General features: G+C 37.4%; 2 pseudogenes across 1 annotated transcript in view; both read left to right on the forward strand.

Moving 5' to 3' along the window:
- The window catches only part of LOC118889440, a 14,590-nt pseudogene extending 11,304 nt beyond the window's left edge, over positions 1-3,286 (forward strand). Inside the window, exons 19-25 of the transcript XR_005018531.1 lie at positions 15-201; positions 1,683-1,771; positions 2,003-2,095; positions 2,214-2,405; positions 2,690-2,791; positions 2,896-3,005; positions 3,151-3,286. The product of XR_005018531.1 is annotated as a ubiquitin-like modifier-activating enzyme 1 (transcript). The remainder of the gene's footprint in view (positions 1-14; positions 202-1,682; positions 1,772-2,002; positions 2,096-2,213; positions 2,406-2,689; positions 2,792-2,895; positions 3,006-3,150) is intronic.
- Positions 3,287-30,807: 27,521 nt separating this feature from the next.
- LOC118889467 lies at positions 30,808-32,268 on the forward strand (annotated as a pseudogene).
- The last annotated feature ends 39,821 nt before the right edge of the window (positions 32,269-72,089 follow it).

The raw sequence follows: 72,089 nt of genomic DNA on the forward strand, positions 1-72,089 counted from the left end.
TTGCCTTCTCTTAGCCCCTGCATCTGGACTACGTGATAGCTGCTGCCAGCCTGTTTGCCCAGACCTATGGGCTGAGGGGCTCTCAGGACCGAGCTGCTGTGACCATACTCATTCGGTCTGTGCAGGTCCCTGAGTTCACCCCGAAGTCTGGTGTCAAGATGCATGTTTCTGACCAGGAGCTGCAGACCACTTCCTGTGTTGGTGAGGGTGTTTAACTAGTTGGCCTACAGCTAGCATCCTTCTTATCACCTATCTATGCAAGCCTCCTCTGTACTTGTGTTTTGCCACTGGCTCTGCTCTGAGATCTCAGGCCTGAGATTTATCCACACTGTCCTTTGGTCCTTGCTTCTTCCAATTTAAAATAAGGTTGGTTGGTTGAGGCAAATTCTCTGATGCGCTACTACTTTGTTCTTCCCACTCTTTCTCTCTCAGGTGCACCAGTTGTCCGTCTCTTTTCTGTGTGTGTGTTTGCTTTGTTTTGTTCTTTCCTCTGTTTCTTTTTGTGTTTGTATGCAGGAACAAATGGATATGATCTTTACCAGTAGTCTCTCTGCCTTGATTTCTTCCCTGGTTCATTTCATTATAGATCTCCTCATCCACCTCCCCACCTTCCTTCGGTATGCATCTTTACCCTGTTTTTAACCTCCATATATCTTTCCTCATCTCCCTCTCAAGATAGCCCTCCTCATCTCTCCATCTATAACTACCCCCCAACTCAAATTTCCCTCCCTCTCCCCTATCCTGTCACATGCTCTGTAAGTCTTCCAGTACGTTTTATCTTCTTTGTGTATATCCTTCAATTTCTTCATCTGTATATCTCTCCCCTCCTCATACATTTCCCGCATTTCCCTTTCCAAATAACTACTCTCTCATGTTCCTCTTTGTATATTTTCTTTATATATCTCCCTACCTGTCTCCCTTTCAGGTATTTTGTACTTTCTCATTCTCTGTACATTCTCTTAATCTTCACCTTTATTCCCCTTGGTCTCCCTCTTCAAATTTTCTCAGGTTTATCCCATTTCATATTACTCTCTTCTTTCCTGTCTGTGCATTTTCCCCCAATGCCCCTTTCTGTATCTTTTATCCTTCTGTCTCCTGTTTTCCCTTATATCTTCCTTCATGTCTCCCCTTCTCTCTCTATGTCTTTCTTTTTCAGTATGTTCCCATTGACATCCTTTTTTTTAAAAATTGTGGTATGAAACACAAAAGATTTACCATCTTAACCATCTTTAAATATAGTAGACTTCCATTTTGGAAGGCTTAATACTTCATTGAATGGATTTTAAGGCTGAATATTTTAAGGCTTAATATTTCATTGGATGGATAGATAACGTTTTTCTATCCACTCATTCATCAGTGAACAACTTCGGTTGCTTTCACCGCCTATCTGTTATGATTAGTGCTGCTGTCTACATCCTTTCTTAGTGGCTTTATCTCTTTCCCTCAGTGGCTCTAGATATATCTCCATGTCCCACACACCTGTCTGCCTTTTTCTTTTCTGAGGTGTTTTCTGCCCTATCTTTCCCCCTTCCTTTTACTCTTTCCCATGATGTGTCTCCTTTTCAAATCCTTTATCTGCCTGAAATCTCTGCCCCACCCTGGACTCCTGCTTTCACCTCAGACCCTGACCTGGGATCTAACATGTATCTAAGGACTAACATGTACTACCTCCCTTTCTGCAGATGATAACCACCTGCAAGAGCTCAAGGCCATGCTGCCCAGCCCAGAGAGCCTCCCTGGGTTCAAGAGGTACCCCATCAACTTTGAGAAGGTGCTGTGATGGGGACCTTCAACAGTGTAGGAGGATGGGCTGAGCCATCCTAAACTTTTGTGGGGATTACAGGCCTGCCACATGGCCCAATTATCTTTTGTGGTCTGGGCCAGTATTTGGCTGGTCTGGCAGGTAATTGAGGTGAATATACTCCAGTCCCCAGTATCCAGGAAACCTTTTGTTCCTTTAACTCTGTGTCTCCTGTTCTTCCTCTGTCTCCACTCACAATAGGATGATGACAGCAACTTTCATATGGATTTCATTGTGGCTGCATCCAATCTCCGGGCGGAGAACTATAACATTCCCCCTGCAGACCGGCATAAGGTAACAATAGACCTAACCTTGCACCCCTTTCCAAGTTTGAGTCTGCCACATTTGACCTCTTCTGTAGACCTTGAACATCTCTAACAACTACCTCTGCTCATCACCTTCTGTGTTACAGAGTAAGTTGATTGCAGGGAAGATCATTCCAGCCATTGCCACAACCACAGCAGCTATAGTTGGCCTTGCATGTCTGGAGCGGTACAAGGTGGTGCAGGGACACCAACAGCTTGAGTCCTATAAGAACAGCTTCGTCAGCTTGGCCCTGCCCTTTTTCAGCTTCTCTGAGCCCCTTGCCCCACACCATCACCAGGTAAGGGCTTGCTTGTATAGAAACCTTTGGTGTTACCCATCAGTGAGTGATGCTATGTGTGGGGGCGGGGTAGAGGTTGTGTGTATCTTATCTCCGTAGAACTGGCTCTAGTTTTCATCATACCAGGTGAGAGGCTTTCTTTAATTTTGTGTATCCTTTGTTCATTGTTTGAACCTGTGCAAAGTAGTAATGGAACTGGCATGTTCGTGAAAGAAAGAGGAGCATGTGATCTCGGCTTGCTCCCGTTTCACTCTTTGTGATTTACTCTGTGCTTTGTCCCACAGTACTATAACCAGCAGTGGACATTGTGGGATCGCTTTGAGTTACAGGGGCTGAAGCCTAATGGTGAAGAGATGCCCCTCAAGCAGTTCCTTGACTACTTTAAGGTAAGGCCCCTTCACTCACTGCACCTCTGGTGGTGGTTGCCCAGGTTACTGGTACTGTCCATCCCAGTGACACTGTTGCCCCTCCTCCTTTCCACCCTCCACAGACAGAGCACAAGTTAGAGATCACCATGCTGTCCCAAGGTGTATCCATGCTGTACTCCTTTTTCATGACAGCAAGCAAGCTCAAGGAACGGTTGAATCAGCCATGAGTTGGGCCAGTGGGCAAGCAGAAACAGGTCCTGCCTGGGGTGGGAAGCATCAGCTAGCTATGCAACTCATGTTCACTGTTCTCCTTACTTTGTCTCCGTAAGTCCTTTCCTCACTTTCTACTTCCCTGACCCTCTTTTTCCTCACCCCAGGATGACAGCAATAGTGAGATGAGTATCAAAGCGACAGCTGGGACACCACGTTCAAGCACTGGTGCTTGAGCTGTGCTGCAAGGACGAGAGTGGCGAGGATGTGGAGGTCCCCTATGTACAATACACCCTTCGCTGATCCCTCTACACCCATCTACCTCATTCTCAGTCAAGTCAATCTATTTCCGTTTCTCTTACAGTTGTGGCAAAAGCTGAGCCTTAAGTTCTTTTGAGAACTTTTTGTTGTTGTTGTTGCTGCTATCTACTGTTTGGAGTTGGAATTCTTAATAAAGAGTTATTAATCCAAGTGTGTCATATCCTTCTTTTGTCAAAGGCCCGCACTCTGTTGTCTGTGGGAAAGACCAGCCTTTCTTTAGCTCTGTAGGTTCAGGTGATAATACTAAAGGCTCAGCCCCTCCGCACCAGCATGGAATTTGCCTCACATCCAAGCTTATGAGAAAAGATTAAATCCAACTGTTCTGGTAAATCATTGGTTTGCTATTTTTTCCTTTGTCCTCTCTGTTTAAAAAGAAATAGAAGTGAGAGTGGCATAGACATATATACACCACCAAGTGTACAATGGATGGCTAGTGGGAAGCAGCCGCATAGCACAGGGTGATCAGCAACTTTTTCTTCCAAAAGAGGACACGTTGGGTATTGCTAGATAGCTCCACGGGTCATTTCTCAACTCCCCCTCACCCACAGCTACTTTTATATTTGTAGTGGTGGAATCCCACTGTAAAAGGAAGTCATCCATAGGTATGTGTTTTTCACCTATATTCCTGCCCTGTCCATCTGCCTTCTTACCCGCTAACCACATTCTCCCTGCTTTCCCCTGTAGCTAGACCAGCTTTCTGCACAGTGGATGCTGATTTTCTAAGACACGTCCAGAACTCAAAAGGAGATGCTACGCCCCTTGCAATGTAGTGGAACTTTGACTCAGTGGAGACTACTGACCACCTGTCCATTCGCATTCCTGCATCATTCTTGTCAGGGAGCCCTTTTCATGTTTCATTTACTATTACCAAGTTTATTATTTTCAGATCCTATTTTTAAATACTGTGCCTTTTTGTCAAGACTGACCAGACTCCATCCTTCACCTGTGAAGCTCCATCAGAGTTTTACATGCAGTTAAGTACCATCACAGCTATAAAACCGTCAGCGGCAAGAACATCAATTCTTATATAAAAAGTCCTGACCATCCTCAGACTTAGGGCATCAGCTGGGAGAAACCACACCTTAATTACCCATCTTCTCCCTTTTTGACTACTGCTCATAGCTGTGTGAATATCCTTGATGGAAAACCTCAGCATCACCTCCGGTTCTCCCCGGGAGAAGGATGGGACAGATAGAAGTGCGGCATTAGGTGTGGTGAGGTTGACAGTCCAGTGGCCAAGTCTTCTCTCTAAGGCAAACCTCAACGAAGCCCTCTTACCCATTCCTTGCTTGGTACTGCTAAGTAAGAGGGCTGGGGACAGACTGAGTTGAGAAGACATAGTACATATATATATATGAGTAGGAATGGGTCCTTCCACTATACCTTGTTCTGGAGATGACTCAGCAATACCTGAGCTGAGTGAAAAGGTAAGGTTGTGATTGGCACAACATAGTGCAGATAGTTGGGACAATTTTAAATCACAATATGAAATAAAATCATAAGAGAAAGGTCTATTGCTGCAAATCCCTTCGGGGGAGAAAATGTCTCTAGCTGGGATAACTGTTAGGAACTTGGAGAATTCACCCTGGTCCCTGTTATTGAGGAGAGCATTGGAAGTTAGCCATGGATACTTCGTAACTAGCTCAAAGGGCACTCATCAAGCTGAGTTAGATAGTCTGAAGAGAAGCTGGTAGAAATTCTGATCAGGTAAAAATAAATTCTGATAAGGTAAAACTCAAGGAGTCAGATTTACTGAGGAATATGAGGAAACCAGATCAAGGAAGAAGTTTGGAAAGACTGCTCATTTGAAAGACACTTGGAAGGCCCAATAGAACCAGACACTCAGGTGTTTGGTTGAAGTGTGATGCACGGAGGTTCAGCGAAGATACCAAATATAAGACCAAGGTCTGGAGTGGCAACAGGAGATGATGTAAAGATTGGGAACACTGAGTTGAGAGGTATCCTTTAACATTTGGTTCTGGAATTCAAGAATGGAGCCAAAGATGGAGCTGAAAGTTGATATCCATGTGGTAATCAAGCCACAGAATAAATGAGATTACATGGGGAAGAGTATAACTGATTAGGGAAGGCACGTAACCTAATGCATCACAATTGTGTTCTTGGCTGAATGCGGGAGCAGTTTTTAAACTCTTTTTCTTGCACATTCTAACCATTCCACCCTATTTTTTGCTCCGTGTGGTTATGACTTGCCTACCTAATTCTGGATGAAATCTGGGAAATTTCTCCTCAGGGAGAAAAGACAGGTGGTTCTGTTAGACAACATACTATGAGGAAAACTGAATAGCATTGCTTTGAGCCATCAAGATGTTTAATGCATAACTGCAAGAGCAAGGACTCTTGTGCTCCATTCAATGGTCCAAGGAGGTATTTCCATAGCTCTATCGTGCCCCCTTAGTGTTTTGGTGATGTTTTCCTAGTGTATTGATGCAGACTACCCAAATGGCTGCTGAGTCTTCAGAGGAATCAGAATACACTCCCCGACTGTTTTAACAAACAAAACTTCCAGAATTCTGTCAATTGACTTCCTCTAATATTGTGTTGGCTTGACTACTTCTGATAATAATGAAGGCTGGTGAGAATATAGCCCTTGCCACTAAGACTGTGGATTGTCACCGAAATTTACCTCTCTAATCTGGGTGCTTGATAAATGTGAACAAACGCAATGCCCTTTAATTGCTGGAGATACTCTGCAGACCTTGAGATGAAATGGCCATTGGATGCACATGTTTTTTTTAATTAATTTATTTCATTTATTTATTTTTGGCTGCGTTGGGTCTTTGTTGCTGTGCACGGGCTTTCTCTGGTTGCGGTGAGCGGGAGCTACTCTTCACTGCAGTGAAGAGGCTACTTCACAGGCTTCTCATTACAGTGGCTTCTCTTGTGGAGCACACGCTCTAGGCACGTGAGCTTCAGTAGTTGTGGCACATGGGCTCAGTAGTTGTGGTGCACGGGCTTAGTTGCTCCATGGCATGTGGGATCTTCCCAGACCAGGGCTCGAACCTGTGTCCCCTACATTGGCAGGCAGATTCTTAACCACTGTGCCACCAGGGAAGGCCCAAGAGGCTTGTTTCTGCCTCCAGGAACTCAGTGGATATAGTGAAGGAAGTAACTGAAATAGAATGAGAATCATAAGCTTGTCTTGGGAAATTTGTGGCATGCCCAGGTAGGAATGAGATATGATAGAGGAACATAGGAATCTAGAGGAAAACATTCAAGTTGTCATCAGGTAGTGAGAGGTTTGTGAGCAGGTAAAGTTAACCAAAAATCCTAGAGGGCCAAGAAGGCAACAAAGAACAAGGAGGTACAGTATAAAGGTTACAAGTTCTGGAATTAGAACACGTTAGTCCTATAATATATTAGCTTGAAAAATAATATTTCTGATCCTTTGATCCACTATCTGTAAATGGGGCAAAAAATACAACAAATAAAGCACCTAAAATAAAACATTACAACATAAAAATCACCATTCAAGTATATTATTATTCATAATGTTATTGTTGAGATTACTTAGAGCAGGGGTCCCCAAATTTTTGGCATCAGGGACCAGTTTCATGCAAGACAATTTTTCCACAGATTGGGGGGTCTATTTCAGGCTGTAATGAGAGCGATGGGGAGTGGCCGATGAAGCTTCGTTAGCTCGCCTGCCGCTCACCTCCTGCTGTGCCGCCGGTTCCTAACAGGCCGCGGGCTGGTACTGGTCCCTGGCCAGGGGTTGGGGACCCCTGACTTAGACCATTGTATACTATGAGGGACTTCAGGCAGAATTTTCCTCTACACACAACTGTCAAATTAATAAATAGGTCTGTTTCAAGGGAGGAAGCAATAATCTTCAGGCCAGTTTTGTCAATCACTCACAGATGAGAGTGCTTTCGTGGAAGTCCGGGGTACAACAGAGAAGTTCCACAGCACACTGCTGGAGAAAAAAAAAAAATCTAAGGTTAAACACATTGAAGAAAGTAAAGGGAACAGTTTGACTTTATCCAAGTCACCCCTCCCCAAATGTGGCATAGCTCAATGCCAAGGGAGCCCTACTTGGCTCAAGAAAGTGAGATAATGTGAATTTTCCCAGATAGTGGTGAGAGACTATGTGGATAGCAGCAGGCTTGAAACAATTATCATAGGGACATTATACTAGCTGCATCATTAATTCAATCAAGAGAGCTGTGCATTAACCACTGTGGATTACCCAGCTGACACATGGACACTCCTGAAATTCTTCATGCCTCTCCCCAGCCCCTCATTGTACCCTGTGTCTGGCTCCCTGTGTGCTCCCAATGGCAGCATGAATGAAGTTTTGCAGACAGCTTGTGAACATTTGCAGAAAGCTCATCCTAATTTTCAGGCCTGTAATAAACCATAAATTTGAGCATTCAGCTGTGTGCTAGGAAACACTAAAGGGAGGCTGTCCATATTGATCTAGCTTTGAAGGTTTCACAGAAGGCATACAAGCTTAAGTTCTGCCACAACACGGAATAACAAGTGTGCAGTACATGTACCCATATAAAAGGCCTGAGAAAGCCTCAGAATCTGTAGCAGAGTTGACAGAGAGTATTTATTTCCCAAAATCAGTCAGTAAAAACTGGAGGAGGTGAAACCTTCTTCAAATGTGAACACAGCAATTAAAGACTTTAAAGAACACAAGAAATCGAGGAAATATGGCACCATGAAAGGAACAGTAGCCAACACCAAAGAAATGGAGATCTGTGATTTACATGGTAATAAAAAATATATATAGCTGTTTTAAGGAAGCTTAGTCAACTACACAGAAAGAAAATTCAATAAAATCAGGAAAACAATAAACACACACACACACACACACACACACACACACACACACACACAATGAGAAGCTTAACAGAGAGATTAAAACATAAAAAAGAACAAAACATAAACTTGGGAGCTGAAAATATGAGTCAAATGGAAAAAATGCAATAGAGAGCATCAAAAACAGGCTCAATCAAGACCTTTGAATTAATCCAGTCATAGGAAAACAAAGAAAATAGAATAAAGAAGAGTGAGGAAAGCCTATGTGAACTATGGAATAGCATTAAGAGAAAGAGGCTACAAATCATTCTTCTCTCGGGAGAAGACCTGAGAGAGAAAAGGGGACAGAAAGCTTACTTAGAGAAATAATGGCTGAAAATTTCCCAAATTTGTGGAGAGAGTTGGACAAACAATAAAACGAATAGGTTATCTCAAAATTTCCATTCAAAATTAGCGTCTCCAAGATACACTCTAATAAAACTGTATAAAATGGAATACAGAGCAAAATTTTAAAGCAATAAAATAAAAAGCTTTTTTAATAAAGAAAATCCCAAGAAGCTTTCAGTGGATTTTGCAGCAGAAACTTTGTAGGCCAGGGGCAATGGGATGATATATTCAAACTGCTGAAAGTAAACAACAGCCAAACAAGAACACTTTACCAATGTAATCCTTATCAAACTACCAATGGCTTTTTTCACAGAACTAGAACCAAAAATTTCACTATTTGTATGGACACTCAAAAGACCCCAACTAGCCAAAGCAATATTGAGGAAAAAAAATGGAGCTGGAGGAATCAGGCTCCCTGACTTCAGACTATACTACAAACTTACAGTAATGAAGACAGAATGGTGCTAGCACAAACACAGAAATATAGATAAATGGAATGGGATAGAAAGCCCAGAGATAAACCCATGCACATATGGTCACCTTATTTTTGGTAAAGGATGCAAGAATATACAATAGAGAAAAGACAGCGTCTTCAATAAGTGGTGCAGGGAAAACTGGACAGCTACAGGTAAAAGAATGAAATTAGAACATTCCCTAACACCATACACAAAAAATAAACTCAAAATGGATTAAAGACCTAAATGTAAGGCCAGACACTATCAAACTCTTAGAGGAAAACATAGGCAGAACACTCTATGACATAAATCACAGCAAGATCCTTTTTGACCCACCTCCTAGAGAAATGGAAATAAAAACAAAAATAAACAAATGGGACCTAATGAAACTTAAAAGCTTTGGCACAGCCAAGGAAACCATAAACAAGATGAAAAGACAACCCTCAGAATGGGAGAAAATATTTGCAAATGAAGCAACTGACAAAGCATTAATCTCCCAAATTTACAAGCAGCTCAATATCAAAAAAACAAAGAACCCAATCCAAAAATGGGCAGAAGACCTAAATAGACATCTCTGCCAAGAATATATACAGCTTACCAACAAACACATGAAAGAATGTTCAACATCGCTAATCATTCGAGAAATGTAAAGCAAAACTACAATGAGGTATCACTTCAGACCAGTCAGAATGGCCATCATCAAAAAATCTACAAATAATAAATTTTGGAGACGGTGTGGAGAAAAGTGAACCCTCTTGCTCTGTGGGTGGGAATGTAAATTGATACAGCCACTATGGAGAACAGTATGGAGGTTACTTAGAAAACTAAAAATTGAACTACCACACGATCAGCAGTCCCACTACTGGGCATATTCTCTGAGAAAACCATAATTCAAAAAGCGTCATGTACTACAATGATCATTGCAGCTCTATTTACAATAGCCAGGACATAGAAGCAATGTAAGTGTCCATCGACTGATGAATGGATAAAGGAGATGTGGCACATATATACAATGGAATATTACTGTGCCATAGAAAGAAACAAAATTGAGTTATTTGTAGTGAGGTGGATGGACCTAGAGTCTGTCACACAGAGTGAAGTAAGTCAGAAAGAGAAAAACAAATACAGTTTGCTAACACATATATATATAGAATCTAAAAAAAAAAAAAGGTTCTGAAGAACTTAGAGCAGGACAGGAATAAAGATGCAGATGTAGAGAATGGACTTGACACGGGGAGTGGGAAGGGTAAGCTGGGACGAAGTGAGAGAGCGGTATGGACTTATATATACACTACCAAACGTAAAACAGATAGCTAGAGGGAAGCAGTCGCATAGTACAGGGTGATCAGCTCAGTGCTTTGTGATGACCTAGAGAGGTGGCTTAGGGAGGGTGGGAGGGAGATGCAAGAGGGAGGAGATATGGGGATAGGTGTACATGTATAGCTGATTCACTTTGTTATAAAGCAGAAACTAACACACCATTGTAAAACAATTATACTCCAATGAAGATGTTAAAAAAAAAAAAGAACACTTTACCTAGGGCAAAGTTGTACTTCAGAATGAGGTGAGATAAACACATTCCAGACAACCAAAAGCTAGGGGAGTTCATCCCACTAGCTCTGCCTTACAAAAAATACCAAAAGGAGTTCTTCAAGCTGAAATAGAAGGAGCTAATTAGTTACATGGAAAAACAGAACACACAAGTTGAGGTAAGTATACAGTAAGATTGAGAATACTGTAATACTTTAATATGGTGTTGTGTTAACCATCTAACTCTTGTATAAAAGTAAGAGGGCAAAAGTTCTGAAATTAACTACAGGAACAATAATATGTTGGTAAATACATAGTATAAAAAGACGTAAATTGTGACATCAAAAACATAAAATGGAGGAAGTAAAAGTGTAAAGTTTTTGTATGTAATTGAAGTTAAGTTGTTATCATAGACTGTCATATTTCTCAGATGTGGCAAGAGTATCTGAGGGAAACCACAAAGTGAGCCCTACAGTAGGTAAACAAAAGATAAAAGAGAATCAAAGAGTACCACCACAGAACGTCATCAATTCAAAAAGGAAGACAGCAGGAGATGAAGAAAGGAACCAGGGAACTAAAAAAGAGTCAAACAAGAGTAAGATGGCATTAGAACTTACTTACCTTTCAATAATTATTTTGTTTAACATCTTTATTGGAGTATAATTGCTTTACAATGGTGTGTTAGTTTCTGCTTTATAACAAAGTGAATCAGTTATACATATACATATGTTCCCATATCTCTTCCCTCTTGCATCTTCCTCCCTCCCACCTTCCCTATCCCACCCCTCTAGGTGGTCACAAAGCACAGAGCTGATCTCCCTGTGCTATGCGGTTGCTTCCCACTAGTTATCTATTTTATGTTTGGTAGTGTATATATGTCCATGCCACTCTCTCACTTTGCAACAGATTACACTTCCCCCCTCCCCATACCCTCAAGTTCATTCTCTAATAGGTCTTTGTCTTTATTCCCATCTTGTCACTAGGTTCTTCATGAGCTTTTTTTCCCCCCTAGATTCCATATATATGTGTTAGCATACTGTAATAGTTTTTCTCTTTCTGACTTACTTCACTGTGTATGACAGACTCTAACTTCATCCACCTCACTACGAATAACTCCATTTCATTTCTTTTTATGGCAGAGTAATATTCCATTGTATGTATGTGCCACATCTTCTTTATTCATTCATTCTATGATGGACACTTAGGTTGCTTCCATGTCCTGGCTATTGTAAATAGAGCTGCAATGAACATTTTGGTACATGACTCTTTTTGAATTAAGGTTTTCTCAGAGTATATGCCCAGTAGTGGCATTGCTGGGTTGTATGGTAGTTCTATTTTTAGTTTTTTAAGGAACCTCCATACTGCTCTCCATAGTGGCTGTATCAATTTACATTCCCACCAACAGTGCAAGAGTGTTCCCTTTTCTACACGTCCTCTCCAGCATTTACTGTTTCTAGATTTTTTTTTTTTTTAATGGGGAATTTTTTTTTTTTTTTATGGCTGTGTTGGGTCTTCGTTTCTGTGCGAGGGCTTTCTCTAGTTGTGGCAAGCGGGGGCCACTCTTCATCGCAGTGCGCGGGCCTCTCACTATCGCGGCCTCTGTTATTGCGGAGCACAGGCTCCAGACGCGCAGTCTCAGTAATTGTGGCTCACGGGCCCAGTTGCTCCGCGGCATGTGGGATCTTCCCAGACCAGGGCTCGAACCCGAGTCCCCTGCATTGGCAGGCAGATTCTCAACCACTGCACCACCAGGGAAGCCCTAGATTTTTTGATGACGGCCATGCTGACCGATGTGAGATGATATCTTATTGTAGTTTTGATTTGCATTTCTTTAATGGTTAATGATGTTGAGCATTCTTTCATGTGTTTGTTGACAATTTGTATATCTTCTTTGGAGAACTGTCTATTTAGGTCTTCTGCCCATTTTTGGATTGGGTTGTTTGTTTTTTTGTTATTGAGCTGCTTGAGCTGCTTGTAAAATTTTTAGATTAATCCTTTGTCAGTTGCTTCATTTGCAAATATTTTCTCCCATTCTGAGCATTGTCTTTTGGTCTTGTTTATGGTTTCCTTTGTTGCACAAAAGCTTTTAAGTTTCATTAGGTCCCATTTGTTTATTTTTGTTTTTATTTCCATTTCTCAAGGAGCTAGGTCAAAAAGGATCTTGCTGTGATTTATGTCATAGAGTGTTCTGCTTATGTTTTCCTCTAAGACTTTGATAGTTTCTGGCTTTACAGTAAGGTCTTTAATCCATTTTGAGTTTGTTTTTGTGTATGGTGTTAGGGAGTGTTCTAAGTTCATACTTTTACATGTACCTGTCCAGTTTTCTGAGCACCACTTATTGAAGAGGCTGTCTTTTCTCCACTGTATATGCTTGCCTCCTTTATCAAAGATAAGGTGACGGTATTTGCGTGGGTTTATCTCTTGGCTTTCTATCCTGTTCCATTGATCTATGTTTCTGTTTTTGTGCCAGTACCACACTGTCTTGATTACTGTAGCTTTGCAGTATAGTCTGAAGTCAGGGAACATGATTCCTCCAGCTCCATTTTTCAATCTCAAGATTTCGTTGCTTTTCGGGATCTTGTTTTTCCATACAAATTGTGAAATATTTTGTTCTAGTTCTGTGAAAAATGCCAGTGGTAGTTTTCTCGGGATTGCATTGAATATGTAGATTGCTTTGGGTAGTAGAGTCATTTTCACAATGTTGATTCTTTCAATCCAAGAACATGGTATATCTCTCCATCTACCTGTATCATCCTTAGTTTCTTTCATCAGTGTCTTATAATTTTCTGCATACAGGTCTTTTGTCTACTTAGGTAGGTTTCTTCCTAGATATTTTATTCTTTTTGTTGTAATGTAAATGGGAGTGTTTTCTTAATTTCACTTTCAGATATTTCATCATTAGTGTAAAGGAATGCAAGAGATTTCTGTGCATTAATTTTGTATCCTGCTACTTTACCAAGTTCATTGATTAACTCTAGTAGTTTTCTGGTAGCATCTTTAGGATTCTCTATATATAGTATCTTGTCATCTGCAAACAGTGACAGCTTTACTTCTTTTTTTCTGATTTGGATTCCTTTTATTTCTTTTTCTTCTCTGATTGCTGTGGGTAAAACTTCCAAAACTATGTGGAATAATAGTGGTGAGAGTGGGAAATGTAAATGGCTAAGTTTCACTCATCAAAATTCATACAATAGCTGAATGAATTAAAGGTAGGTAAAAGCCTCTGGATGATCTGTCTGCCTGATCCTTCCTGCCTGTATGTAAGTTACCTACAAAAAACTTTATAATTGCAGTTTATGTAGTTGCTTTTTTAGTTTCAAAGTTTCTTTTCAGTTCCAAAGGATATTAGTCAATATCTAAATATCCCAACAGGTAGAAAGGAAATTTTAACAATATTAACTCCTTTGACTCATGAACACAGGATACTTTAGACTGAGTTGCATTCTTCAATTTCTGTCATAAATGTCTTATAGTTTATGGTGTGCAGTCTTTAATTTCCCTTGTTCAATTTATTCCTAAGCATTCTGATGTTTTGGTGATATTGTAGATGAAATTATTTTATTTATTTCACTTTCAGATTACTCATTGATAGCTTAAAGAAATATAACTTATTTTTGTATATTTGTAATCCAACCTGAAACTTTACTGATTTCTATTAGTTTTATTAGTTCTGTGTGTATGTGTGTGTGTAATGCTAAGATTTTTCTTATATACGAGATCGTGTCAACAGAACAGAAACATAATTTTACTTCTTTCTTTCCAATTTGGATGATGTTTATACCTTTTTTTTTTCTAGGTTAATTACCGTTTCTAAGATTTCCAGTACTTCATTCAATTGGAGTGTTGAGAATGAGCACACTTGTCTTATTCCTGAACTCAGAGGAAAAGCTTTCAGTCTTTCACCACTGACTATGATGTTGGCTGTGGACTTGTCATATATGGCCTTTATTATCTTGAGATGTTTCTTGTATAGCCAATTTGTTCAGAGTTTTTATCATAAAATGATGCTGAAGTTTTTCAAATGAATTTTCTGCACCTATTGAGATAATCGTTTGTTTTCATTTTATTAACGGGATGTATCACATTTATTGATTTGCATAAACGGAATCATCTTTGCATCCAGGGATAAATCCCAGTTGATTATGTTGTATGAGCTTTATAGTATGCTGTGGAATTAAGTTTGCTAGGGTTTTGTTGAGAATTTTTGCTTCCATATTCAGGGATATTGGTATGAATATCTAGTTTTCTTTTTTTATGGTATTCTTATCTTCCCTTGGCATAATGTGATGCTGGCTGCAAAAATGGTTTAGGGAGTTTTCCCTCCTCTTCCATTTTTTGGAAGAATTTGAGAAAGATTTGGTGTTAATTTTTTAGAAATGTTTGGTATAATTTACTCATGAAGTCATCTGGTCTTGGTCTTTGAGAGGGTTTTTTTTTGTTATTGATTCCATCTCCTTATTATTGCTTGTCAATTTTCTATTTTTCATGAGTCAGACTATGTAGGTTGTAAGTCTAGGAATAAACATATTTCCTTTAGATTATCTACTTGTAGTCATATAATTGTTCATTGTAGACTCTTATGATTCATGGTATTTCAGTTATACCATTTGTGTGTGTTCTCTTTCTTTTATAATTTTATTGTTTAGTCCTTTGTCTTTTTCCTTGGTAAGACTAGCTAAAATGTTGTCAGTTTTGTTTATCTATTTATACAAACCAACTCTTCCATCTGAAGGGAGGCCAAAAAGGTCTAGAAATGATTTTGAATTATTGACAATAAGGAACAACTGTGTCCAGGTCATGATGCAAGGGAACACCAAAGTATTTTCAAAAGGAAAGCATCAAAATTTAATGAGGCCAGACGGAAGAGAAGACTGAAACTAATGTTGTAAATAATGTCACCTTTACTTACCTCTTTGAAGCCAAATGTGATAGAGCTATACTTGTGAATATTAATAGTCACCACTTGGTTTGCAGAATCTTCAAAACGCTTGCATGTTTTTCATGAGGTCATTGCTTTGTCACCTTTTTAAGATTTGCATTCAGCTTTTAGCAAGAGCTTTTTCATAAATTAGGTATTACCTTTTAAAATTGTTGGTTTTTTAATGTAAAGATATAAAGATCTAAACACTCTTTGTATGAAATAAAATATCTAAGGCTAAAAAAATGTAAGTTTTATTGATCTTTTATTGTTTTGGTCTATTCTCCATTTCATTGATTTCTGCTTTGATCTTGTTATCGTCTTCCTCTCATAATCTGAGGATTAGTTCTTGCCTTTCTATTTCTTTGAGGTGTAAGGTCAAGTTATGTATTTGAGGTCTTTCTTTTTTTCATCATCTAGTCTTTTATCACTACAAACTTTTTTCTTAGCACAGCCCTTGTTGCATCCCGTAAGTGTTGGTATGTTGTGTATTCACTTTCATTTGTTTCAAGATATTTTTAATTTCTCTTTTCATTTTTTTGACCCATTGGTTGTTCAGGAGTGTGTTATTTAATTTCCACAAATTTGTGCATTTTCCAGTTCATCCTATGTTTAACTTCTAGTTTCCTATGCCTTTGGTCTAAAAAGATTCTTGCTATAATTTCAGGCTTTAAAATATTTTCTGAGACTTGCTTTGTGACCTAATATATGATCTATCCTGGAGAAAGTTTCATATGCACTGGGGAAGAATGTGTATTCTGTCACTACTGGATAGAATGTTCTCTATGTCTGTTAGTTCCACTTGACCTAATGTATAGTTTAAGTCCAATGATTGATTTCTTATTGATTTTCTGTCAGATGATTCATCCATTATTGAAAGTGGGGTATTTAAGTTCTCTATTGTAAGTGTATCCTTGTCTACTTATTCCTTCAGATCTGTTAATATTTACTTGTATATTTCAGTGCTTGGATGTTGGGTGCATATACCTATATATGTTGTGAAATAAAGGTTTATATCTCTAGTTTGTTGCAAAGAAAAGTAAAAAAAAAGTGTGAAAACTATTTTCAGTAACTTACCTGTATTTTTGTTTATTGAAGTATAGTTTATTTACAATATTGTGTTAGTTTCATGTGTACAGTATAGTGATTCAGTATATTTTTTCAGATTAAATTCCATTATATATAATAGTATTTAATTGTTATCTTAAAATAGACTGTAATAGCCAGAGGGTAAACACAAAACAAACCATAGTAAATACACACAATATAAATATAAAAGAATTAAAGTGTATCACTATAGAAAATTAATAATCCACAAAGGAAGAGAGCAAGATACATATATATAAAAATATATATGTATATATACACATTCATATATATTTACAGTTTCTATATCCTCAATGAATTGACCACTTTATCATTGTATAACCTTCTTTTTCTCTTGTTATAGATTTTGGGTTAGTCTTTTTTTTTTTTTTGGTCTGGTATAATCCCTGCTCCCCCCCCCCTTTTTTTTTTTTTATAAAGATGCATTTTGTTAAGTCAAAGAGATGACTTTTTTATTTTATTTTATTTTATTTTTTATTTTTTTAAAATGTATTTATTTATTTATTTATTTTTGGCTGTGTTGGGCCTTCGTTTCTGTGCGAGGGCTTTCTCTAGTTGCGGCAAGTGGGAACCACTCTTCATCGTGGTGCGCGGGCCTCTCACTATCGCGGCCTCTCTTGTTGCGGAGCACAGGCTCCAGATGCGCAGGCTCAGTAGTTGTGGCTCACAGGGCCAGTTGCTCTGTGGCATGTGGGATCTTCCCAGACCAGAGCTTGAACCCGTGTCCCATGCATTGGCAGGTGGATTCTCAACCACTGCACCACCAGGGAAGCCCCCTGATCCCTTTTGATTTCCATTTGCATGAAATATCTTTTTTTCCTCTCTTCGCTTTAAGCCTATATGTGCCTCTACAGCTGAAGTGAGTCTCTTGTAGATAGCATATTACTGGTTTTAATTTTTTATTCATTCTGTCACTCTGTGCCTTTGGGTTAGAGAGTTAAATACATTTGATTTTAAATTAGCTATTGAAAGAAATGAACTTGTTATCCCAATAATTGTTTTCTAGCTGTTATGTAGTTGCTTTGTGATTGACTCTTGCTCTTGCTTCCTCTCTTGTTCTCTTCCTTCGTGAATTAATAATAATTAATTTTTAGTAATTTATTAATTTTCTATAGTGACACACTTTAATTCCCTTATATTTTTATTGGTATTTTCCATATTCTATCACTGGGAGAATGGGCTAATAGGAGTTCATTTTCCACAAAAGGGATTCCCATGAACCCTTAAAAAATATGGCTTTCCTTTCACACTTCCCTTTTCCAAGGTGACTAAAGCAGCTGATGCCAGTGCTGCTTTGAGGAACTATTTGTTTCCGGTCCACGTGTTAGGAAATATTAATGTCAGGTCACTTCCTGTCTTTGGCTCAGTAGCTATGAGACATTTAAGGGGACTGAAATGGTGATAGCTGAGGCCACTACTGAGGCGGTGGAAGCAGAGGACTGACTGGTAGCGGAAAGGGTATCAGCTTTGCAAAGTCAGTGGCGGCAGGTCAAGGACTGTGAAAGCAGTAGAAAGTGGTACTAGTCCTGGAGGGAGCTATTAAGCCAAGACACCTCGTTAGTCTGTGGGCATATTCAAGTCATGAGGGCATGGAGGGGACTGGGTTTTTAACGCTGTGGAGTCGAACTGGGCATAGGAGGAAGGATTTATTAGGGAGCTACCTTGGTGGTGGGGCAGGTCGTGTGGCCTTAGATTACAGCAGGAGAGGAGTGGCTATGGGGAGTGAAAGGGTGCCTTCTAAGGCGCTACGCTTCCTGGGAACCTACAGACCCTTGGACTCACCTTCAAAGCAATTGAAATTTATGTCTTAACAGAGAGGAACTTGTTTTCCTTTGTAGAATTTAATTCCTAGTGACTATTGGCAGTCTATTAGGTAATGGTGAATGGTATTGGGTGGGAGAAGATCGCTTTTGATGAGTGAATCTTTGAGATATGTATCTATATCTATATATCTATATCTATATCTATATATCTATCTATATCTATCTATCTATATGTTTTAGCATCCCTTTCAGATAGCATAAGGTCCAGAGTCTGGGTCTAGAATATAAAAGGAGATTCTGGACATGGGGCTTTAGTGAGAAATTGGACACCTGGAATGGTGTAGCCTTTTGGGGTGGGAGACCTGTAATTCTGGGACCAGGATTTATTGTAACCCTTGACTTCAGGGGGTGGTTTTGCACAGGGGTCAGCAGCATCTTTTAGAAGTTTGTTACATTCTATTTCCTATGCATGTTGAAATGCTCATCATTTTCCTAATGGTAATATGAAGTAATTTGATTTTCTAATAGCAGGACTCTTTTTGATTTGAGGTTTAATCCAATCTTAATATATTATAGAATTTATTTTGTAATAGTTTGCTTAAGACCTTTACATGTGTATTCATGAGGGAGACTTGTCATTGTCTTATAAACTTTTGGTAGCAAGTATATAATTGTTACATGGAATGAGTGACTGAATGTTCTTGTGATTTTAGTCATATGTAAAATTGTAATCATATTTTTCTTAAAAGTTTGGCTGCACTTACTTGCCTTTAAAGTATCTATAACAAGATAGCATAACTTTCATTATTTCTAATTTTTTGTAGATTCCCTTGAATTATCTATTGTAGACTCAAAAAACCTACAGGTGAAAATTTTTTCTTCTTGTACAGTATTCTTCTTTTCCTTTCTTTGTGCTAGCTAGAGGTTTTGATGACAGATTGAAATCATAATGGTGTAATCATTGTTCAGGCATACAGAATGAAGTCAGGCAGCCATTGAGGATCTAGTCTCAGATACATCCCTGTACTACTGAGAACTTTAATTTTTGTGAACTATTGCAAACTCAAAGACACCATCCATTTTTAAAACGACATTTGCCAATTGCAGCCTTGTGCAATTGGCACAAGGATAAAGAGGGCTTTCCCTCCTGTAACTATGCAGCCATTTGCTTAACAAACACCCTACTTCTTGCTAGCTCCAGTTATAATTCTTGACACACTACTCATGTAAGTAACTGTGACTTTATGGGTTTTGCCTTTATAAGCTTTCTCTATTTTGTTTGGTGGAACATAATTCAAGTACTTCTTGAAGCCCTGTCACCTGGGTTTCAGTCCTAACAAACCTCAAATAAATGCCTCTGTATTTCAGTCAGGTCTCCCTTTCTGAAGTTTTGGCTAACATAGTCAATGTAGAATAATAAGACTAACATGGTCCTGTGTATCTGTTCCTGATTTTAATGGAACTGTTTTAAGTTATATCTAACTGTATTATTTCTTGTCTGTTTCTAATAAACCCATTACCAGGTAAGGAAATTCACTTATATTCTTAGTTTATTAATAGGGTATTTAAAGTTTTTAATTGTAAGCCCAATTGTCTTAAATTTTATCCATTAAATATTCTACAATTCATTGAGATAAGCATGAACTTTTTTAAAAATTGGGATATAGTTGCTTTACAATGGTGTGTTAGTTTCTGCTGTACAATGAAATGAATCAGTTATCTGTATACATATATCACCTCCCTCTTGGACCCCCCCCAACTATGAACTTTTTATTGTTTGATTTGCTAAAAAGTTTAATTGTGAAAAAATTTTAAGTTTGTAATTATTTTGAAACATAGGGGAAAAAATGGGAGAAAGTTATAAAGTTCAATTAACAAATATTCTGTATTTCCAAAAAAAGTGTGAACGTTTTTCATATTTGCTTCAAGTCTTTTTGTAAAATACAGACTTTGTAAATGAAGTCTTATGAATGTGCCAAAGTTGATTTGTGCAGTTTGTCTTCTATTTATGTTTTAAAGTGGCTTGTTGTTTCTCTTAGAACCTGTAGAATCCAAGTGTGAGGTCCAAAGTATGTTTACAAAGCAATTCAAATAATGCTTCCTTGAATAGTCTTGTACATGTTTCTTTTTTTTTTTTCCACACACTTGCATTTCTGTTGGCTATGAGTAGAATTTCAAGGTCATAGGGTATTTTATGTTTAATACATAGTATTATTAATAATGTGTTAATAATATACTTAATTAATAATGGCACTAATAGTATATTAATAATTGTAGAGTCTTCCAGAAAGCTTTTCTGTTGCCAGGAACACTCTTATTGAAAGTTAATCTTTTATGCAGCAACTTGCTGAATTCTTTGTTTGCCAGTCCCGATTTATAAAACCACCTGTGATCTTTATGTGTAGTGATATCTTTTGCCTCAATAATATCTCAATAATATTTGCAAGTACTCTGGTCTCACTGTCTTGTTTACATTTTGGTTATTTTATGTATGAGCTCTGAGCTATTGGCAATTTCCTGTACATCTCTGTGCCTCTTGCATTAATATAAAGGTGATTATGATTGTATCTACCTCATAGGGTTCTTACAAGCACATTAGCATCTAGAAAGTTTTGAATAGCACACCAAAATTATAAGTAATTAGTATCTATTGAGTCATCATGATTTTTTTGTTTATAGTAATTTGTGAGTAGTTTTCTCATTCTACTGGTTCTCCAGTGTAAAGTAGATTAGGAGTGATAGGCATTCTTGATTAATTTCTGACATCAGTGAGACTGCTTCTGAAGTATTTTTGTTAAATATGTTTCCTGATATATTTGTTACTGATAAATTAAGTTTGCAGTAGATTTGCTTGGTCTTAAGTTGATGAATATCATTACAAAATCAGCCCAGAGAAACAGTTTCATAAGCGGGGAGAGTGGAATTAATGACATGGTGATTGGTGGGCACTGACTTTATGGGTTCTTGTATTTTTCTTGCTTGGGTGTTATTTGCCCAACTGCAGTTACTAACTATAAGTTGTCATATAATTAACCCCCAGATCACTAGAAACCTTTGTTATATATCTGGTGTCCAGATTCCCTGTGGAGCACCACTGGTATAAATATATTGAGGTGTAAATAAAGAAGGAGTCAAGACTTCAGTACCTTCCCTAGCCATATCAACAATGCTGAGCTCTTTGAAGGTATTTGTGCTTCCTTGCGTCAACCTGCACAAATTCTGGACTTGTTGGTTTCTCCATCCATACAAATGATCACAAGCAGTCCTCTAGACTGTTGGTGGGTAGGTGTAGTTCCTGGAATTGCCTCAGAGTCTCCTACCTTATATTTTTCCCTGTGGTCCTCACACATCAGGTGACCTGACACCTCAAGGAGTGGCTGGTAGAAGGTGAGGAGTGTGTGTTTCTCCCAACAGCTACTTTACATCAGCTACTGAACTGGTATATTTAGAGTATGGCCAGACACCCATTGAAAACAAGGTACAGTGAGTGGAGAGGGTTTTGGGATCCTGTGGAAGGTGCAGGAGGAGGTACACCTAGGACAGGGAGAGTCTGTGTGGGTATGTCTCTGTAAATGCTATGTTTATCATCCTCTACCTTCACAGATTTTTGTGGTTATATCTGTGTATATTTGCTTTATGGTTACATCCATGGGCATATCTCTCTACCCTTACAGGTGTGGAACTTCCCAGCACCCAGAAGGGTGAGGTTTACACATTAGAGCTGTTACTTGTCCAGCAAGAAACATGAACATCCTTCAGTTTAGCCACACAGACATAATTGATAAGTCCTGGGATGGGCCTTGGGCACTGATGACCTGGTTTGAGGAATCCAGAGAAGTATAAATCATAGAAGGTAGCTTAGTAATGCACTGGTTGGTCTCTAGTGGCCTGAAAGGGTATTAGCCAGATTTTAGAGAAGTAAGAAGACAATAGTCACAGTTGATTTTGGTGGTGGTGGATAACTGAGGAAGTACAGGCCATTGTATTAGTTTCCTAGGTTTGCAGTAACAAAGTACCACAAAGTTAAAAAAGAGAAATTTATAAGTCTTAAGGCTAGAAGTTAGCAATCCTGCCCTCCACTCCTGGTCCCCAACCAGTTCATGTCTTTCTTACATGAAAAATACATTGACTGCATGTCAACATCCCCAAAAGCCTTAACCCATTCCAGCATCAACTCTAGGTCCAAAATATAAATATCAGCTCAAAAAAATACCAGATGTCTTTGAAGTAATCTAGGTAAGGTAGGGTTGAAGTTCTGCATATGACCCATCTGAGAGAAAAAAATTCCCCTCCATTTCTAGATCAGTGAAAACAAGAAATCTGCTTCCAGATAGATAATGGTATCTTCAATGTAGATAAATAGCAGCATAGGAAAGACATTTCCATTTTGAAAGAGAGAAAATGGAAGTAATAAAGGGATCATTTGTCCCAAGCATGTTTGAAATACAGCCAGGCAAATACTATTGGGTTTCAAAGCCCGACAGTAATCATCTGTGGCTCATTGCTCTGCCCTCTGGGCCCATAGAGACCTCACTAGCCCTGGTCTCTGGGTCATGGCTCCTCTTTCTCTGGTGTCAGCATTTGTGACTCAGACCTTGGAGTCATTTTCGTACATTTTGTCTCATCTCTGATTGATCCCTCAAAATCAGGCTTTCAGTGTTGTGCTGGTATAGAAATCTCAGAATATATGTTGGTCTGTTGATGTTAGGAGGATCCATGCTATCAGAAAAGACGTTTCTCCACAAATCTTTCTTGGAGAAACCAGGCCATACCTTCTACACTTTACTTGGAAATCAACTCAGCTAAAATCCAGATTCATGAATTCTTCCCACCTGGGCAGTAGGACAGGAACCCTCCACATGGTTCCAGCTTTTCTTGGGAGGCGGTCAGCCCCACCCACCCACTTCTCAACTCCCATGCTGTTGGCTGCACAGCTTCCAGGTGTCCAATCCTCTGATGAGACAGGGCCAGGAGCCACTCTCCTCAGCTCCTTGCCTGGGTGGACAAGTCAGGCACTAGGGCTGGAAGCAATCCTCATTTGAGGGTCCAATGAGTTCCCTGGTCAGAGTGCTGTAGCTGAGTGGAGTGGCTGCTTGGGACTACTGTTCGGAAACTGCAGAAAGCCTTCTTGGAATGTGACATGTTATCACTTTGGGACTGTTGGACAGCTGCTCCTGACTTGGCCACATGAAAGCTGACTCCCAGTCTTTGAACGGAAGAGAACAAACACTATTAGCATGTCTCATCACCATGAATGCAAGGTATTTCAATAAAGAGTATCAGGAGAACATCTACAAACCCCAGACTAGAGTGTGCAAGTTCTGAGAAATGGTGGAATAACAAAATGTATCTGGGTGACCTTTGGAGACAGCTGAGACAGAGCTACAGTAGGGCAGTGGCTGACACCTAACTCATAGCCCGTCTTCCTCAGCCATGTGTCTGACAGGCTCTTGGTGCTCTGGCCAGGTGTCAGGCCTGAGCCTCTGTGGGGGGAGAGCCAAATTCAAGACATTGGTCCACCAGAGACCTCCCGGCCCCATGTAATATCAATCAGCGAGAGCTCTCCAAGAGATCTCTATCGAAAAGCTAAGACCCAGCTCCACTAGATGACCAGCAAGCGACAGTGCTGAACACCCTATGCCAAACAACTAGAAAGACAGGAACTCAACCTACCCATTAGCAGAGAGGCTGCCTAAAATCATACTGAGTTCACAGACACTTAGAAACACACCACCAGACACAGTCTTGACGACCAAGAAGACAAGATCCAGCCTCATCCACCAGAACACAGGTACAAGTCCCCTCCACCACGAAGCCTATACAATCCACTGACCCAAACTTACCCACTGGGGGCAGACACCAGAAACAATGGGAAATACGAACCTGCAGCTTGTGAAAAGGAGATGCCAAAAACGGTAAGTCAAGCAAAATGAGAAGACAGAGAAATACACAGCAGATGAAGAAACAAGGTAAAAACCCACCAGACCAAACAAATGAAGGGTAAATAGGTAGTCTACCTGAAAAATAATTAAGAGTAATGATAGTAATGATGATCCAAAATTTTGGAAATAGAATGGAGAAAATACAAAAAACATTTGACAAAGACCTAGAAGAACTAAAGAGCAAACAAACAACGAAGAACAACACCATAAATGAACTTAAAAATTCTCTAAAAAGAATCAGTACCAGAATAATTGAGGCAGAAGAACGCATAAGTGACCAGGAAGATAAAATAGTGGAAGTAACTACCTCAGAGCAGAATAAAGAAAAAAGAATGAAAAGAATTGAGGACAGTCTCACGGACCTCTGGGAAGACAGTAAACATACCAACATTCAAATTATCGGGGTCCAAGAAGAAGAAGAGAAGAAGAAAGGGTCTGAGAAAATATTTGAAGAGTTTATAGTTGAAAACTTCCACTAATATGGGAAAGGAAATAGTCAATCAAGTCCAGGAAGCAGAGAGAATCCCAAACAGGATAAATCCAAGGAGAGGCATGCCAAGACACGTATTAATCAAATTGTCAAAAATTAAATAAAAAGAAAAAATATTAAAACCAGCAAGAGAAAAGCAACAAATAACATAAAAGGGAATCCCCATAAGGTTAACAGCTGATCTTTCAGCGGAAATTTTGCAAGCCAGAATAGAGTGGCAGGACATATTTAAAGTGACAAAAGGGAAAAACCTACAACCAAGATTACTCTACCCAGCAAGGATTTCATTCAGATTTGATGGAGAAACTAAAACCTTTACAGACAAGCAAAAGCTAAGAGAATTCAGCAACACCAAACGTGCTTTACAACAAATGCAATAGGAATTTCTCTAGGCAGGAAACACAAGAGAAAGAAAAGACCTACAATAACAAACCCAAAACAATTAAGAAAGTGGTATTAGGAACATACATATTGATAATTACATTAAATGTAAATGGATTAAATGCTCCAACCAAAAGACATAGACTGCCTGAATGGATACAAAAACAAGACCCGTATATATGCCATCTACAAGAGACCCACTTCAGACGTAGAAACATATACAGACTGAAAGTGAGGGGATGGAAAAAGACATTCCCTGCAAATGGAAATCAAAAGAAAGCTGGAATAGCTGTTCTCATATCAGACAAACTAGACTTTAAAGCAAAGACTATTACAAGAGACAAAGAAGGACAGTACATAATGATCAAGGGATCAATCCAAGAAGAAGATATAACAATTGTAAATATTCATACACCCAACATAGGAGTACCTCAGTACATAAAGCAAATGTTAACAGCCCCAAATGGGGAAATCGACAGTAACACAATCATAGTAAGGGACATTAACACCCCACTTTCACCAATGGACAGATCATCTAAAATGAAAATAAATAAGGAAACAGAAGCTTTAAATGACATATTAAAAAAGATGGACTTAATTTATATTTATACGACATTCCATCCAAAAATTGCACAATACACTTTCTTCTCAAGTGCTCATGGAACACTCTCCAGGATAGATGATATCTTGGGTTACAAAACAGGTCTTGGTAAATTTAAGAAAATTGAAATCGTATCAAGTATCTTTTTGACCACAGCTCTATAAGACTAGGTATCAATTACAGGGAAAAAATGTAAAAAATAGAAACACATGGAGGCTAAACAATACACTACTAAATAACTAAGAGATCACTGAATCAATCAAAGCAGAAATAAAAAAATACCTAGAAACAAATGACAATGAAAACAAGATGACCCAAACCGTATGGGATGCAGCAAAAGCAGTTCTAAGAGAGAATTTTATAGCAATATAATCCTACCTCAAGAAACAAGAAAAATCTCAAATAAAAAAACCTAATCTTACACCTAAAGCAATTAGAGAAAGAAAAACAAAAAACCTCCAAAGTTAGCAGAAGGAAAGAAATCATGCAAATCAGATCAGAAATAAATGAAAAAGAAATGAAGGAAACAACAGCAAAGATCAATAAAACTAAAAGCTGGTTCTTTGAGAACCTATACAAAATTGATGAACCATTAGCTAGGTTCATCATGAAAAAAAGGGAGAAGACTCAAATCAATAGACTCGGAAATGAAAAAGGAGAAGTAACAACTGACACTGCAGAAATACAAAGGATCACAAGAGATTACTACAAGCAACTCTATGCCAATAAAATGGACGACCTGGGTGAAATGCACAAATTCTAAGAAAAGCACAACCTTCTGACCCTGAAAAGGAAGAAATAGAAAATATAAACAGACCCATCACAAGCACTGGAATTGAGACTGTGATTAAAAATCTTCCAACAAACAAAAGCGCAGGACCCGATGGCTTCAGAGGCAAATTCTATTAAACCTTTAGAGAAGAGCTAACACCTATCCTTCTCAAACTCTTCCAAAATACAGCAGAGAGAGGAACATTCCCAAACTCATTCTACAAGGCCACCATTACCCTGATACCAAAATCAGACAAAGATGTCACAAAATAAGAAAACTACAGTCCAATACGACTGATGAACATAGATGCAAAAATCCTCAACAAAATACTAGCAAACAGAATCCAACAGCACATTAAAAGGATCATACACCCTGATCAAGTGGGGTTTATCCCAGGAATGCAAGGATTCTTCTATATACTCAAATCAATCAATATGATAAACCATATTAACAAACTGAAGGAGAAAAACCACATGATCATCCCAACAAATGCAGAAATAGCTTTCGACAACATTCAACACTGATTTATGATAAAAACCGTCCAGAAAATAGGCATAGAGGGAACTTACCTCAACATAATAAAGCCCATATATGAAAAACCCACAGCGAACATTGTTCTCAATGGTGAAAAACTGAAACCATTTCCACTAAGATCAGTGACAAGACAATGTTGTCCACTCTCACCACTATTATTCAACGTAGTTTTGGAAGTTTTAGCCACAGCAATCAGGGAAGAAAAAGAAATAAAAGAATCCAAATTGGAAAAGAAGAAGTAAAACCGTCACTGTTTGAAGATGACATGATACTATACATAGAGAATCTTAAAGCTTCTACCAGAAAACTACTAGAGCTAATCATTGAATTTGGTAAAGTAGCAGGACACAAAACTAATGCACAGAAATCTCTTGCATTCTTATACACTAATGATGAAAAATCAGAAAGACGAATTAAGGAATCACTCTCATTTACCATTGCAACTAAAAGAATAAAATACCTAGGAATAAACCTACCTAAGGAGACAAAAGACTTGTATGCAGAAAACTATAAGACACTGATGAAAGAAAGTAAAGTAAAGATGATACAAACAGATCGAGAGATATACCATGTATTTGGGTTAGAAGAATCTACATTGTGAAAATGACTATACTACCCAAAGCACTCTACAGATTCATTGCAATCCCTAGCAAACTATCAATAGCATTTTGGACAGAACTAGAATAAGTAATTTCACATTTGTATGGAAGCACAAAAGACCCTGAATAGTCAAAGCAATCTTGAGAAAGAAAAACGGAACTGGAGGAATCAGGTTCCCTGACTTCAGACTATACTTCAGTAATCAAGACAGTATAGTACTGGCACAAAAACAGAAATATAGATCAACGGATCAGGATAGAAAGCTGAGAGGTAAACCCACACAGATATGGTCACCTTATTTTTAATAAAGGAGGCAAGAATATACAATGGAGAAAAGATAACCTCTTCAATAAGTGGTGCTGGGAAAAGTGGACAGCTACATGTAAAAGAGTGAAATTAGAACACTTCCTAACACCATACATAAAGTAAACTCAAAATGGATTAAAGACCTATGTGTGGCCAGACAGTATAAAACTATTAGAGGAAAACATAGGCAGAACACTCTATGACATAAATCACAGAAAGATCCTTTTGACCCTCCTCCTAGAGAAAGGGAAATTAAAAAAACAAAAAACAAATGCGACCTAATGAAATTTAAAAACTTTTGCACAGCAAAGGAAACCACAAACAAGACGACAAGACAACCCTCAGAATGGGAGAAAATATTTGCAAATGAAGCAACTGAAAAAGGATTAATCTCCAAAATATACAAGCAATTCATGCAGCTCAATATGATAAAAATAAAATATACAAGCAGTTCATGCAGCTCAATATGATAAAAACAAACAACCTTATCCAAAAATGGGCAGAAGACCTAAGTAGACATTTCTCGAAAGAAGATATACAGCTTGCCAACAAACATCTGAAAGGATACTCAACATCACTAATCATTAGAGAAAGGCAAATCAGAATTACAATGCGGTATCACCTCATACCAGTCAGAATGACCATCACCAAAAGGTCTACAAACAATATATGCTGAAAAGGGTTTGGAGAAAAGGGAATCCTCTTGCATTGGAGGGAATGTAAATTGATACAGCCTCTATGGAGAACAGTATGGAGGTTCCTTAAAAAACTACAAATAGAACTACCATACGACCCAGCAATCCCACTAATGGGCATATACCCTGAGAAAACTATAATTCAAAAAGAGTCATGTACCAAAATGTTCATTGAAGCTCTATTTACAATAGCCAGGACATGGAAGCAACCTAAGTGTCCATGATCGGATGAATGAATAAAGAAGATGTGGCACATATATACAATGGAATATTACTCAGCCATGAAAAGAAATGAAATTGAGTTATTTGTAGTGAGGTGGATGGACCTAGAGTCTGTCATACAGAGTGAAGTAAGTCAGAAAGAGAAAAGCAAATCCCATATGCTAACACATGTATATGGAATCTAAAAAAAAAAAATTCTGAAGAACCTAGGGGCAGCACAGGAATAAAGATACAGAGGTAGAGAATAGACTTGAGGACACGGGGAAGAGGAAGTGTAAGCTAGCACAAAGAGAGAGTGGTATCAATATATATACACTACCAAATGTAAAATGGATGGCTGGTGGGAAATACCTGCATAGCACAGGGAGATCAGCTCAGTTCTCTGTGACCCGTTAGAGAGGTGAGATAGGGAGGGTGGGAGGGAGACACAAGAGGGAAGGGATATTGGGATATGTGTATATTTCTGGCTGATTTGGTTTGTTATACAGCAGGAGCTAACACACCATTATAGAGCAATTATACTCCAATAAAGATGTTGAAAAAAAAATCCAGCTTCATCACTTAAGAAATGCTAATTTCCACACAGCATAACATAATTAAGCCATGTTTTCTGCCACTTTATAATAAGTATTATATTTTATCCAGGGTTCAATAGCATATTCATCATTTTGTTTTAAGATTATCTAAAGCAACTTCCATGTTCATATTTCTACAGTCTGTTTATAATGTATTCTCTAAAATGATAGGATCTTTCTTTACTGTGCTGCTTAATTCCACCTGAGAACTCACCCGTTACTTTTAGTATTCTTATTTCTAGTCTCTTCAAGGCAATCTAGGCTTTCTTTATTATGCACCTGGGAACTCTTCCAGCTTTTACCCATTACTCAGTACCACATCCAGTTCTACAGTTGTAGTTATTTGTTACAACAGCACCCTACTATCTGTATTATCTGTTCCAAAACCAGTATTAGTTTTGTAGGGCTCCTGTAACTTAATACTACAAATTGAGTAGCTTAATACACCAGAATTTCTTCTCTCACTGTTCTAGAGGCTGGGAGTCTGAAATCAAGGCAATCCTTCCTTTGAATCTTCTGAGGAAGTATTTTTCTTTGCCTTTTCCTAGTTTCTGGTGGTTTCAGCAATTCTTGATATTAGTTGGTTTATAAATATAGTATGGCAATCTCTGCCTCTGTCATCACATGACATTTTCCCTGTATGAATTTCTGTGTCTCTCTGCATAGCCTTCGTATAAAGATACCAGTCACTGGATTAGGGCCCCTAATCCAGTATTATCTCAACAAAACCTGGTTACATCTGCACAGGCTGTATTTTCAAATAGGGTCACATTTAGATACCAGAGATTAAGACTGCACATATGTTTTTTTTGTGGACATAATTCAACCTATGAAAGCTATGTTCCAGAGTCTGAAGGGCATGTAAACTGCATACTGGTGGTTAAATTGTTTCACAGGACTATGGAGATCCAAGTGGCCTCAACTTCTAAATATAGATTAGTCAGTTGAAGATTGATTGGGGACACAATAACCTAATTTAGATACTGAACAAGTACGTAAGGTAGTGGGGAAGACTTTGGAGTCTGTTGCTGAGATAGGTTCATTATTCTGGGTCCCAGGAAGACCTCGAATGAGCTCTGTCACTCTCCACAGACCTGTTTCACACTGCTCAGAAGCAGTCTCTAGTGAATTAGGGCTGGTTTGGCACCCAGCAGCTGGGGTGTTCTTCAAAGAGCTGGAGTTTTATGGACAGAGCTAGGGTACTAGGTGGACTGCTAAGATCCCACAATTCTGAAATGACCTGCCCACATTTCTTCTTTACCCATCACTCCATACACCTGAAATATCAATACTCTCTCCCACTGCTCATCATCTGTTTTTCCTTCTCTTCTCTCCTTTGCTACCACATTCTTCCTTCTTCTGAAATATTAATATCTTCTCTCCTTCATCTCTTACCCCTTTTCTTTTTTTGTTCTCCCTACTTACTTAGCATGTCCCATCATGTCACCTTTACTCTCCTCTTATCTGCCTTATTCACCTGGCGCTTGCCTCCTGCAGTTCATCACCAGTGTGTCACAGCTTACTGACTACTTCATCAACCACTACCTGGAGGAGCTCCACTTCTGCCATCTACTGGGTATGAAGGGTGAGATTGCAGAGGTCTATGCAGAGCATAGACATGTTCTGGGCACCATCATTCTATTCTGTCCTGTATACTCAAGGTATGACTTTACCTTGAACACTTCCCCCTTGTCATGCATACATTTCTCTTGGCTCTCCTAACTCCCTCTCCCTTTGTGATATGCTATCCCTCTTCCTAGACCAACGTCTCCCACATTGTATCTCAGTTTCCAGGCTACCAGCAACATGACTTACAGGAGCTGCTGTAGTTCATCCTTGATTTGTGCATGAGGATCTCAGTCGGGTGAAGAAGATAGAACATGTAGTGCTGTGTGATGCCATTCAGGGTAGTTTGCTCCTGAAAGACCCTCAGTTCTGAGAGCCTCATTAAAGCCACTGGACATCTGTTTCAGGGTTTCTTTGGTCTCCCTGGGATCCAACAAATGCACTATTTTCTGTTAATGTTCCCTCCACCATGACCTAAAATTCAACCTCAGTCTCAACGTTAGCTCTAACACCATATTTGCCCCCATTTCTAGCCCAGAGTTAACCTCCGCCCAGTCTTCTGCCCAAAGTAATCTCCAACCTCAACAGTGAACACAGGCTACAGATATCCAAGTAACTCTACCTTTTGACTTTATTGGCATCTCTAACCACATATGCTTCCATACTTGCCCCAGAAAACAACTTCACCTTCCTATATCTCCCTAGCATGATTGTGAACAAGAGGTTGCTCAGGAGACCTGGCAGAACCACAAGGAGCAGAATGATTCTGTGATAGTGGCACTTCCCAGGGTGTCTTCAGATCTACACTAGTGTGCTCTAATTGGAGCCATATATCTGTAACCTTCAACACCTTCTGCTACTTCAGTGTCCCACTACCGATCAGCCATGAGAGGGTGATGGAGGTCTTCTTGGTCTCCACGGATCCCCACAGCAAACCAGAGCAGGTATGGAAGGAATGAGAATGTGGGACATATAGTCAGAGTATGATTACTCTGCCATACCTCAAGGTTCCCTGCATTAATTTAGCACTTGCCTTTCTGATCTTTTCTGGATGTGATTTCTTTCTAAGCCCTGGCTCATGGTCCCCAAGAAAGGAAAAATCTTTAATCTGTGTGACTTTGTCCACACACGCAGGTGTTTTGCCAGACAGGGTGAGGCTTTGTGATGGAGAAAGAGTAGGACTCAGGGAAAGGGAGACAGAAGGACATGGGGAGACACTGTAGATTGATCCACTTGCTACATGCATCTCCTCCCCAGATGACGATTGCCTATGTCTTCTGACATCACTTTTACAAGATATATGAGAGGGGCTCTACACTGAGGAGATATATTCCTGTGAGCAATGGCCCAAAAGACCTCCTCTGCCTCTTTTTATCTGACCGCCAGCTAGGCCATCTTTTCTTTTTCCTTACCCCAGCTATTCACTTGGCACTTTCCAGTACATTATTCCTCAAAAAGGCAGGGAACTTAGTGACACTGATTCAGTGAGATAGAGGATGACAGAACTTTACACTGAGTGTCCTTGAGGTTTTTTTCTTGTTGTGAGAGTGAAATTGCTGGTTTGTATATATTTTATTTAGCACCTACTAACTGTCTCCTGTACCAGATGCTAACCTGAACTTCTTATTTATTTATAATCATCAAAAATAGAAGGTATTCTTAAAAATGGAAAACACTAAGTCAAAAATCACTGGGAATTATAAAAATTTCAGAAAAAAAGAGTTTGCAGAAAAAAAATTTGAGGGTAAGCAAAAGTTGAAATAGAAAGTTATTTGTAAATTGTGCATTTTCAAAAATAAATTACAATTTTCTCCAGCAGTTTGGCCATGTCAAAATACTGTTTAGGAAGATCAGGTAAAAACTAAAGTGCTGTATAAGTTATCCAGCACTTGGTAAGGCAGAAAACATTTGGTGAATTTTCAGGCCCTTTAAAAATACTTTCAAGCTCTAAGGAGTGAGCGTGTGAAAATAGTTATGGCAGGACCATAGAATTTTTCTTTGGATGCCCTGATCAGACTTGACCTGATATCCCTTCTCTTTGCCCCCCACAGACATAACGTATCAAGTAGGGTTAGGATAATCAGAGCACAGGAGAGGACATTGTACTTCCTCTCTAACTGTGGGAACTTACCCCAGCCCAGGACCATACTTTTACAATGATCTAATGTTCTTTGGGCAACTACTCCTGGTGTAAGTGCCCCGACAGCAGCTCATCTGTGATGCGTTGTATTACATCCTGTTACATCAGCTCTCATGATTGTGTCCTTCTTGAGAGGAAGGGAGAAATGAGATCTGAATTTAATCCTGGGTATATAACTGTTTATTTGATACTTTTCAACATCCAAAAGACAACTCAAGCAACATAGCCATAAGGGAGCTTTTAGTTTTTTTCTTCCTCAAAACCTCTGGCTGCACAACTGCCCCACTTAGGTGGTGGTGATGCAGAGGTGAACAAAACAGACAAAATACAGAAATTTTCATCTTGTGCTTAGTTGTCTTGTCCTTGGATAGGCATGATTATTTGTGTTTTCACCAATAGACTTTCATGAGACTTAAAGTCTAAAGTCTTTTTCATGGCTAACAAAGCAGTACATTTTCTGGCTACTAAGTATACATTAAACTGTCATGCCTCATTCTGTACTTAAATGTACTGAGAAGTTTACAAATGTTTGTTTTTGTTTACCATTAGCTTCTTATCATACTTAAAATCTAAATTCTTGTGGCACACAAGATCCTACACTATCCAGTCACTGGATAGTGAGCAGTCATGCTCACCTACCACATATTTATGTCACCTCCTCAGACTTTCTCCTAATTAAGAACTGATTATGCGTGGTGTCACCAGTGGCTTTCCATTAAAAAGTAAAATCATGGGCTCTGCCTTTCACTGCCTTGTGTTCCTGCCTCAGATATCTCCTCTTCTCCACTGATGGATACTACGTGATCAGACCCAACTTAGATGAGAAAGGTAAAGTAAAGGAGGGAGAGAGGACACACAAGGATGAGGGCCTGTACGTATAGTATCATGGCCTGAATGATAGTGAGGAGCAGAGGGGCAGGTAGTTCAGGAATTGAGGGTATGGGAAACGTCTAATCAACATAGGATTCCTCAGATATACATTTCAGCTCAGCCCATTAAGGCTTGCATAACTCTTTCCGTCTTTGAAATTCGACCCTGTCCCAGGAGACACAGAGGATAAAGACAACATCTCTATGGCAGGGAAAGCAGATGAAAGTAGTCCCCAAGACCATGGGCAAGAAAAAAGACCAATCCAGGGTGTTAGGTGGGAGCCACACTCTCTCAGACAGCTCACCAGGCTCAGCTCACAGAAGAACAACAGGGCAAGATTCTATTCACCCTAAAGACAGTGAATTCCAGTGGGACTAGCAACTAGTCAGCCTTCAGTAAGGATAGCCATAGTGTCTCCTTCACGTATGACCACCAGGATAGGGAACCTGGGTAGTAGTCTTTCTTGGGAACAGAAAAGATTGACCATCTACGCTTGTCCCTGACCAGCTGTACATTGCCATCAGCTGGGAGCCAGAGATGAAGGAGAGTTTCTATGACACGATGGAAGCTGAGGTAAACAAGATTCTAGTAATTTGGCTATATGTTCACATTATGCTCCCCCAACTCTCCTGATGCTTGGCTCCCTTAACTACTCCCGCTGTGAACAGGGAGAGATAGGGTCCAGGTTCAGTAGAGCCTTGAAACCTGATTACCCATTTAAGAATTCTCAGGGCTGCAGTTTTTTATGTATATTTTGCAGGAAAGATGGAGTGTCTCTTGTGACTACATGTTGGAAGAGAGTGGGAGGGACGGTTAGGAAGTTTTCCCTCTAAATCTGGAGACTTTTCTCTCTATCTTATTGTAATGTTCAGTATATCTAAGGAGGGAGAAGTAGCAGCAGCAGCAGCAGAAATAACAGAAGCAATAACAATGCTACATTGTATATATATATATTTTTTAACATCTATATTGGAGTATAATTGCTTTACAATGGTGTGTTAGTTTCTGCTTTATAACAAAATGAATCAGCTATACACATACATATGTTCCCAGATCTCTTCCCTCTTGCATCTCCCTCCCTCCCACCCTCCCTATCCCACCCCTCTAGGTGGTCACAAAGCACAGAGTTGATCTCCCTGTGCTATAAGGTTGCTTCCCACTAGCTATCTATTTAACGTTTGGTAGTGTATATATGTCCATGCCACTCTCTCACTTTGTCCCAGCTTACCCTTACCCCTCCCCATATCCTCAAGTCCATTCTCTAGTAGGTCTGTGTCTTTATTCCCGTCTTGCCACTAGGTTCTTCATGACTTTTTTTTTCTCCTTAGATTCCATATATATGTGTTAGCATACTGTATTTGTTTTTCTCTTTCTGACTTACTTCACTCTGTATGACAGACTCTAATTCCATCCACCTCATTTCAAATACCTCCATTTCATTTCTTTTTATGGCTGAGTAATATCCCATTGTATATATGTGCCACATCTTCTTTATCCATTCATCCGATGATGGACACTTAGGTTGCTTCCATGTCCTGGCTATTGTAAATAGAGCTGCAATGAACATTTTGGTACATGACTCTTTTTGAATTATGGTTTTCTCAGAGTATATGCACAGTAGTGGGATTGCTGGGTCATATGGTAGCTCTATTTGTAGTTTTTTAAGGAACCTCTATACTGTTCTCCATAGTGGCTGTATCAATTTACATTCCCACCAACAGCGTAAGAGTGTTCCCTTTTCTCCACACCCTCTCCAGCATTTACTGTTTGTAGATTTTTTGATGATGGCCATTCTGACCGGTGTGAGATGATACCTCATTGTAGTTTTGATTTGCATTTCTCTAATTACTAATGAGGTTCAGCATGTTTTCATGTGTTTGTTGGCAATCTGTATATCTTCTTTGGAGAAATGTCTATTTAGGTCTTCTGCCCATTTTTGGATTGGGTTGTTTATTTTTTTGTTATTGAGCCGCATGAGCTGCTTGTAAATTCTGGAGATGAATCCTTTGTCAGTTGCTTCATTTGCAAATATTTTATCCCATTCTGAGTGTTGTCTTTTGGTCTTGTTTATGGTTTCCTTTGCCGCGCAAAAGTTTAAAGTTTCATTAGGTCCCATTTGTTTATTTTTGTTTTTATATCCATTTCTCTAGGGGCTGGATCAAAAAGGATCTTGCTCTGATTTATGTCATAGAGTGTTCTGCCTGTGTTTTCCTCTAAGAGTTTGATAGTGTCTGGCCTTACATTATGTCTTTTTAATATATTTTGAGTTTATTTTTGTGAATGGTGTTAGGGACTGTTCTAATTTCCTACTTTTACATATACCTGTCCAGTTTTCCCAGCACCACTTATTGAGGACACTGTCTTTTCTCTACTGGGTATCCTTGTCACCTTTATCAAAGTTAAGGTGACCATATGTACGTGGGTTTATCTTTGAGCTTTCTATCCTGTTGCATTGATCTATGTTTCTGTTTTTTTCCAGTACCATACTGTCTTGATTACTGTAGCTTTGTAGTATAGTCTGAAGTCAGGGAGCTTGATTCCTCCAGCTCCATTTTTCGTTCTCCAGATTGCTTTGGCTATTCAGGGTCTTTTGTATTTCCATACAAATTGTGAAACTTTTTGGTCTAGTTCTGTGAAAAAAACCAGTGGTAGTTTTCTCGGGATTGCATTGAATATGTAGATTGCTTTGGGTAATACAGTCATATTCACAATGTTGATTCTTTCAATTCAAGAACATGGTATATCTCTTCATCTGTTTGTATCATCCTTAGTTTCTTTCATCAGTGTATTACAATTTTCTGCATATAGGTCTTTTTTCTTCTTAGGTAGGTTTCTTCCTAGATATTTTATTCTTTTTGTTGCAATGGTAAATGGGAGTGTTCTCTTAATTTCACTTTCAGATTTTTCATCATTAGTGTATAGGAATGCAAGAGATTTCTGTGCATTAATTTTGTATCCTGCTACTTTACCAAATTCATTGATTAGCTCTAGTAGTTTTCTGGTAGCCTTTTTAGGATTCTCTATGTATAGTATCATGTCATCTGCAAACAGTGACAGCTTTATTTCTTCTTTTCTGATTTGGATTCCTTTTATTTCTTTTCCTTCTCTGATTACTGTGGCTAAAACTTCCAAAACTATGTTGAATATACATTGTATATTAAACCCACTATATTCTAAGTAGTTGCTGTTCCGAGACTTTAGAAACATTAACTTTTCATCTTCACAAGAACCCAGTGATGCATAGTCATTATTATTCCCTTTTGAAAATGAGGAAACTGTGATACAAAGAGGTTAAATAACTTATCGAGCAGCACAGAACCCCTAAGTAGCAGGGCTTGATTGAACCCAGGCAATCTGTTGTTGGAGTCCATGCTCTTAACACTTGGCATTTGTCTATCACTCTTGACTTGCTGTTTATTCACCCCTTCTTACACTTAGTTATCTGTTCACCTAACTCTAGGGCTATGTGAAGCATGACTCTATCGGGTGTATCTTGAAGAAGTCTCGGGTGCGTATACATGAGTGTATTGAAATCTTCACCACTGCAGAGACGCTAGAGAAAGAGAATCTCTAGTGAGAAGCATGCATAGAGCCTTTGGGACTTTACAGTCAGGTCTTTGATACCTCTCCAAATACGTGCTGCTCTTCCCCTCAAATCGCGTGCTGCTCTTCCCCTCAAATCGCGTCTGCTTCATGGACTTCAACACCTCAGTTGTGTTCCAACCTCAGAATTTTGTGTAGTTTATTTCTGCCAGAAAATATCTTCTTCCTGATGACTGCAAAGTTTATTTCTCCTCTTCTTTGCTCAGGTTACCTTCTGCTCACGGGTTATTTTCTGAAAGAGATCTTCCTTACCACTATAAATAAATACTCTGACTTGTCCATCTTTATTTTCTATTCAGTTTCTTGGCTTTTTACTTTATTTTTTAAAATAAATTTATTTATTTTATTTATTTATTTTTGGCTGCGTTGGGTCTTCATTCCTGCACGTGGGCTTTCTCTAGTTGCAGTGAGCGGGGTTACTCTTTGTTGTGGTGCACGGGCTTCTCACTGCTGTAGCTTCTCTTGTTGCGAAGCACGGACTCTAAGCGCACAGGTTCAGTAGTTGTGGCTCATGGGCTCTAGAGCGCACAACTCTCTTGCCTGGCGGGAGCACCAAGAGCCTTTCATCCACACAGCTCAGAAAAAAGGGAGGAAAGAAAGAAAGAAGGTAAAATGAAATAATGTAAAAAAATAAAATAAATATGACACAGAGACATTAAGTGAAAAAAATGGTGCTGATAGATTTGTAAAAACAGAGTATTTGTGAAGTGCAAAAAGTGAAGTGCCATAAAATGAAGTATGTGTTGTTTATATACTGTTTAATTTTTTAACTTTATTGAGTGTTAATTTACATATAACATTCTGTAAATTTAAGGTGTACAATGTGTTGATTTGCAAAGTGATTACCAACATAGTATTAGTTAATTCTTTTGTCATGTCACATAATTTTTATTTCTTTCTGTGGTGGGAACATTTATGATCTACTATCTTAGCAATTTTCAAATATAAAATACAGTACTATTAATATAATCATTGTGCTGCACATTAGATCCCAGTGTTTCTTCATGTTCTAACTGGAAATTTGTACCGTTTGACAAACATGGTACCCTCTTTTCTCTAACCCCCAACCCCTGGTAACCATCATTCTACTCTCTGTTTCTATGAAGTCAATGTTTTCCACCTACAAATGATCTTATTTAGTATATGTCTAACTCTCCCTTACTTAGCATACTACCCTCAAAATTCATCTAAGTTGTCACAAACCGCAGGATTACCTACTTTTTCATGGATAAATAATATACATATATTCACACAGACACACACAATACATTGTTATCCATTTGTCGGCCGGCAGTCACTTAGGTTATTTTGTGTCTTAACTATTTTGAATAGTTCAGTGAACACAGGAGGGCATATATCTCTTTTGAGAGCCTGTTTTTATTTTCTTTGGATATTTGCCCAGGAGTGGGATTTCTGGATCATGTGGTAGCTCTATTTTTAGTTTTTTAAGGAATCACCATACTTTCTCCATAGTGACTGCACCAATTTACATTCCCACCAACAGTGTTCAGAGATTCCCTTTTCTACACACCCTCTCCAGCATTTATTATTTGAGACTTTGAAATGATGGTCATTCTGCTGGCCTGAGGTGGTACCTCCTCGTTATTTTGATCTGCAATTATCTAATGATGGGCATCTTATCATGTGCCTACTGCCCACCTGTATGTCTTCTTTGGAGAAATATCTATTTAGGTCTTCTGCCCATTTTTCGATTGAGTTGTTTGTTTTTTTGTTGTTGAGTTGTATGAGCTGTGGAACTTAAAACAAAATATATGGAACTTAAAACAAAAACCATAAGAAAAATGGTTATGATGAACCAAGGGGAGGAGAGGAATACAGATGCAGACATAGAGAATGCACTTCAGGACACAAAATGAAAGAGTAGTATTGACATATGTACACTCCCTAAAGTAAAATAGATAGTTCGTGGGAAGAAGATGAACAACACAGGGGATAAGCTTGGTGATTTCTGATCACACAGAGGACTGGCATAGGGAGGTTGGCAGGGAAACAGAAAGGGAGAGGGGATATAAGCACATAGGTACACACTTGGTTGATTCCTTTAGTTATAAAGAAGAAATTAACAAAGCATTGTAAAGCAATTATACTCCAAAAAAGATGTTCATATAATAATCAGGCCAGGAAAGAATGGAATAGAAACTAAGAAAACAATAGCAAAGATCAATGAATGTAAAAGCTGGTTCTTTTAGAAAATGAACAAAATTGATAATCTTTGGCCAGACTCATCAAGAGAAAAAGAAAGAGGACTCAAATGAATAAAATCAGAAATTAAAAAAACAAGAAATTACATAGGACAACGTGGAATTACAAAGGATCATAAGAGACTACCGCAAACAGCTATATGCCAATACAATGGACAATCTGAAAGAGATGGACAAATTTTTAGGATAATACAACCTGCTAGGACTGAAAGAGAGAGAAATAGAAGATAAAGAGAACAATTAGAAGTAATGAAATTGATACTATGACTTACAATCTTCCCAAAAGCAAAACTCTATGTGGATGGCTTCAAAGAAAATGCTATCCAACATTTAGGGAGGAGCTAACACATATTCTCTTATAGTGTTCTCAAATAGTGCGGATGGTGGAATACTCCCAAATTCATTCTAACTGACACTAAAACCAGAAAAGATAATACAAAAAAAGAAAATTAGAGACCATTATCACTGATGAACGTAGATGCAAAAATCCTCAACAAAAACTAACAGAGAGAATCCAACAAAATTTTAACATGATCATACACCAAGATCAAGTGGAATTTCCTAGAGAGCCAAGGATTCTTCAATAAATGCATATCAATTTATATGATACAGCCTATTAAAAAATTGAAGGATAAAAAGAGTATGATAACCTAAATAGATGAGAAACAGTTTTCGACAAAATTCAACACCAATTTATGATTTTTTAGAAAACCACTAAACCTACTAGGCATACAAGGAACCTACATCAGCATAATAAATGTCAAGTGTAACAAACCAACAGGCAACATCTCTCTCAAGGGTGAAAATCTGAAAACATTTCCTCTAAGATTAGGAACAAGACGAGGTTGCCCACTCTCACCAATGTTATACAAAATAGTTTTGGTAGTTTTGGCCACAGCAATCAGAGAAGTAAAAGAAATGAAAAAAAAGAAGTAAAATTGGAAAAGAAGAAGTAAATCTCTCACTGGTGGCAGATGATATGATACTGTACGTACAGCACCCAAAAGGGGATGTCAGAAAACTATGGAAGCTAAACAATGAATTTTCTGAAGTAGCAGGATAAAAGTGAATGAACAGAAATCTCTTACATTCCTATACACTAACAATGAAAAATCTGTCAGAGAAATTAAGTAAACATCCGCATTTACCATTGCAACCAAAAGAATAAATATGTAAGAAGATACATACCTATGGAGACAAAGACATTTATGCAGAAACTATAAGAAATTGATGAAAGAAATTAAGGACCATACAAACAGAGGTAGAGATATATAATGTTCTTGGATTGCAAGAATCAACATTGTGAAAAGGACTATACAACCCTAAGCAATCTATAAATTAAACGCAATCCCTATCAAACTACTAGGGGCATTTTTCAGAGAACTAGAACTAATAATTTCACAACTTGTATGCAATTGCAAAGACCTGAATAGCATAAGCAAACTTGAGAAAGAAACACAGAGCTGGAGGAATCAGTCTCCCTGACTCCAGACTATACTGCAAAGTTACAGTAATCCAAAGAGTATGGTAATGGCAGAAACAGAGGAATATATCAATGAGACAGGAGAGAAAGACAAGAGACAAGTCCATGTATATATGATGATCTTATCTTGGATAAAGCCAACAAGAATATGCAATGGAGAAAAAACAGCCACTTCAATACGTGGTGCTGCGATAAATGGAAGGCTACATGTTAAAGAGTGAAAATAGAACAATTCCTAATATTTTACAGACAAATAGACTCAAAATTGAATGAAGACATAAAAGGAGGGCCAGACACTTTAAAACTCTTAGAGGAAAACTTAAGCAGAACACTCTATGACATAAATAACACCAAGATCCTTTTGAACAACCTCCTAAAGAAATAGAAATAAAAATAAAAATAAACAAATGGGACCTAATGAAACTAAAACTTTGGCACAGCAAAGGAAACCGTAAAGAAGACACACACACACACACACAAAAAAAAAACCCTCAGAATGGAAGGAAATATTTGCAAAAAAAGCCACTGACAAAGGATTACTCTCTAAAATATATAACACCTAATGAAACTCAGGATCCAAAGTCAAATAAACAAATCCAATAGTGGAGAGAAGAGCTAAATGGACATTTCTCTGAAGAAGATACACAGATTGCAAAGAAATACAGGAAAGGGTGCTCAATATCACGAACCATAAGTGAAATGCAAATCAGTAGAAAACAGAGGTATCACCACACACTGCTCAGATTAACCATCCTCAAACTATGTATAAACTGTAAAGACTGGAGAGGATGTGGAGAAAAGGGAACCCTCTTGCACTGTTGGTGGGAAGGCACATCGACACAGCCACTATGAAGGACAGTATGGAGTTTCCTTAAAAAACAAAACTCACTAATACAATATGACCCAGCACTCCCACTAATGAGCATATACCCTAAGAAACCCATAATTCAAATAGAGTCAAGTACCACAATGTACTTGTAACAGTGTTTACAATAGCCAAGACATGGAAGCAACCTAAGTATCCTTTGCCAGTGGAATGAATAAAGAAGATGTGGCACATATATACACTGGAATATTATTCAGCCATAATAGGAAATGAAATTGAATTATTTGTAGTTAGCAGTATGGACCTAGATTCTGTCAAACACAGTGAGGTAATTCAGAAAGAGAAAAACAAATATCGTATGCTAACAAATATGTAGAATCTGAAACAACAACAATGAGAAAAAATGGTTATGATAAACCTAAGGGCAGGAAAGCAATAAAGATGCATATGTAAAGAACGGACTTGAGGACACGAAGTGAAAGAGTAGGATTGACATCTTTACACTCCTCAGTGTAAGTTAGACAGCTAGTGGGAAGCAGCTGTATAGCACAGGGAGATCAGATCGGTGCTTTGTGACCACCCAGAGAGCTGTCATAGGGAGGGTGGTCGGGAGACAAAAAAGAGCAGGGGATATGCGGATATACGTATACATATAGCTGATTGCCTTTGTATACAGCAGAAATTAAGAAAGCATTGTAAAGCAATTATACTCCAATAAAGATATTAATAAAATAATAAGGCCAGAAAAGAATGAAATATAAACTAAGAAAACAATAACAAAGATCAATGAAACTAAAAGACGGGTCATTTAGAAAATTAACAAAATTGATAAATCTTTCACCATAGTCATCAAGAAACAAAGGAGGAGGACTCAAATCAATAAAATTAGAAATAAAGAAAACCCGAGAAATTACAACGGACAATGCACAATTACAAAGGATCATAAGATACTACCAGAAACAACTATATGCCAATACAATGGGCAACCTGAAATAAATGGACAAATTCTTATGGCCATACAACCTTCCAGGACTGAACCAGAGAGAAATAGAAAAGATAAACCGACCAATACAAGTAATGAAATTGAAACTGTGACTTAAAATCTTCCAATAATCAAAAATCCAGGTGGATGGCTTAACAAAAATATGCTTTCCAACATTTAGGGAAGAGCTAACACACATTGTTCTCATCCTTATCCCAATAAATGCAGACTAAGGAACAATCACAAATACGTTCTAACAGGTCACCATCACCCTGATACCAAAACCACACAAAGATATCACAAAACCGGTAATTACAGATTATTGTCACTGAAGAACATACATTCAAAAATGTTCAACCATAAAGAATCAGAGAGAATCAAACAAAATATTACAAGGATCATTCACGAAGATCATAAGGAGATATTCCCAGGAATGCAAGGATTCTTCAAAAATGCCCATCAGGAAATGTGATACACCCTATTAACAAACTGAAGGATAAAAACCTTATTATAATTTCAATACATGAAGAAAAAAATTTTGACACAATTCAACACCAATTTATGGTAATAAATAAATAAATGAATAAACACTCCACAACGTAGGCATAGTGGGAACCTACCTCAACACAATAAACGTCATGTATGACAAACCCACGGCCAACATCATTCTCAAGGGTGAAAACCTGATATTTCCTCTAAGATCAGGAATAAGACAAGGTTGCCCACTCTCACCACTAGCACTCAAAACGGATTTGGAAGTTTTAGCCACAGCAATCAGAGAAGAAAAAGAAATGAAAGGAATCCAAATTGGAAAACAAGAAGTAAAATCTACACTGTTTGCACATGACGTGATACTATACATAGAGAATCAAAATGGGCTACCAGAAACCTACTACAACTAATCAATGAATTAACGATAGTAGCAGGATAAAAAATGAATGCACAGAAATCTCTTGCATTCCTATGCACTAACGATTAAAAATCTGACAGAGAAATTAAGGAAACATTCCCGTCTACCACTGCAACAGAAAGAATATAATACCTAAGGAGAAAACTACCTTCGTAGACACAGACATGTATGCAGAAAAAGATAGGACACTGATGAAAGAAATTAAAGACCAAACAGAGAGATAAAGAGTGTTCCTGGATTGGAAGAATTAACATCATGAAAAACAGTTACAATGCAAAGCAATCTATAGATTCAATTCAGTCCCTATCAAACCAAAAATGTCATTTTTTCAGAGAACTGGAACAAAAAAATTCAAAATTGTAGGCAAAAGAAAAAGACCCCGAATAGCAAGAGCAATGTTGAGAAAGAAAAACGGAGCTGCAGGAATCAGCCTCCCTAACTACAGATTATTCTGCAATGTTACAGTAATCAAGACAGTATGGTACTGGAACAAACACAGAAATATAGATCAAGGGGACAGGAGAGAAAGACCAGAGACAAGCTCAAGCACATATGGTGACCTTATCTTGGATAAAGGAGGCAAGAATATACAATGGAAGAAAACAACCTCTTCAAAATGTGGTGCTGGGAAAACAGGAAGGCTACATGTTAAAGAGTGAAATTAGAAAACTTCCTAATGCTGTACACAAAAAAAGACTAAAAATGGATGAAAGATGTAAATGGAGGGCAAGACAATTTAAAACTCTTAGGGGAAGCCCTAGGCAGAAACTCTACCTCATAAATCACAGCAAGTTCCTTCTAACCAATCTTGTAGATAAATGCAAATGAAAGCAAAAATAAACAGTTGGGACATAATGAAAGTTAAAAGCTTTGAACCAGCAGAGGAAACCATAAAGAAGACAAAAAGAAAACCCTAAAAATGGGAGAAAATATTTGAAAAAGAAGAAAATTACAAAGGGTTACTCTTTAAAAAACATAAACGACTCATATAGCTCAGTATCAAAAAGGGAAAGAAACAAACTCAAAAATGGGCAGAAGAGCTAAATAGACATTTCTCCATAGAAGATATACAGATTGCAAAGAAACACAAGAAAGGAATCTCAGTATCACAAATAATAAAAGAAATGCATATCAAAAGAAAAATGAGATATCACTGCACACTGCTCAGATTAGCCATCCTCAAACAATGTACAAACCATAAATGCTGAAGAGGGTGTGGAGAAAACGGAACCCTCTTGCACTGTTGGTGGGAATGTAAATTGATAGAGTCACTTTGGGTAACAGATGGACTTACCTTAAAAACACCAAACTCAGTAGTAACTATGATCCAGCAGTCCCACTATTAGGCATATACACTAGAAAAACCCCATAATTCAAAATGAGTCAAGTTTTTAATTTATTTACTAATATTTTTAATATTGTTTTTATTTTTCTATTTTGTTGTTTTCTCTTTTTTTCTTATTGTTTAGTATGTTTTACCTTGTTTTCTTGTGTTAACTTTTTGTGTTTCTTTTATGCTTTCTTTGCATTTTTTAGTTTGCTGTTTTTTGGGGGATTTTTTTGGTTTTTTTTTTTTAAACATTCTTTCACGTGTTTGTTGGCGATCTGTATATCTTCTTTGAAGAAATGTCTATTTAGATCTTCTTCCCCAATTTTGGATTGGGTTGTTTGTTTTTTTGTTATTGAGCTGCTTGTAAATTTTGGAGATTAATCTTTTGACAGTTGCTTCATTGGTAAATATTTTCTCCCATTCTGAGGGTTGTCTTTTGGTCTTGTTTATGGTTTCCTTTATTGTGCAAAAGTTTTTCAGTTTCATTAGGTCCCGTTAGTTTAGTTTTGTTTTTATTTCCATTTCTGTAGGAGGTGTGTCAAAAACGAACTTGCTATGATTTATATCATAGAGTGTTCTACCTATGTTTTCCTCTAAGTGTTTGATAATGTCTGGCCTTACATTTAGGTCTTTATTTTGATTTTATTTTTGTGTATGGTGTTAGGGAGTGTTCTCATTTCATACTTTTCCATGTACCTGTCCAGTTTTCCCAGCACCACTTATTGAAGAGACTGTCTTTTCTCCACTCTATATTCTTGCCTTCTTTATCAAAGATAAGGTGACCATATATGCATGTGTTTATCTCTGGGTTTTCTATCCTGTTCCATGTATCTATATTTCTGTTTCTGTGCCAGTACCATAATGTCTTGATTACTGTAGCTTTGCAGTATCGTCTGAAGTCAGGGTGCCTGATTCCTCCAGCTCCATTTTTTGTTCTCAAGATTGGTTTGGCTATTCGGGATCTTCTGTGTTTACTCACAAATTGTGAAATATTTTGTTCTAGTTCTGTGAAAAATGCCAGTGGTTGTTTGATAGGGATTGCATTGAATCTGTAGACTGCTTTGGATAGTAGAGTCATTTTCACAATGTTGATTCTTCCAATCCAAGAACATGGTATATCTCTCCATCTATTTGTATCATCTTATTTTCTTTCATCAGTGTCTTATAATTTTCTTCATACAGGTGTTTGTCTCCTTAGGTAGGTTTATTCCTAGGTATTTTATTCTTTTTGTTGCAATGGTAAACGGGAGTGTTTTCTTAACTTCACTGTCAGAGTTTTCAGCATTATTGTATAAGAATGCCAGCGATTTCTGTGCATTCATTTTGTATCCTGCTACTTTACCAAATTCATTGATTAACTCTAGTAGTTTTCTGGTAACATCTTTAGGATTCTCTATGTATAGTATATAGTATCGTGTCATCTGCAAAGAGTGACAGCTCTAATTCTTTTCCGATTTGGATTCATTTATTTCTATTTCTTCTCTGATTGCTGTGGCTAAATCTTCCAAAACTATTTTGAATAATAGTGGTGAGAATTGGCAACCTTGTCTTGTTCCTGATCTTAGGGGAAATGGTTTCAGTTTTTCACCATTGAGGACGATGTTGGCTGTAGGTTTGTCATATATGGCCTTTATTATGTTGAGGAAAGTTCCCTCTATGCCTACATTCTGCAGGGTTTTTATCATAAATTTGTGTCGAATTTTGTCAAAAGCTTTGTCTGCATCTATTGAGATGATCATATGGTTTTTCTCCTTCAATTTGTTAATATGGTGTATCACGTTGATTGATTTCCACATATTGAACAATCCTGGCATTCCTGGAATAAGCCCCACTTGATCATGGTGTATGACCTTTGTAATGTGCTGTTGGAAACTGTTTGCTGGTATTTTCTTGAAGATTTTTGCTTCTATGTTCATCAGTGATATTGGCCTGTAGTTTTCTTTCTTTGTGACGTCTTTGTCTGTTTTTGGTATCAAGGTGATGGTGGCCTCGTAGAATGAGTTTGGGAGTATTCCTCCCTCTGCTATATTTTGGAAAACTTTGAGAAGGATAGGTGTTAGCTCTTCTCTAAATATTTGGAAGAATTCGCCTGTGAAGAGATCTGAGTGTTTTTTTTTTTGGAAGATTTTTAATCACAGTTTCAATTTCAGTGCTTGTGATTGGTCTGTTCATATTTTCTATTTCTTCCTGGTTCAGTCTCAGCAGCTTGTGCATTTCTGAGAATTTGTGCATTTCTTCCAGGTTCTCCATTTTATTGGCATAGAGTTGCTTTGTAGTAATCTCTCATAATCCTTTGTATTTCTGCAGTGTCAGTTGTTACTTCTTTTTCATTTCTAATTCTATTGATTTGAGTCTTCTCCCTTTTTTTCTTGATGAGTCGGGCTAATGCTTTATCAGGTATTGTTTTTATTTTCTCAGAGAACCGGCTTTTAGTTTTATTGATTTTTGCTATCATTTCCTTCTTTTCTTTCTCATTTATTTCTGATCTGATCTTTATGATTTCTTTCCTTATGCTAACTTTGTGGTTTTTTTGTTCTTCATTCTCTAATTTCTTTAGGTGAAAGGTTTGGTTCTTTATTTGATATGTTTCCTGTTTCTTAAGGTAGGATTATATTGCTATAAGCTTCCCTCTTAGAACTGCTTTTGCTGCATCCCATAGGTTTTGGGTCATCGAGTCTCCATTTTTTTTTTTTTTAATCCAAATGTACCAGATTTATTATTTTATTTATTTAGTTATTTTTGGCTGTGTTGGGTCTTCGTTTCTGTGCAAGAGCTTTCTCTAGTTGTAGCAAGCTTGGGACCTAGTTGCTCTGCTGCATGGGCGATCTTCACGGACCAGGGATCGAACCCAAGTCCCCTGCATTGGAAGGCAGATTCTCAACCATTGCACCACCAGAGAAGAACCCCATTGTTATTTGCTTCTAGGTATTTTTTGATTTCCCCTTTGATTTTTTTCAGGGTTCACTTGGTTATTTAGTAGTGTATTGTTTAGCCTCCATGTGTTTGTATTTTTTACAGATATTTTCATGTAATTGATATCTAGTCTTCTAGCATTGTGGTCAGAAAAGATACTTGATACGATTTCAATTTTCTTAAATTTACCAAGGGTTGATTTGTGACTTAAAATAATCTATCCTGGAGATTGTTCCAAGAGAACTTGAGAAAAATGTGTATTCTGTTATTTTTACATGAAATGTCCTATAAATATCAATTAAGTCCATCTTGTTTAATGTATCATTTAAAGCTTGTGTTTCCTTATTTATTTTCATTTGGATGATCTATCCATTGGTGAAAGTGAGGTGTTAAAGTCCCATAATATGATTGTGTTACTGTCAACTTCCCCTTTTACGGCTGTTAGTATTTGCCTTATGTATTGAGGTGCTCCTATGTTGGGTGCATAAATATTTACAATTGTTATATCTTCCTCTTGGATCGATCCCTTGATCATTACGTAGTGTTCTTCTTTGTCTCTCGTCATAGTCTTTATTTTAAAGTCTATTTTTTCTGATATGAGAATTGCTACTGCAGCTTTCTTTTGATTTCCATTTGCATGGAATATCTTTTTCCATCCCCTCACTTTCAGTCTGTATGTGTCCCTAGGTCTGAAGTGGGTCTCTTTGACAGCATATGTATGGGTCTTGTTTTAGTATCCTTTCAACTAGTCTGTGTCTTTTGGTGGGAGCATTTAATCCATTTACATTTAAGGTAATTATCGATATGTATGTTCCTAATCCCATTTTCTTAATTGTTTTGGGTTTGTTATTGTAGGTGTTTTCCTTCTCTTGTGTTCTTGCCTAGAGAAGTTCCATTAGCATTTGTTGTAAAGCTGGTTTGGTGGTGCTGAACTCTCTCAGCTTTTGCTTGTCTGTAAAGGTTTTAATTTCTCCATCAAATCTGAATGAGATCCTTGCTGAGTAGATTAATCTTGGTTGTAGGTTTTTCTCCTTCATCACTTTAAGTATATCCTGCCACTCCCTTCTGGCTTGAAGAGTTTCTGCTGAAAGTTCAGCTGTTAACCTTATGTGGATTCCTTTTTGTGTTATTTGTTGGTTTTCCCTTGCTGCTTTTAATATGTTTTCTTTATATTTATTTTTTGATAGTTTGATTAATATGTGTCTTGGCATGTTTCTGCTTGGATTTATCCTGTGTGGGACTCTCTGTGCTTCCAGGACTTGATTAACTATTTCCTTTCCTATATTAGGGAAATTTTCAACTATAATCTCTTCAAATATTTTCTCAGTCCCTTTCTTTTTGTCTTCTTCTTCTGGGACCCCTATAATTCGAATGTTGGTGCATTTAATATTGTCCCAGAGGTCTCTGAGACTGTCCTCAGTTCTTTTCATTCTTTTTTCTTGATTCTGCTCTGCAGTAGTTATTTCCACTATTTTATCTTCCTGGTCAGTTATCCGTTCTTCTGCCTCAGTTATTCTGCTATTGATCCCGTCTAGATTATTTTTAATTTCATTTTTTGTGTTTTTCATCATTGCTTGGTTCCTCTTTAGTTCTTCTACCTCCTTGTTAAATGTTTCTTGCATTTTGTCTATTCTATTTCCAAGATTTTGGATCATCTTTACTATCATTATTCTGAGTTCTTTTTCATTTAGACTGCCTATTTCCTCTTCATTTGTTAGGTCTGGTGTGTTTTGACCCTGCTCCTTCACCTGCTGTGTGTTTTTTTGTCATCTCATTTTGCTTATCTTACTGTGTTTGGGGTCTCCTTTTCACCGGCTGCATGTTCATAGTTCCCGTTGTTTTTGGTATCTGTCCCCAGTGGCTAAGGTTGGTTCAGTGGGTTGTGTAGGCTTCCTGGTGGTGGGGTCTAGTGCTTGTTTTCTGGTGGACGAGGCTGGATCTTGTCTCTCTGGTAGGCACATCCACGTCTGGTGGTGTGTTTTGGGGTGTCTGTGGCCTTATTATGATTTTAGGCAGTCTCTCTGCTAATGGATGAGGCTGTGTTCCTGTCTTGCTAGTTGTTTGGCATAGAGTGTCCAGCACTGTAGCTTGCTGGTCGTTGAGTGAAGCTGGGTCTTGATGTTGAGATGGAGATCTCTGAGAGATTTTCGCTGTTTGGTATTACGTGGTGCTGGGAGGTCTCTTGTGGACCAGTGTCCTGAAGTTGGCTCTCCCACCTCAGGGGCACAGCCCTGATGCCTGGCTGGAGCACCAATAGCCTTTCATCCACACTTCTCAGAATAAAAGGGAGAAAAGATAAAAAGAAAGAAAGAGGATAAAATAAAATAAAATAAAGCTATTATATAAATAATAAGAAAAAAATTAAGAGTAAATTTATTAAGAAAAAATTTTTTTTTAATTTTAAAAATAGATTTATTAATTTTTTATAATAAAAAATAGAAAAAATTATTAAGAAAAAAGTTATTTAAAAAATTTTTAATTTTTTAAAATAAATAACTTATTAAAAATTTTTTTAAATTTTAAAAACAGAAAATAAGGAAAAAATTACTAAGAAAACATTTAGTAGGAAAAAAAAAGCTTTTAAGTAAAAAAAAAACAAAAAAAAGAATGGACCTAACCCTAGGACTAATGGTGAAAGCAAAACTATACAGACAAAAATCTCACCTGGCAGCATCCACACATACACTCAAAAAAACGGAAAGGGGAGAAATTAATATATCCTGCTCCTAAAGTCCACCTCCGGAATTTGGGATGATTCGTTGTCTATTCAGGTATTCAACAGATGCAGGCACAGCAAATTTTTTGTAGAGTTTTAATCCACTGCTTCTGAGGCTGCTGGGAGAGATTTCCCTTTCTCTTCTTTGTTCTTAAGGCTCCCGGGGTTCAGCTTTGGATTAGGAACCGCCTCTGCATGTATTTTGCCTGAGGGCGTCTGTTCCCCGTCCAGAGAGAACGGGGTTAAAGGAGGAGCTGCTTCGGGGGCTCTGGCTCACTCAGGCCGGGGGGAGGGAGGGTTAAGGATGTGGGGCGAGCCTGTGGCAGCAGAGACTGGTGTGACTTTGCAGCAGCCTGAGGCACGCCATGTGTTCTCACTGGGAAGTTGTCCCTGGATCACGGGAGCCTGGCCATGGCAGGCTGCACAGGCTCCAGGGAGGGGCGGTGTGGATAGTGACCTGTGCTCGCACATAGGCTTCTTGGTGGAGGCAGCAGCAGCCTTAGTGTCTCATGTCCGTCTCTGGGGTCTGCACTGATAACTGCGGCTCGTGCCCGTCTCTGGAGTTCATTTAGGTGGTTCTCTGAATCCCCTCTTCTCACACACCTGAAAACAAAGAGGCAAGAAAAAGTCTCTTGCGTCTTCGGCAGCTGCAGACTTTTTCCCGGACTCCCTCCTGGCTAGCTGTAGTGCGCCAGCCCCTTCAGATTGTGTTCACGCCGCCGACCCCAGTCCTCTCCCTGGGATCCGACTGAAGCCCGAGCCTCAGCTCCCAGCCCCCGCCCACCCCGGCGGGTGAACAGACAAGCATCTCAGTCTGGTGATTGCTACCTGGCACTGATCCTCCATGCGGGAATCTCTCTGCTTTGCCCTCCGCACCCCTGTGGCTGCATTCTCCTCCGTGGCTCTGAAGCTTCCCCCCTCTGCCACCCTCAGTCTCCGCCCATGAAGGGGCTTCCTAGTGTGTGGAAACCTTTCCTCCTTCACAGCTCCCTCCGACTGGTGCAGGTCCCGTCCCTATTCTTTTGTCTCTGTTATTTCTTTTTTCTTTTGCTCTTCCCAAGTACGTGGGGATTTTATTGCCATTTGGGATGTCTGACGTCTTCTGTCAGCGTTCAGTGGGTGTTCTGTAGGAGCAGTTCCAAGTGTAGATGTATTTCTACTGTATCTGTGAGAAGGAAGGTGATCTCCGCATCTTACTCTTCAGCCATCTTGCCCCTGGATTTGGATTTCTTTCACTTCTTTTTCTTCTCAGATTGCTGTGGCTAAAACTTCCAAATCTATGTTGAATAATAGTGTCGAGCGTGGGCAACATTTTCTTGTTCCTGATCTTAGAGGATATGGTTTCTCTTGTTCATCCATGAGAACGATGTTGGCTGTGGGTTTGTCATACATGACTTTAGTATGTTGAAGTGGGTTTCCTCTATGACTACTTTGTGGAGTTTTTGTTTTTGTTTTTGTTTTTAACATAAATGAGTATTGAATTGTTATCGTTATCTTACTTTCTATTTTATTGTTTTCTTGTATGATTACTATATTAACATCCTTATTGCAGTATTTTTGCTTAACAAAGCTGTGATAATATCATCTTTACAGCAAGGGAATCAGCTATATGTATACCTATATTTCCATATCTCTTCCCCCTTTTTGTCTCCCCACCACCTTCCCTATGCCAGCAGATGTGTGGTCACAAAACACCGAGCTGATCTCTCTCTGCTATGCAACTGCTTCCCATGAGCTATCTGTTTTACATTGAGGAGTGTATATATATCAATGCTAATCTTTCACTTCGTATCTTCAATTCCATTATCTACATCTGAATCTGTATTCCTGGCCTGTCCCTAGGTTCATCACAACCATTTTTCTTATGGTTCTTGTGTTAGATTCCATATATATGTGTTAGCATAAGGTATTTATTTTTCCCTTTCTGACTTACCTCACTGTGTATGATAGTCTCTAAGTCCATCCATCTCACTGCTAATAGCTCAATTTTGTTTCCGATTATGGCTGAGTAATACTCCAGTGGATATATGTGCCACATCTTTTTTATGCATTCCTCTGTCGATTGACACTTAGGTTTCTTCCATGGCCTGGATATGCTGGATAAACAATGCTGCAAAGTACATTGTGGTACTTGACTTTTTGGAATTATGTGTTTCTCAGGATATATGCTCAGTAGTGGGACTGCTGGATCATATGGTAGTAGTGAGTTTTGTTTTTTTTGTAAGGAAACTCCATACTGTTCTCCTTAGTGGCTGTATCGCTTTGCATTCCCACTAACAGTGCAAGAGAGTTCACTTTTATTTACACCCTCTCCAGCCTTTACGTATATACATAGTTTGACTATTGTTATTCAGAGCAATGTGCAGTGATACCTAATTTTTGTTTTAATTTGTATTTATCTTATGATTCATGATGCTGAGCACTGTTTCCTGTTTTTTCTTTGCAATCTGTATATTATCTTCAGAGATTTCTGTTTAGCTCTTCTGCTCATTTTTGAAATGGTTTGTTCAGAGATTTCTGTTTAGCTCTTCTGCTCATTTTTGAAATGGTTTGTTTGCTTTTTTGGATACTGAGCTTCATGAGCTTGTTATATATTTTGGAGAGTAATCCTTTGTCAGTTGCTATTTTGTAAATATATTCTCCCATTCTGATGGTATTCTTTTTGTCTTCTTTATGGTTTTCTTGCTGGGTCAAAGCTTTTAAGTTTCATTAGGTCCCATTTGTTTATTTTGGTTTTTATTTCCATTTCCTTAGGTAGGTTAGTCAAAAGGAGCTTGCAGTGATTTATGTCATAGAGTGTTCTGCATAGGTTTTCCTCTAAGAGTTTTAAAATGTCTGGCCCTCCTTTTATGTCTTTAATCATTTTGAGTCTATTTTTCTGTACTATGTTAGGAATTGTTCTGTTTATACTCTTTAATATGTAGCCATCCATTTTTTCCTCCACCACCTATTAAAGAGGCTATCTTTTCACCATTGTGTACTCTTGCCACCTTTATCGAAGATAAGTTCACCATATGTGCATGGGTTTTACTCTGTGTTTCTCTCCTGTTCCATCTATCTATATTTCTGAGTTTGAGCCATTACCATACTGTTCTGATTCCTGTAATTTTGGAGTGTAGTCTGGAGTCAGGGAGCTTGATTCCTCCAGCTCCGTTTTTCTTTCTCAAGTTTGCTCTTGCTATTAGCAGTCTTTTGCGATCATGTACTAGTTGTGAAAATTTTTGTTCTATTTCTCTGAAAAATGTCACTGGTTCTTTGAGAGTGATTGCCTTGAATTTATAGATTGATTTGGTCTGTATAATCCTTTTCACAATGTGGACTATTCCAATCCAAGGACATTGTATATCTCTCCCTCTGTTTATGGTCCTTAATTTCTTTCATCAGTGTCTTATAGTTTTCTGTATGCAAGTGTTGGTCTCCGTATGTATGTTTCTTCTTAGTTATTTCATTCTTTTAGTTGCAATGGTAAACGGGAGTGTCTCCTTAATTTATCTGTCAGATTTTTCATCGTTAGTGTTTAGAAATGCAAGAGATTTATGTGTATTCATTTTGTATCCTGATACTTCAGAAAATCATTGATTAATGCTCATAGTTTTCGGATAGCCCCTTTTGGATTCTCTACTTCTAATATCATGTTTTCTGTAAACAGTGACAGTTTTAATTTTTCTTTCCAGATTTGAATTTCTTTCATATCATTTTCTTCTCATATTGCTTTGGCTAAAATTTCCAAATCGATGTTGAATAATAATGGTGGGAGTGGACAAACTTGCTTTGTTCCTTATATGAGAGGGAAATATTTCAGTTTTTCACCCTTGAGAACGAAGTTGGCTGTGGGTTTGTCATACATAACCTTTAGTATGTTGGAGTAGGTTATCAATATGCCTACTTTGTGGGCTACATATATATATATATATATATATATATATATATATATATATATATATATATATATATATATATATATATATATTTAACATAAATGGTGTTGAATTGTTTCAAAAGAATTTTCAGCATCTATTGAGATTATCTTATGGTTTTTAATCCATCAATTTGTTAATAGGGTTTATCACATGGATTGATGTGCAGTTATTGAAGAATCCTTAGATCACTAGGAAAATCTCACTTGATCTTGGTGTATCATCCTTTTAAATTTTGTTGGATCCTCCTTGCTAGTTTTTGGTGCAGGATTTTTGCATCTATAGTCATCAGTGACAATGGTCCATAATTATCTTTTTGTGATATCTTTTTCTGGTTTTGGTATCAGGGTGATGGTTGCCTGTTAGAACTAATTGAGGAGTGTTCCTCTGTCTGAAATTTTTGGGAAGATTTTGAGAAGAATGGGTGTTAGTTCTTCCCTAAATGTTGTATGACAATTTCCTGTGAAGCCATCCACCTGGTCTTTTGTTTTTTGGAGGATTTTAAGTAAGAGTTTCAAGTTCATTACTTCTAATTGGTCGGTTTACCTTTTCTATGTTTCTCTGGTTCAGTCCTGGAAGGTTGAACTGTTCTATGAATTTGTCCATCTCTTCCGGATTGTCCATTGTATAACCATATAGCTCTTTCAGGTAATCTCTTAGGACCCTTTGTAATTCTGAATTGTCTGTTGTAATTTCTCATTTTTTTTATTTCTAATTTTAATAATTTCAGCCCTCTTCCTTTCTTTCTTGATAAGTCTGGCCAAAGATTTATCGATTTTGTTAATTTCCTGAAAGAACCTGCTTTTAGTTTCATTGTTCTTCTCTATTGTTTTCTTAGTTTCATTTTCATTCTTTTCTATCATGATTATTTTATTAACACCTTTATTGGAATATAATTGCTTTACAATGCTATGTTTATTTCTGCTGTATAACCAACAGACTCAGCTATATGTATACCTATGTCCCCATATCACCTTCCCCTTTACCTGTCCCTCCCACACTCCCTATGCCAGCCTGCCATGAGATATCTATTTTATACTGGGGAGTGTATATATGTCAGTGGTACTCTTTCACTTCGTGTCCCCAAGTCCATTCTCTATGCTTGTGCCTGTATTCCTGCTCTGCCTCTAGGTCCATCACAACCATTATTCTGTTGGTTGTTGTTTTAGATTCCATATACATTTGTTAGCATATGATATTTAGTTTTTTCTTTCTGACTTACCTCACCGTGTACTACAGACTCTAGGTCTATGAACCTCACTACAAACAACTCAGTTTTGTTTCCTATCATGGCTGAGTAATATTCCAATGCAAATATCTGCCACATCTTCTTTATCCATTCCTCTGTCGATGGACACTTAGGTGGCTTCCATATCCTGACTATTGTAAATATTGCTGCAAAGTACATTGTGGTAGTTGAATCTTTTCGAATTATGGGTTTCTCAGGGTATATGCCTAGTAGTGTTAATGCTGAGTCATATGGTAATAGTGTGTTTTGTTTTTTAAGGAAAGGCTATACTGTTCTGCCTAGTGGCTGTATCAATTTACTTTCCCACCAACAGTGTAAGAGGGTTTCCTTCTCTCCACACCCTCTCCAGCATTTATGATTTATATATTGTTTGACGATAGATAATCTGAACAGTGTAAGGTGATACCAAATTTTACTTTTGATTTGCATTTCTCTTATGATTCGTGATGTTGAGCACCCTTTCTTGTGTTTCTTTGCAATCTGTATATCTTCTTCAAAGCAATGTCAATGTAGCTCTTCTGTTCATTTTTGGATGGGGCTGTTTGCTTTTTTGGATACTGATCTTCATGAGCTGCTTATATATTTTGGAGAGTAATCCTTTGTCTGTTCTGTTGCAAATATTCTCTCCCATTCTGAGTGTTTTCTTTTTTCTCTACTTTATGGTTTCTTTTGCTGGGCCAGTGCTTTTAAGTTTCATTAGGTCCCATTTGTGTATTTTTGTGTCCATTTCCATTTCTCCAGGAGGTTGGTCACATTGGTCTTGCTGTGATTTATGTCAAAGAGTGTTCTGCCTAGGTTTTTCTCTATGAGTTTTAAAGTGTCTGGACCTCATTTATGTCTTTAATCCATTTTGAGTCTGCTTTTGTGTATGGTGTTAGGAATTGTTCTAATTTCACTCTTTAACATGTAGCTGTCCAGTTTTCCCAGCACTAAATATTGAAGATGCTGTCTTTTCTTCATTTCATATTCTTGCCTCCTTCATTCCAGATAAGGTCACCAGATGTGCATGGTCTTTTCTCTGTGCTTTCTCTCCTGTCCCATTGATCTATATATCTGTGTTTGTGTGAGTACAATACTGTCTTGATTACTTTAACTCTGTAGTATAGTCTTTAGTCAGGGAGCCTAATCCTCCAGCTCCGTTTTTCTTTCTCAAGTTTGCTCTTGCTATTGGGGTCTTTTGCTTTTGCATACAAATGGTGAAATTTTTGTTGTAGTTCTCTGAAAAATGCCATTGTATTTTGAAAGGTATTGCATGGAATGTATAGATTTCTTTGTGTTGTATAGTCGTTTTCACAATATTGATTCTTCCAAACAAAGAATATTTTACATCTTTCCCTCTGTTCGTATGCTCCTTAATTTCTTTCATTAGTATCTTACGATTTTCTGCATACTGGTCTTAGTTTCTGTATGTATGCTTTTCTTTGGTATATTTTATTTTTTGTATGAATGGTATAAGGGAGTGTTTCCTTAGTTTCTCTTTCAGAGTTTTCATCATTACTGTATAGGAATGTAAGAGATTTTGGTCCATTCATTTTATATCCTGCTACTTAGAAATTCATTGATTAGCTTTCATAATTTCTGGTAGCCCCTTTTTATTCTCTACATATAGTATGCAACCAGTGACCGTTTTACTTCTTCTTTTCTGATATGGATTCATTTGATTTCCTTTTCTTCTCTGATTGCTGTAGCTAAAACTTCCAAATCTATGTTGAATAATAGTGGAAATAGTGGGCAGCCTTGTTTTTTTCTTGATCTTAGAGGAAATGCTTTCTGTTTTTCACCCTTGCTCATGATGTTGCCTGTGTGTTTGTCACACTTAACTTTTATTATCTTGAGGTAGTTTCCCTCTATGCCTACTTTTTGGAGGATTTTTTTCTTTTTAACAAAAATTGGGGGTTGAATTCAGTTGAAAATTTTAAAGCATCTATTGAGATTGTCATACGGTTTTCAAACTTCAGTTTGTTAATAGGGTGTATCACATGAATTGATGCACTTTTATTGAAGAATACTTGCATCCTTGGCAAAAATCTCACTTGATCTTGGTGTATGATACTTTTAAAGTTTTGTTGGATTCTCTCTGTTAGTTTTTGGTTGAGGTTTTTTACATCTATCTTAATTAGGTTTACCAATCTGCCTTTCTCTTTTTTATGATATCTTAATCTGGTTTGGGTATTAGGGTGATGGTCGAGTGTTAGAACGAATTTGGGAGTGTTCCTCCATCTGCAATTTTTGGGAAGAGTTTGAGAAGTATGGGTGTAGCTCTTCCCTAAATGTCAGATAATATTTTCCTGTGAAGCCATCCCACTGGATTTTTGTTTCTTGGAAAATTTTAACTCAAAGTTTTAAATGCATTCCTGTGATTGGTCGGTTTATCCTTTCTATTTCTCTCTGGTTCAGTCCTGGAAGGTTATATCGTCCTTAGAATGTGCCCATCTCTTCCAGATTATCCAATGAATTGGCATATAGATGTTTCTTGTAGTATCTTATGATGCTTTGTAATTCTGTGTTGTCAGTTGTAATTTCTCTTTTTTTATTTCTAATTTTATTGATTTGAGTCCTCTTCCTTTTTTTCTTGATGAGTCTGTCCAAACATTTATCAATTTTGTTAATTTTCTAAAAGTACCAGCTTTTAGTTTTATTGAACTTTGGTATTATTTTCTTACTTTCTATTTCATTATTTTTTCCATGATTATAATATTAACATCCTTACTAGAATATATTTGATGAACAAATGTGTTAATTTCTTCTGTTAAGAGAGGGAATCAGCTATATTTATATCTATATCCTCATATTATTTACCCCTTTACGTCTCTCACCCACCCTCCCTATGCCAGCCCATTGGTGGTCATAAAGAACTGAGGTGATCTCCTTGTGCTATGCAGCTGCTTCCCCCTAGCTTTCTATTTTATATTGGGGACTGTATATATGTCAATTCTGCTCTTTTACTTCATGTCCTCAAATCCATTCTCTATGTCTGCATCTTTATACCTTTCCTGCTCCTAAGTTCATCACAACCATTTTTTTGGTGGTTCCATTTTAGATTCCAAATATATGTGTTGCATCATACGGTATTTCTTTTTCTCTTTCTGAATTATCTCAGTGTGTTGGACAGAATCTAGTTCCATCCAGCTCACTACAAATAACTTAATTTTGCTTCCTATTATGGCTAAGTAATATTCTAGTGTATATATGGACCACATCTTCTTTATCAATTCCAAGGTCGATGGACACTTCAGTGGCTTCCATGGCCTGGCTATTGTAAACAGTGCTGCAAAGTACGTTGTTGTACTTGATTCTTTTGGAATTATGGGTTTCTCAGGGTATATGCCCAGTAGTGGGACTGCTGTGTCATATGGTATTTGTGAGTTTTGTTTTTTAAGGAAACTCCATACTGTTCTCCATAGTGGCTCTATCAATCTGCATTCCCACCAACAGTGCAAGAGGATTCTCTATTATCCACACCCTCTCCAGCATTTACAGTTTATACATTGTTTTAGGATGGCTACTCTGAACAGTGTACAGCGATACCTCATTTTAGTTTTGATTTCGATTTCTCTTATGATTCACAATGCTGAGCATCCTATCCTGTGTTTCTTTGCAGTCTGTATATCTTCTTTAGGGAAATGTCTATTTAACTCATCTGCACATGTTTGGGTTGGGTTGTTTGCTTTATTGGATAAAGAGCTTCATAAGCTTCTTATATATTTTGGTGAGTAATCCGTTGTCAGTGGCTTCCTTTGCAAATATTTCCTTCATTCTGTGGGTTTTCATTTTGTCTTCCTTATGGTTTTCTTTGCTCAGACAAAGTTTTAAAGTTTCATTAGTTTCTATTTGTTTATTTTTGTTTGTAGTTCCATTTCGTTAGGAGGTTTGTCAAAAGGATCTTAATGCAATTTATGTTATAGAGTGTACTGCCTAGATTTTCCTCTAAGAGATTTTAAATGTGTAGCCATCAGTTTATGTCTTTATTCTTTTTGAGTCTATTTTTCTGAATAATGGTAGGAATTGTTCGATTATTGTTCTATTTACACTCCTTATCATGTAGCCGTCCAGTTTTCCAGCACCAGGAATTGCAGAGGCTGCGTTTTCTCCATTGTATATATTTGCCACCTTTATTGAAGATAAGTTCACCATATGTGCGTGGGCTTATCTCTGGACTTTCTCACCTTTTCCATTGATCTGTTTTTCTGTATTTGTGCCAGTACCATACTGTCTTAATTTCTGTAAATTGGTGTATAATCGGGAGTCAGGGAGCCTAATTTCTCCAACTCCGTTTTTCTTTTTCAAGTCTGCTCTTGCTATTTAGGGTCTCTTTGATTGCATACAAGTTGTGAAATTTTTTGTTCCAGTTCTCTGAAAAATGTCACTAGTAGTTTGATAGGGATTTCATTGAATTTGTAGATTGCTTTGTGTTGTATAGTACTTTTCACAGTGTTGATACTTTCAATCCAAGATCATTGAATATTTGTCCCTCTGTTTGTAATGTCCTTAATATCTTTCATCAGTGTCTTATAATTTTCTGCATATAGGTCTTTGTCTCCGTAGGTAAGTTTATTCTTAGATATATTTTGTTTTTGTTGCAATGGTAAATTGGAGTATTTCCTTAATTCCTCTGTCAGATTTTTCATTGTTAGTGTATAGAAATGCAAGATACTTATCTGCATACATTTTGCATCCTGCTACTTCAGTAAATTCATTAAATATCTCTCACAGTGTCCTGGTAACCCCTTTTGTATTCTCTAGGTATCGTATCATGTCATCTGCAAATAGTGAAAATTTTATTTCTTCTTTTCTGATTTGGATTCCTTAAATTCTATTTCTTCTCTGATTACTGTGGCTACAACTTCCAAATCTTTGTTAAATACTAGTGGTGAGAGTGGGTAACCTTATCTTGTTCCTGATCTTACCATTATTTTGTTGAGATAGGTTGCCAATATGCCTAGGTTGTACAGTGTTTTGTTTTTTTTAAATTGTAAATTGCTTTTGAATTATGTCAAAAACTCTATTTTCTGTATCTATTGAGATTATCATATGGTTTTATCCTTCAACTTGTTAATAGGGATTATCACATGGATTCTTGTGCATTTATTGAAGAATCCTTTCCTCCTTGAGAAAAATTTCATGTGATCTATGTGTATGATCCTTTTAAAGTTTTGTTTGATTCTCTCTGCTAGTTTTTGGTTGAGGATTTTTGCATCTATGTTCATTAGTGAAAAATGGAATGTAATTATATTTTTTGTGATATCTTTTTCTGGTTTTCATATTAGAATGAATGTCACCTGTTAGAACGAATTTGGGAGTGTTCCTCTCTCAGAAGTTTTTGGAAAGAGTTTGAGAAGAATGGGTGTTTGCTCCTTTGTAAATGTTGGATAATATATTCCTGTGTCCATCAACCTGGACTGTTGTTTTTTGGAAGAATTTAAGTCACAGTTTCAAATTCAATACTTGTGACTTGTTGGTTTATCTTTTCTGTTTCTCTCTGGTTCAGTCTTCCAAGGTTGTATCATCCTAAGAAGTTGTCTCTCTCTTGCCGATTGTCCTTTGTACTGACATATAGTGTTTCTAGTAGTGTATTATGAGCCTTTTTCATTCTGTGTTGTCTGTTGTAATTTCTTGTTTTTTAATTTTTAATTTTATTGATTTGAGTCCTCTTCCTATTTTTCTTGATGAGTCTGGACAAAGATTTATCGACTTTGTTAATTTTCAGAAAGAACCAGCCTTTAGTTTCATTGATCATTGTTATTCTTTTCTTAGTTTCTATTTCATTGCTTTGTGTCATGATTATTTTATTAATATCTTTAGTGCAGTATAATTGCTTTACTATGCTGTGTAATTTTTGCTGTATAATAAAAGGAATCAGCTATATGTATACAAATATCCTCATATCCTGTCCCCCTTTTTGTTTCCCACCCACACTCCCTATGCCAGCACTCTTGGTGGTCACAGAGCACCAGACTTATCTTCCTGTGCTCTGCTAGCTCTCTATATTACACAGGGGAGTGTATATAGGTCAATGTTACTCTTTCACTTCGTGTCCTGAAGTCCATTCTCTACATCTGCGTCTTTATTGCTGTTCTAAACTTAAGTTCTCCAAAACCATATTTTTTGCTGTTGTTGTTTTTGATTATATATACATGTGTTAACATATGGTTTATGTGTTTCTCCCTCTGCTTTATTCATAGTGTACCACAGATTCTAGATCCATCCACATCACTACAAACAACTCAACTTCGCTTCCTAATATGGTTGAGTAATATTCCAGTGTGTATATGTGCCATATATTCTTTATCCATTCATCCGTCAATGGACACTTAGGTTGAGGCCATGTCCTGGTTATTGTAAACAGTCCTATAAATTACAGTGTGGTATCTCACTCCTTTTGAATTATGGGTTTCTCAGGATATGTGCCCAGTATTGGAACTGCTGTGTCATATGGTTGTAGTGAGTTTTGGGTTTTTAATGAAATTCCATACTGTACTCCACAGTGGCTGTATCGATTTACATTCCCACAAAGAGTGCAAGAGGGTTCCTTTTTCTCCCTACCCTCTCCATTCTTTATGGTTTATATATTGTTTGAGTATGGCTAATCTGAGCACTGTGCAGTGATACCTCATTTAGTATTGATTTGCATTTCTCTTATGATTTGTGATGTTGAGCATCCTTTCCAGTGTTTCTTTCAATCTGTGTACCTTCTTCAGGGAAATGTCTACTTAACGTTTCTGCCAATTTTTGGATTGGGTTGTTTGCTTTTTTGGATACTGAGCTTCATGAGCTGCTTATATATTTTTTATATATTTCTCTTACAAAGAGAGTAATCCTTTGTCAGTTGCTTCTTTTGCAAATATATTCTCCCATACTGAGTGTTTTCTTTTTGTCTTTATGATTTCCTTTGCTGGACCAAAGTTTTTAAGTTTCTTTTGGTTCCACTTCTTTCTTTTGTTTTCATATCCATTTGTCTAGGAGTTTGTTTAAAAGGAACTTCATGTGATTTATGACATAGGCTGTTCTGCCTAGGTTTTCCTCTAAGAGTTGTAAGTTGTCTGGCCATCCATTTATGTCTCTAACCCATTTTGAGTCTGTTTTTGTGTATGGTGTTAAGAAATATTCTAATTTCACTCTTTAACATGTAGCCGTCCACTTTTCCCAGTCTAACTTATTGAAGAGAAGGTGTTTTCTCCATTGTATATTCTTGCCTACTTTATCCAAGATAAGTTCACCATATGTGCCTTGGCGTGTCTCCAGGCTTTCTTCCTGTTCCCTTGATGTATATTTCTGGGTTTGTGTAAGTACAATACTGTCTTGGTTACTGTAACTTTGGAGTATAGTCTGAAACCATGGAGCCTGATTCTTCCGTCTCCAATTTTCTTTCTCAAGTTTGGTCTTACTATTCAGAAGCTTTAGTGTTTCCATACAAATTGTGAAATTTTTGTTCTAATTCTCTGAGATATGCCATTGTTAGTTTGTTCGGGATTGCAGTGAATGTATAGATGGCTTTGGGTTGTATAGTCCTTTTCGGAATGTTGATTATTCCATTCCAAGAACATTGTGTATCTCTCCCTCTGAGTGTATGGTCGTTAATTTCTCTCATCAGTGTCTTGTTTTCTCAATAAAGGTTTTTGTCTCCATAGGTAGGTTTCTTCTCAGGTATTTTATTCTTTTTTTTTGCAACGGTAAACGACAGTGTTTCCTTAGTTTCTCTGTCACGTTTTTTCATCATTATTGTATAGGAATGCAAGAGATTTTTGTACATTCATTTTCCATCTTGCTAGTTCACAAAATTCATTGAGTAGCTCTTGTAGATTATATTTTATTTATTTATTTATTTAATTTTTAAAAAACATCATTATTGGAGTATAATTGCTTTACAATGGTGTGTTAGTTTCTGCATTTAACAAAGTGAATCATTTATACTTACACATATGTCCCCATATCTCTTCCCTCTTGCGTCTCCCTCCCTTCCACCTTCCCTATCCCACCCCTCTAGGTGGTCAGAAAGCACTGAGCTGATCTCCCTGTGTTAGGCGGCTGCTTCCTACTAACTATCACTATCTATTTTATGTTTGGTAATGTATATATGTCCATGCCTCTCTCTCACTTTGACCCAGCTTACCCTTCCCCCTCCCCGTATCCTCAGTTCCTTTCTCTAGTAGGTCTGAGTCTTTATTCTCGTCTTGCCCTTAAGTTGTTTATGACGTTTTTTGTTTTTTGTTTTCTTTAAGATTCCATATATATCTGTTAATATACGGTGTTTGTTTTTCTCTTTCTGACTTACCTCACTCTGTATGACAGACTCTATGTCCATCCATCTCACTACAAATAACTCAATTTCGTTTCTTTTTGTGGCTGAGTAATATTTCATTGTATATATGTGCCACATCATCTTTGTCCATTCATCTGTTGATGGACACTTAGGTTGCTTCCATGTCCTGGCTATTGTAAATAGAGCTGCTATGAACACCGAGGTACATGACTCATTTTGAATTATGGTTTTCTCAGGGTATATGCCCAGTAGTGGGATTGATGGGTCATATGGTAGTTGTATTTTTAGTATTTTTAAGGAACCTCCATACTGTTCTCCATAGGAGCTGTGTCAATTTACATTGCCACCATCAGTGTAAGAGGGTTCCCTTTTCTCCACACCATGTCCAGCATTTATTGTTTGTAGATTTTTTGATGATGACCATTCTGAGAGGTGTGAGATGATATCTCATTGTAGTTTTGATTTGCATTTCTCTAATAATTAATGATGTTGAACATTGTTTCATGTCTTTATGGGCAATCTGTATATCTTCTTTGGAGAAATGTCTGTTTAGGTCTTCTGCCCATTTTTGGATTGAGTTATTTGTTTTTTTGATATTGAGTTGCATGGGCTGCTTGTAAAATTTGGAGATGAATCCTTTGTCAGTTGCTTCATTTACAAATATGTTCTCCCATTCTGAGTGTTTTCTTTGGTCTTGTTTATGGTTTCCTTTGCTGTGCAAATGCTTTTAAGTTTCATTAGGTCCTATTTGTTTATTTTTCTTTTTATTTCCATTTCTCTAGGAGGTGGGTCAAAAAGGATCTTGCTTTGATTTATGCCATGGAGTGTTCTGCCTATGTTTTCCTCTGGGAGTTTGATAGTGTATGGCCTTACATTTAGGTCTTTAATCCATTTTGAGTTTATTATTTTGTATGGTGTTAGGGAGTGTTCTAATTTCATTCTTGTACATGTAGCTGTCCAGTTTTCCCAGCACCACTTATCGAAGGGGCTGTCTGTTCTCTACCGTATATTTTTGCCTCCCTTATCAAAGATAAGGTGACCATATGTGCGTGGGTTTATCTCTGTGATTTGTATCCTGTTCCATTGATCTATATTTCTCTTTTTGTGCCAGTACGATACTCTCTTGATTACTCTAGGTTTGTAGTATAGTCCGAAGTCAGGGAGCCTGATTCATCCAGCTCCGTTTTTCTTTCTCAAGGTTGCTTTGGCTATTCAGCATCTTTTATTGTTCCATACAAATTGGGAGATTTTTTGTTCTATTTTTGTGAAAAATGCCAGTGGTAGTTTGATAGGGATTGCATTGAATCTGTAGATTGCTTTGGGTAGTAGAGTCATTTCAGAATGTTGATTCTTCCAATCCAAGAACGTGGTATATCTCTCTATCTATTTGTATCATCTTTAATTTCTTTCATCAGTGTCTTATAATTTTCTGCATATAGGTCTTTTGTCTCCTTAGGTAGATTTATTCCAGATATTCTCTTCTCATTGTTGCAATAGTAAATTGGAGTGTTTTCTTAATTTCGCTTTCAGATTTTTCATCATTAGTATAAAGGAATGCAAGAGTCTTCTGTGCATTAATTTTGTATCCTGCTACTTTACCCAATTCATTGAGTAGCTGTAGCAGTTTTCTTGTAGCATCTTTAGGATTCTCTATGTAGAGTATCATGTCATCTGCAGACAGTGACAGCTTTAACTCTTCTTTTCCAAACTGGATTCCTTTTACTTCTTTTTCTTCTCTGATTGTTGTGGCTAAAACTTCCAAAACTATGTTGAATAATAGTGGTGAGAATGGGCAACCTTGTCTTGTTCCTGATCTTAGTAGAAATGGTTTCAGTTTTTCACCATTGAGGACAATGTTGGCTGTGGGTTTGTCATATATGGACTTTACTATGTTGAGGAAAGTTCCCTTCATGCCTACTTTCTTCTCGTAGATTTTAGGTAGCCTCTTTTGGATTCTCTACATAGAGTATCATGTCATCCGCAAACCATGTGGAGTTTAATTTTTCCTTTCTGATTGGGATTCTTTTCATTTCTTTTTCATCTCTAATTGTTTTAGCTAAAAGTTTCAAAACTCTGTTGAATAATAGTCGTGAGAGTGGGTAATCTTGTGTTGTTCGTGAACTTAGATGACATGGTTTCAATTTTTCACTCTTGATAACGATGTTGGCTGTATGTTTGTCATACATGACCTTAATTATGTTGAGTAACTTCCTCTTGTCCCTGCTTTCTGGAGTGTTTTATTTATTTTTCTATCATAAATTGGTGTTGAATTGTGTCAAAATATTTAACTGCATCTATTATCATGTTTTTTACCCTTCAGTTTTTTTGTTTATAGGTTGTATCACATGGATTGATTTGTGTTCAATGAAGAATCCTTGCATCCCTGTGAAAAATCTCCCTTGATCTTAGTGTATGATCCTTTTAAGTTTTGTTGCATTCTCTGTGCTATTTTTAGATTGAGGATTCTTGCATTTGTTTTCATCATTGATACTGGTCTGTAATTTTGTGATTTTTTTGTCATATATTTTTCTGATTTTGGAGTCAGGGTGATGGACGCCAGTTAGAAGGAATTTGCGAGTATTCCTCTGTATGAGATTTTTAGGAAGGTTTTGAGAACAATGGGTGTTACCTCTACCTTAAACGCTGGATTGCATTCTCCTATGAAAACGTCCACCTGGCCTTTTGTTTTTTGGAAGATGTTAAGTTACATTTTCCATTACATTGCTATGATTGGTTGGATTGTGTTTTCTATTTCCCTTTGGTTCAGTCCTCGTAGTTTGTATTGTCCTAAGAATTTGTCCATCTCTTCTAGATTGTCCACTGTATTTGCATATAGCTGTTTTAGGAAGTCTCTTGTGATCCTTTACAATTCTTCGTTGTCAGTTGTAATTTCTCGTTTTTTAAAATTACTAATTATATTATTTTGAATCCATTTCCTTTCTTTCTTGATGAGGCTGGTCCAAGATCTATCGTTTTGTTAATTTTCTAAAAGTACTATCTTTTAGTTTCATTGATCTTGTTATTATTTCTAGTGTAGATTTCATTCTGTTGTGGTTTGATTTCTGTATTAACAGCTATTATGGAGTGTAAATGTTTTACAATGCTGTGTAAATTTCTGCTCTATATGAAAGCGTATCAGCTATATATATATATATATATATATATATATATATATATATATATATATATATATATATATACCTATTCCCCAAATCACCTCCACCTTTTATTCTCCCTCCCTCTCTCTGAATTCCAGTCCTCTGAGTTGTCACAAAGCACTGAGCTGATATTCCTATCGTATGACACTGCATCCCATCAGCTATCTATTTTACTTTTCATAGTGTACATATGTCAATGCTACTCTTTCACTTCGTGTCCTGAAGTCCATTATCTACATCTGTATCTTTATTGATGTTCTGACCTTAGGTTCATCAATAACATATTTCTGGTAGCTGTTATTTTAGATTCTATATATATGTATTAACATTTTGGATTTTGGTTTTTTTACCCTCTGACTTTTTTGCTGTGTACCACAGATTCTCGGTCCATCCATATCACTACAAATAACTCAATCTTTTCCTAATATGTCTGAGTAATAATCCACTGTATATATGTGCCATATCATCTTTATCCATTCATCCATCAATGGACACTTAGATGGCTGCCATGATCTGGCTATTGTTAACTGTACTCTAAAGTATAGTGTGGTAATTCACTCTTTATGAATTATGGGTTTCTCAGGATAGTGCCCAGTACTGGGACTGCTGGGTCATATATTTGTAGTGAATATTGGGTGTTTTAGTAAACTCCATACTGTACTCCATAGTGCCTCTATCGACTTACATTCCCTCAAATAGTGCAAGAATGTTCCCTTTTATCCACACCCTCTCCAGCAATTGTGTTTTATACATTGTTTGTGGATGGCTAATCTTAGCAGTGTGCAGTGATACCTCATTTAGTTTTGATTTGCATTTCTCTTATGATTTGTGATGAAGAGCATCCTTTCCTTTTTTTCTTTACAATTTGTATATCTTCTTCAGGGAAATGTCTATGTAGCTTTTCTGCCAATTATTGGAATTTGTTGTTCGCTTTTTTGCATACTGGAATTCATGAGCTGCTTATATATTTTTATATATTACTCTTACAAAGGAGAGTAATCCTTTGTCAATTGCTTTTTTGGCAAATATTTTCTCCCATATTGAGGGTTCTCTTTTTGTCTTCTTACGGTTTCCTTTGGCCAAAACTTTTAAGTTTCATTTGGTCCCATTTCTTTGTTTTGTTTTCATTTCTATTTCTCTAGGAGTTTGATCAATTGGAACCTGCTATGATAAATATCATAGAATGTTCTGCCTAGGTTTTTCTCTAAGAATTTTAATTGTCTGACACTCCATTTATGTCTTTAATCTATTTTGTGTCTACTTCTGTGTACGGTGTTAGGAAGTGTTCTAATTTCACTCTTTAACATGTAGCCATCCAGTTTTCCCAGCACCACTTATTGTAGAGGCTATGTTTAATCCATTGTATATTCTTGCAATTTTTATCCAACATAAGTTCACCATATGTGCCTGGACCCATCCCAATTTTCTGTCCTGTTTCCTTGATGTATATTTCTTTATTTGTGTAAGTACCATACAGTTTTGATTACTCTAACTTTGGAGTATAGTCTGGAGACAGGGAGCCTGATTCCTCCAGGTCTGTCTTTCTTTCTCAAGTTTGCTCTTACTATTCACACTCTTTTGCATTTGCATAAAAACTGTGAATTTTTTGTTTGTAGATCTCTGAAAAAATCCATTGGTAGTTGGTAGGGATTGCACTGAATGTATAGATTACTTTGTGTTGTATAGTCCTTTTCACAATGTTGGTTCTTCCAATCCAAGTCAATTGTATATCTCTCTCTCTGATTGTATGTTTCTCTCATCCATGTCCTTTATTTTTCTGCATACAGGTTTTTGTCACCATAGGTAGGTTTCTTCTTATGAATTTAATTCTTTTTCTGATGGCAAAAGAGAGTTTTTCCTTAGTTTCTTTGTCAGATTTTACATTATTAGTGCATAGGAATGCAAGGGATAAGTGGATTCATTTTGCATCCTGCTACTTCACAAAATTCATTGATTAGCTCTCGTAGATATTGGGTAGCCTCTTTTGCATTTTCTATGTATAGTACCATGTCATCTGCAAAATATGAGAATATTAATACTTCACTTCAGATTTGGATTCTCTTCATTTCCTTTTCTTCTCTGATTGCTGTGGCTAAAACTTCCAAACCTATTTTGAATAATATTAATGAGAGTGACCACTCTTTTCTTGTTCGTATCTTAAATGAAATCGTTTCAGTCCTGCACCCTTGAGAATGATTTTGGCTGTGGTGTGGTCATACATGTGTTTAATATTTTGAGTAGGTTCCTTCTAAGTTTACTTACTGGAGTATTTTGTGTTTTATTTACCGTAAATTGGTGGTGAATTGTGTCAACATATTTTTCTGCCTCTATTGAGATTATTATATTGTTTTTATCCTTCAATTTGTTCATAGGCTGTGTCACATGGATTGATGTGTGTTAATTGAAGAATCCTTACACCCGATGAAAACTCTCACTTGATCTCAGTTTATGATCCTTTAAATTTTGTTGGATTCTCTCTGCTATTTTCTGGTTGAGGATTCTTGCATCTGTTCATCAGTGATACCAGCCTGTAATTTACTTTTCTGTGAGATCTTTGTCTGGTTTAGGGTAATGGTCTCCTGTCGGAATGAATTTGGGAGTGTTCCTCAGTCTGAAATTTTGGGTCTGGGTTTGAGAAGATTGGGTGTTACCTCTTCCATAAATGTTGGATTGCATTCTGTGAAGCCATCCACCTGGAGTTTTTCTTTTATGGAAGAGGATAAGTCACATTTTCCTTTGCTTTGCTCATAATTGATCAGGTTATGTTTTTTATTTCTCTCTGGTTCAGTCCTCGAAGTTTGTATGCTCCTATGAATTTGTCCATCTCTTCCAGGTTTTCCATTGTACTGCCATATAGCTCTTTTAGGAAGTCTCTTAAGATCCTTTTTAATTCTGCATTGTCAGTTGTAATTTCTCATTTTTATTACTAAATATTTTATTTGAATCCTCTTCCTTTATTTCTTGATGAGACTGGTGAATGATTTATCGATTTTGTTAATTTTCTAAAAGAACCAGCTTTTAATTTCATTGATTTTACTATTATTTCTAATTTCTATTTCATTGCGTTCTGGCATGAGTTTTTATTAGCATTTCGTATGGAATGTAACTTTTATACTGCTGTGTAAATATCTGCACTATTTTTTTAATCAGTCATCAATTTTATACACATCAGTGTATATATGTCAATCCCAATCGCCAAATTCAGCACACCACCATCCCCACCCCACCGCGGTTTTCCACCCTTGGTGTCCATACGTTTGTTCTCTACATCTGTGTCTCAACTTCTGCTATGCAAACTGGTTCATCTGTACCATTTTTATAGGTTCCACATACATGCATTAATATACGATATTTGTTTTTCTCCATCTGACTTATTTCACTCTGTATGACAGTCTCTAGATCCATCCGCATCTTAACAAATGACTCAATTTCATGCCTTTTTATGGCTGAGCAATATTCCATTGTATATATGTAACACATCTTCTTTATCCATTCGTCTGTCGATGGGCATTTTGGTTGCTTCCATGACATGGCTATTGTAAATAGTGCTGCAATGAACATTGGAGTGCATGTGTCTTTTTGAATTACGGTTTTCTCTGGGTATATGCCGAGTAGTGGGATTGCTAGGTCATATGGTAATTCTATTTTTAGTTCTTTAAGGAAACTCCATATTGTTCTCCATAGTGGCTGTATCAATTTACATTCCAACCAACAATGCAAGAGCGTTCCCTTTTATACACACCCTCCCTAACATTTGTTGTTAGTAGATTTTCTGATGATGCCCATTCTAACTGGTGTGAGGTGATACCTCATTGTAGTTTTGGTTTGCGATTCTCTAATAATTAGTGATGTTGAGCAGGTTTTCATGTGCTTTTGACCATCTGTATGTATTCTTTGGAGAAATATCTATTTAGGTCTTCTGCTCATTTTTGGATTGGGTTGTTTGTTTCTTTAATATTGAGCTGCATGAGCAGTTTATATATTTTGGAGATTAATCCTTTGTTCGTTGATTCATTTGCAAATATTTTCTCCCATTCTGAGGGTTGCCTTTTCCTCTTATTTATGGTTTCCTTTGCTGTGCAAAAGCTTTGAAGTTTCATTAGGTCCCATTTGTTTATTTTTGTTTTTATTTCCATTACTCTAAGAGGTGGGTCAAAAAGGATCTTGCTGAGATTTATGTCAAAGAGTGTTCTTCCTATGTTTTCCTCTAAGAGTTTTACAGTGCCTGGCCTTAAATTAAGGTCCGAAATCCATTTTAGTTTATTTTTGTGTTTGGTGTTAGGGAGTATTCTAATTTCATTCTTTTACATGTAACTGCTCAGTTTTCCCAGCACCACTTATGGAAGAGACTGTCTTTTCTCCATTGTATATCTTTGCTTCCTTTGTCATAGATTAGTTGACCGTAAGTGCGTGGGTTTGTCTCTGGACTTTCTATCTTGTTCCATTGATCTATGTTTCTGTTTTCATGCCAGTACCATATTGTCTTGATTACTGTAGCTTTGTAGTATAGTCTGCAGTCAGGGAGTCTGATTCCTCCAGCTCCGTTTTTTTTCCTCAAGACTGCTTTGGCTATTTGG

This window comes from Balaenoptera musculus, chromosome Y (genome assembly GCF_009873245.2).
Source record: "Balaenoptera musculus isolate JJ_BM4_2016_0621 chromosome Y, mBalMus1.pri.v3, whole genome shotgun sequence".
Lineage (NCBI taxonomy): Eukaryota > Metazoa > Chordata > Mammalia > Artiodactyla > Balaenopteridae > Balaenoptera > Balaenoptera musculus.